At 44.7% G+C, this 72,089-nt stretch overlaps 1 protein-coding gene across 2 annotated transcripts; it reads left to right on the top strand.

Moving 5' to 3' along the window:
* Positions 1-32,509: 32,509 nt before the first annotated feature.
* Positions 32,510-63,197, top strand: LOC137553138 (cryptic family protein 1B-like). 2 transcript variants are annotated; one of them, XM_068271433.1, is made up of 7 exons: positions 32,510-32,568; positions 41,859-41,929; positions 48,673-48,725; positions 50,620-50,763; positions 51,987-52,101; positions 54,922-55,028; positions 60,244-63,197. In XM_068271433.1, the coding sequence occupies exons 2-7, from the start codon at positions 41,916-41,918 to the stop codon at positions 60,360-60,362; spliced, it is 552 nt and encodes a 183-aa protein (XP_068127534.1). In that variant the 5' UTR covers positions 32,510-32,568; positions 41,859-41,915; the 3' UTR covers positions 60,363-63,197. The 2 variants fall into 2 exon arrangements, with proteins under 2 accessions (XP_068127534.1, XP_068127535.1); XM_068271434.1 differs by lacking the exon at positions 32,510-32,568 and having other exon boundaries at positions 41,800-41,929.
* The last annotated feature ends 8,892 nt before the right edge of the window (positions 63,198-72,089 follow it).

Here is a 72,089-nt window from a genome sequence, read left to right as displayed (position 1 = left end):
TTTTACATTTTTTTACATTTTTCGCAATGGTAATCCTTTAAGGCATGTTGGTTGACCTTTAATGTTACATAAACTTTACAATCTTCTATACTTCTATAGATTTTTACAGTCATTCTACAGGAACACGTCAGTGCATAGTTCTTTGAATGCCATCTAAATACTTACACTAAGCGCAAAGTTACGCATTTCATTTCTTGGACATTTATTGATCGGACTGCATGTAATTCTCAAATGATAGAAAACTTGAAAGTTATTCAGTTTAAAATTGGGCCATTCTACTGAGCTGTTGAACTGAGTGTGATTTTATTAGATATACAATGAAACCTAATTTGTGTATTATGTCTGTCATCCTGTTATCATCAATTTACCTGTCCGCTCCACAAAGAAAGAATTACATATCACACTTGCAATCAGTTTGCTTTTCACAGGCCCATAGAGTAATTGTAGTATTTATCTTGCCTTATATTGTGTGGAATGTTTTCGATTTTGCTAATCTGATTGTCCTTTTACTGTTACTTTGTAACATCATTGCTAGCATAATAGAGAATTTGTATCTTTTTTTTTTTGTACAGATTAGCCAAGTACAATAATATGAATGGGATATGCTACAATTAACAGTTTTGATGTAAAATATTCCCATTCATGTCCATGGCAGCCTTTGGAAATATTTTTTTTTTTAAATAACTAGTTAACAGGATTCATGAATATCTTAAATAAAATAATGTATGCTTCCACTCATGACTAGAGATAACAGGAAGGTAGAAATACCCATGCACACACTCAGACACACGCACAAACAGGTTGCTCTGGAAAGGGAGAAGCATTCTGAATAATGTTCCTCATTAGAGGTGAAGCTCAAGTATTAGTTTACTTATATTTATAGTGCAACCCCTTACTTCAACTTTGCAGTTGAAATAGATTGAAAGTAAAACTTAGTTCAACTTCAATACATGTAAAACAGAGATGTTCTGCTTCTATTAGAAACTATGATATGGAAGTGCCCAATGACCTACCAGTCAATGGATTAGTTCAGGTGTGGAGTAAAAAGCTCTGCCTCTGTAAACACTTGTTGGATCACAACAACAACAATTAAGTAAACTAAAAATTAGTTGAAACTATTTTAACTTAAAAGCTTGCTTCTCCATAAAATTAAAACACTTTTTCTTGGATGCACATGCCTGAAAACATTAGATTTTGGATTACCTGATCCTGGTCTCAGTGGCGGCTCCAGCTTCAGATTTTTGGGGGGGCTCAAAGGGGGCACGAGGGCTGGCAGGCCGGGCTTGGGGGGGGGAGTGGGTAATGACTTTTTACGGTAATTTTGTTCAATCCCCGATAATCGATACAAGGGCGAAGCCCACCATCCTTTTTCTGGACAAAAAAGAACCCTGCTCTGGCCGGAGACTGAGAATGACGAATAAACCCTTTGTCCAGGTTTTACTTAACCACTTAAGGACTGCAGTCATAAAACCCCTTAAGGACCAGAGCCTTTTTTTCCATTCGGACCACTGCAGCTTTCACGGTTTATTGCTCAGTCATACAACCTACCACCTAAATGAATTTTACCTCCTTTTCTTGTCACTAATACAGCTTTCTTTCGGTGCTATTTGATTGCTGCTGCGAGTTTTACTTTTTATTATATTCATCAAAAAAGACATGAATTTTGTCAAAAAAATGACTTTTTTAACTTTCTGTGCTGACATTTTTCAAATAAAGTAAAATTTCCTATACATTTGAGCGCGAAAGTTATTCTGCTACATGTCTTTGATAAAAAAAAAACCATTCAGTGTATATTTATTGGATTGGGTAAAAGTTATAGCGTTTACAAACTATGGTGCCAAAAGTGAATTTTCCCATTTTCAAGCATCTCTGACTTTTCTGCGCACCTGTCAGGTTTCATGAGGGGCTAAAATTCCAGGATAGTACAAATCCCCCCCAAATGACCCCATTTTGGAAAGAAGACATCCCAAAGTATTCAGTGAGAGGCATGGTGAGTTCATAGAAGATTTTATTTTTTGTCACAAGTTAGCGGAAAATGACACTTTGTAACAAAAAAAAAAAAAAAAAAAAAAGTTTCCATTTCTTCTAACTTGCGACAAAAAAAAATGAAATCTGCCACGGACTCACTATGCTACTCTCTGAATACCTTGAAGTGTCTACTTTCCAAAATGGGGTCATTTGTGGGGTGTGTTCACTGTCCTGGCATTTTGGGGGGTGCCTAATTGTAAGCACCCCTGTAAAGCCTAAAGATGCTCATTGGACTTTGGGCCCCTTAGCGCAGTTAGGCTGCAAAAAAGTGCCACACATGTGGTATTGCCGTACTCAGGAGAAGTAGTATAATGTGTTTTGGGGTGTATTTTTACACATACCCATGCTGGGTGGGAGAAATATCTCCGTAAATGACAATTGTTTTATTTTTTTTACACACAATTGTCAATTTATAGAGATATTTCTCCCACTCAGCATGGGTATGTGGAAAAATACACCCCAAAACACATTATACTACTTCTCCTGAGTACGGCGATACCACATGTGTGGCACTTTTTTGCACCCTAACTGCGCTAAGGGGATTTCACAGGTCATTTAGAGAAATTTCGTTTCAAGACTGCTCCTCACGGTTTAGGGCCCCTAAAATGCCAGGACAGTATAGGAATCCCACAAATTACCCCATTTTAGAAAGAAGACACCCCAAGGTATTCCATTAGGAGGATGGTGAGTTCATAGAAGATTTTTTTTTTTTTGTCACAAGTTAGCGGAAATTGATTTTAATTGTTTTTTTTCACAAAGTGTCATTTTCTGCTAACTTGTGACAAAAATAAAATCTTCTATGAACTCACCATACTCCTAACGGAATACCTTGAGGTGTCTTCTTTCTAAAATGGGGTCATTTGTGGGGTTCCTATACTGCCCTGGCATTTTAGGGGCCCTAAACCGTGAGGAGTAGTCTTGAAACCAAATGTCGCAAAATGACCTGTGAAATCCTAAAGGTACTCATTGGACTTTGGGCCCCTTAGCGCACTTAGGGTGCAAAAAAGTGCCACACATGTGGTACCGCCGTACTCAGGAGAAGTAGTATAATGTGTTTTGGGGTGTATTTTTACACATACAGATGCTAGGTGGGAGAAATATCTCTGTAAATGACAATTATTTGATTTTTTTTACACACAATTGTCCATTTACAGAGAGATTTCTCCCACCCAGCATGGGTATGTATAAAAATACACCTCAAAACACATTATACTACTTCTTCTGAGTACGGCGATACCACATGTGTGACACTTTTTTGCAACCTAGGTGCGCTAAGGGGCCTAACGTCCTATTCACAGGTCATTTTGAGGCATTTGGATTCTAGACTACTCCTCACGGTTTAGGGCCCCTAAAATGCCAGGGCAGTATAGGAACCCCACAAGTGACCCCATTTTAGAATGAAGACACCCCAAGGTATTCCGTTAGGGGTATGGTGAGTTCATAGAAGATTTTTTTTTTGTCACAAGTTAGCGGAAAATGACACTTTGTGAAAAAAAAAACAATACATATCAATTTCCGCTAACTTGTGACAAAAAAATAAAATTTTCTATGAACTCACCATACTCCTAACGGAATACCTTGGGGTGTCTTCTTTCTAGAATGGGGTCATTTGTGGGGTTCCAATACTGCCCTGGCATTTTAGGGGCCCTAAACCGTGAGTAGTCGTCTTGAACCCAAATGTCTCAAAATGACCTGTGAAATCCTAAAGGTACTCATTGGACTTTGGGCCCCTTAGCACAGTTAGGCTGCAAAAAAGTGTCACACATGTGGTATCGCCGTACTCAGAAGAAGTAGTATAATGTGTTTTGTGGTGTATTTTTACATATAACCATGCTGGGTGGGAGAAATATCTCTGTAAATGACACATTTTTGATTTTTTTTACACACAATTGACCATTTACAGAGAGATTTCTCCCACCCAGCATGGGTATGTGTAAAAATACACCACAAAACACATTATACTACTTCTCCTGAGTATGGCGATACTACATGTGTGACACTTTTTTGCAGCCTAGGTGCGCTAAGGGGCCCAACGTCCTATTCACAGGTCATTTTGAGGCATTTGTTTTCTAGACTACTCCCCACGGTTTAGGGCCCCTAAAATGCCAGGGCAGTATAGGAACCCCACAAGTGACCCTATTTTAGAAAGACGACACCCCAAGGTATTCCGTTAGGGGTATGGTGAGTTCATAGAAGATTTTATTTTTTGTCACAAGTTAGTGAAAAATGACACTTTGTGAAAAAAACAATAAAAATCCAATGTCCGCTAACTTTTGACAAAAAATAAAATCTTCTATGAACTCATCATACACCTAACAGAATACCTTGGGGTGTCTTCTTTCTAAAATGGGGTCACTTGTGGGGTTCCTATACCGCCCTGGCATTTTACGGGCCCAAAACTCTGAGTAGTCTGGAAACCAAATTTCTCAAAATGACTGTTCAGGGGTATAAGCATCTGCAAATTTTGATGACAGGTGGTCTATGAGGGGGCAAATTTTGTGGAAACGGTCATAAGCAGGGTGGCCTCTTAGATGACAGGATGTATTGGGCCTGATCTGATGGATAGGAGTGCTAGGGGGGTGACAGGAGGTGATTGATGGGTGTCTCAGGGGGCGGTTAGAGGGGAAAATAGATGCAATCAATGCACTGGGGAGGTGATCGGAAGGGAGTCTGAGGGGGATCTGAGGGTTTGGCCGAGTGATCAGGAGCCCACACGGGGCAAATTAGGGCCTGATCTGATGGGTAGGTGTGCTAGGGGGTGACAGGAGGTGATTTATGGGTGTCTCAAGGTGTGATTAGAGGGGGGAAATAGATGCAAGCAATGCACTAGCGAGGTGATCAGGGCTGGGGTCTGAGGGCGTTCTGAGGTGTGGGCGGGTGATTGGGTGCCCGCAAGGGGCAGATTAGGGTCTAATCTGATGGGTAACAGTGACAGGTGGTGATAGGGGGTGATTGATGGGTAATTAGTGGGTGTTTAGAGGAGAGAAGAGATGTAAACACTGCACTTGGGAGGTGATCTGATGTCGGATCTGCGGGCGATCTATTGGTGTGGGTGGGTGATCAGATTGCCCGCAAGGGGCAGGTTAGGGGCTGATTGATGGGTGGCAGTGACAGGGGGTGATTGATGGGTGGCAGTGACAGGGGGTGATTGACAGGTGATCAGTGGGTTATTACAGGGAAGAACGGATGTAAATAATGCACTGGCGAATCGATAAGGGGGGGTTTGAGGGCAATCTGAGCGTGTGGGCGGGCGATTGGGTGCCCGCAAGGGTCTAATCTGATGGGTAACAGTGACAGGTGGTGATAGGGGGTGATTGATGGGTGATTGATGGGTAATTAGTGGGTGTTTAGAGGAGAGAATAGATGTAAACGATGAATTTGGGAGGTGATCTGATGTCAGATCTGCGATCTATTGGTGTGGGTGGGTGATCAGATTGCCCGCAAGGGGCAGGTTAGGGGCTGATTGATGGGTGGCAGTGACAGGGGGTGATTGATGGGTGGCAGTGACAGGGGGTGATTGACAGGTGATCAGTGGGTTATTACAGGGAAGAACGGATGTAAATAATGCACTGGCGAATCGATAAGGGGGGGGGGGGGTTGAGGGCAATCTGAGTGTGTGGGCGGGCGATTGGGTGCCCGCAAGGGTCTAATCTGATGGGTAACAGTGACAGGTGGTGATAGGGGGTGATTGATGGGTGATTGATGGGTAATTAGTGGGTGTTTAGAGGAGAGAATAGATGTAAACGATGGATTTGGGAGGTGATCTGATGTCGGATCTGCGGGCGATCTATTGGTGTGGGTGGGTGATCAGATTGCCCGCAAGGGGCAGGTTAGGGGCTGATTGATGGGTGGCAGTGACAGGGGGTGATTGACGGGTGATTGACAGGTGATTGACAGGTGATTGACAGTTGATCAGGGGGATAGATGCATACAGTACACAGGGGGGGGGAGGGTCTGGGGGGTCTGGGGAGAATCTGAGGGGTGGGGGGGTGATCAGGAGGGAGCAGGGGGCAGTTTAGGGACTAAAAAAAAAAATAGCGTTGACAGATAGTGACAGGGAGTGATTGATGGGTGATTAGGGGGGTGATTGTGTGCAAATGGTGGTCTGGGGGGTGGGCAGGGGGGGGGTCTGAGGGGTACTGTGGGCGATCAGGGGGCAGATCAGTGTGTTTGGGTGCAGACTAGGGTGGCTGCAGCCTGCCCTGGTGGTCCCTCGGACACTGGGACCACCAGGGCAGGAGGCAGCCTGTATAATACACTTTGTAAACATTACAAAGCGTATTATACGCTTCCTATCCGGCGATCGTCGGGTTAACAACCTGCCGGCGCTTCCGATTGGCCGGCGGGTTGACGTCACGGGTGGGCGGGGCCTATTGCCGGTGGATGCGTGCGCATCCCAGCGCGCGATCCCCGGCCAGAGAGTGCCCCAGGACCTGACGCCAATCTGCGTTACGTGGTCCTGGGGCTGCCACTTTGCCGCCGCCAATATGAAGTAGGCGGTCGGCAAGTGGTTAATGTAATCCTGCATAGCAAGTTTTTCAGGGCCAGAAAGGTTATATAAATGGCCTCTAGGGGGCATACAACCAGGTCTTAACTCAATGGGACAGTCAAAACTTCTGTGCGGCGGAAGTTTGTCTACCGCTTTGGGACAAAAGACATCAGCGAATTCCATGTAAGGTACAGGGGCTTTCTGAGGGGCTTACAGTTTCTCAGCTGGGGCTTCAGCCCCGGCAAGCCCCAGTGTACCGCCGCCACTGCCTGGTCTGCAGGATCACTCATTCTCTTTAAAGACCTGAACTCTTGCACAGGACAGTAGGAAAACAGAGAGAAGTGCACCCTGTATGTATTTAGAGAGTTTAACCTGTTTAATTCCCCCTCATTTGTATCCAGGGGCATAACAGTAGACCCTGCAAGGGATGCAGCTGCAGGGGGGGGGGGGGGAGAAGCCACAGGGGGCCCAGTCTTGAGAGACAATTAGGGGCATGGAGAAAAAACATGTTCTGCTCTCTGCACATTTGTTCTAATGACTGCATCTGCTCAGCCACTGATAAGGAATCTTAGAAAGTTTTGCAGACAAAGATTTGTAGACAGCCTTCATTCAGTGTGCAGCAGAGTATTGTGTACATCGCCCAGCCCCCTTGGTGGAGGGGGCCCCATCCAAAGTTTCTCAGGGGGGCCAGTGATTTCTAGTTACACCCCTGTTTGTGTCTAATCATAAGCTGTAATTTGATCTCTCCCCTAGGTCACATGACTTCCACAGCAGAGATGGCAGATAAGTTCATTTGAAAGCACAGGCTGCAGGCAATATGTCTGCTTCCATGAATCAGGAAGTAGACACACTGTAGATTTAAGGATTTGTATCAGCTGTAAACAAAGATTTTTTTTGTTTAAAGGTTATTATGCTGTTGCTTATCTTTTAGAGCAGAGAGGAAGTTCTGAGTTCAGGTCCACTTTAAGAGATATGAGTGCAAACTTGTTATTACTTTTTTTAGATTATATACTGTTACAATATAATGCAATGCTACCTCAATGCATTATGATAATGAAAAGTGGTGGAATTTACAGATAGTAAATAAGATGCTAATAATTTCTAATTGATGCAAATTTTATGCAAATATATGCAGCTTGGAAAAGGATTAATTAAATGCAGCACCTGTTGCATTTGATGGTGACATGTTTTTAAGGATACAAAAAGAAAACATCCACTTGAAAGTGGTTTATTTTCTTTTAGATACAGTATGTTAAAGAGCGTAAATAGAACGTTATTTGATCCACCATGACTCTTATATTTACTTAGTGTTTTTAGTAGTCTTGGGGGGATTAGGACTCAGGTTGTTTACAAATTTAACCCAGACAGCCTTTGCAGGCAATAGTAAATAAAGCTATTCTGTCCATTGTTAACACTTCCCACTGTCTGTCAATGGGTGGGCAGACACAGGACACTATAGTGCTTCTTGACCAACTGAAATCGAGTTCCTCAGTTGTGGGCACTTTGAGACATGTTTTTATGCAGGAATGCTTGGATAATTAATGACTCTCTCACATAGCGCACATCAAAAGTAATGCTGACTGTTAGATTGCCACACTGCCTAAACCACACTACAAGGCAAAATGCACTATGAGTAAGTTATTGTAAGCCACATGTGCGGGTCCATCCTCTACATCAAAAGGGAATTTCAAAGGCGTACTGTTATGATCGCTTCTGCAGCGTTTACTGCTGACTGCAGTGGTATTGCAAACCAAGCAGTTCTAATGTCATTACATGCATTTGCTTGCATAGTTTGGTTTGCACTTAAACTAGTTGCCGATTCCATCTGCAGTCGCTCTGAAGTTAATGACAGTTTAATATGCTTTTGTGTAAACAAACATTGTCTGCTGCAATGGAGGGGCAATCCCTTTCCTGCAGGCTGCATATCATTGTCTGCCTTTTCCTGCTATCAGCCTGTGATTAATTACTATTCACTTGTGTGGGAATCTGCAGGTCTGCTCCCATTGGATGACCTCAGTATAAAGAACTGCTTCCTGCAATGCCTCATGGGCTACCATAGTCTCAGACTCTGTCTGTTACTCTGCTTGTGCCCCACCTCGTTCCTAGTCCGTGTGGACTGCGCTGACTCCTGCGAAGGGGTCAGCGAGTCCTCCTAGTTCTGCTCTTGTTTCTAGAAGTTGTTACTTTGCTTGTCTTGTGTCATATATTGGTTCATCGCCAATATATACGCATACTTGCACGTTTATTATTTTCCTTGTATTCGTGTTACGTTGATACATCAGTGTCGCTGATATATACGTACACAAACTGTTTATATCCTGTGTTCCGTTAGTCAGCGTTCCAGCACGCTGAGCTAGTTATCCTGTTCCTGGTCCTGTTTGTGGATTGCGTTCATCTCTGCGAAGAGATAGCGAATCCTTCTGAGTCCTGTCCCCTGTATTACTCCAGTCTTAGTCAGAGTTCCTGCTTATGTCATATATCGGTTCATTGCCGATATATACATATGTTAGTCAGACGTTACAAATAGTTTCATTGATAGCTGTGATTGTAATACGCTAGGAAATCATACTTATTGTATATTTATCTGTGTTACGTTCATCTATCTTGATCCTGCTATTTCCTGACTATCCTGTCCTGTCTTGGTGAGGCACGCCATTGCTGCAAACGCATTGGCTACCTCATTCCAGTCTGTTTTATTGTGGACGCTTGCTGTCACTAAGTAGTGGCTAGTTAAGCAAGCGTTCATTCTGTCTACCTGTCCTGATCTTCTCAGTCCTGGTTTATGCTCTCAGCACTACTTTGCGCTGAGACGTTATTACGAAAGTGTTGTTTGTGGCTGTTCGGATCAGCACCGGCTCTGTGCACCACAATCTCCTATTGGAGTCGGTCCTCTCCTCCACTAAACTGGGGATATCCTGATTCCTTGCGCTGGTGTGTGTACCTCCTTCACGTCAGCTTATGTGTTGCATGCTGACTGTGGAGATTACACCTCCAAGCTTAACAGTATGGTAGCCCCATTACCAATCCCCATTGTGGGGGGGGGGGGGGGGGGTTCCCAGCAAAAATGACACTGTTTGTTATGGTTCCTGTTCCTTTAAGAAATTTGAGAAACTAAATTCTGAAACAGAAAATGAGTTTTTTCTGAATGTACCAGGTTTTTGGCCAATCCTGAGCTCCAGGCTACTCCTGTTTCAACGTGGGCCCCCCAATTAATTTATGTTTTGTTTAAGGGAAATTTGTTCCAGTGGGCGTACGATGTCTTGGATCATACGAATTTGAAAGAAAGACCGCTGGAATTTCTAGCGTTTGTGATCCATAACTGGCTGCGCAAAACCGATTTGCCTAGCCCTTTTGATAAGCTCCTGACAGCTTGTCAATCAGCTGCTCCTTCTACTGCCTACAAAAATAATCAGCAAGCAGATAATTGTTCTGATAACTTTTCTTCTGCTTTAAATAAATCACCTAAGGCAGCAGGGACTAAAGCCAAACGTAAACGCTCCAAAAGAAAAGCGTTACAATCAGCGGAGTCGTTGCCCTTAGCGACTGCGCATCAGATCTGTAATGAGACTCCGCCATTAGCCAATAATAAAATTCAGTCACCATTCAGGGGAGTCAAATGGACCTATGAAACTACTAATGAACTTTCATTGCTAGCCAGGGAAAATAAAAGTTCTTGTTTAAATGAATTATCTGAATATGATTATGAAGATATATTACAGAGTATTGAACAGATCAATTTATTCGTGCAGCAAGGGAAATTTGCATACACTACAGTTCAACACTTGCTACAGGTATTGGAGATCCTTAGGAATAAGAAATCGGCCAATCACCTGCTAAATAACCCAATGTATGTTTCTGCCACTAACACATTTGCAAACTATGATCAGCTTGAATGCTCAGCTGTTAAATATGCATGGGATCCTCCATTTGAGAAAGGAGAGATGGAAGCCCTGGTCTATGAATGGAAGAAAGATGCAAGTTCATTTTGTCAGTTTTACAGTGCAAAAAGTGAATTAGTATTGAATGCATGCATTAAGTCTGCCTATAACCTAATAAAAACTGGTGTGTGTGGGTATGACTTTGTGGCTCCATTGATCGATGTGTGGAAAATGATTTTGGACGATTTTTATGGGATTCAATCAGTTGATACCAGGGAAGACACACTGTCAATTGGAGACTGTCCCACTTCTCCAGTTACTGAGTCCCTGCCATGTCTTGTGAATGTTCCTGTAACTCCACCCTGTACCATGGATAACTCAGTGTTACTTCCCAGTAAAACAGAAGCCACTGATACTTTCTTAACCTTGCCCTGCACAAATTTCTCAGCAGAGAATCAAGAGGTCCTGCTGACTTCTGAGTCCAGCCTAGCTAATACTCATGAGTCTTTGTTCAGTGAAACAGACACCAGAAAAACCTTGCCTGCCTCTGTAAATACTTCTGCAGAAATTACTTGTGTTAATAAAGTTCAACTCCTGTCTGATCCAGCAGATGCCAATAGATGCACTACATCAGTTTCCGAGTCCCAGCAATCCTGTCCAGAAACCTTAGAACCCCAGCATCTGAATTTTCCAATTTTACAATTGAATGGTGATTCAGATGCGCAAACATTGTGTTTTGATCTTCCTGTTTCTACACCTCACTCTAGTTTCGTGAATAGCTCAGAGCGTCTGCTGTGTGAATCCGAAATCGCAGAATTATTACCGTGTTCAGAAAATGTTCCAGTAAATTTGCCCTGTACCATGAATTGTGCAGTAGATCTCTCCACTGAAACTCAGGTCACAGAGTCATTGTGCTGTCCAGCGGGTGCTTCCATGGTTTTGCCCTGCAATATGGACTGTCCAGTGATCCTGTCCAGTGAAGCTGTGGTCGCAGAGTCTTATGCTTCACCCAGTACTTTGGATACTTCAAACCCTCTAGCAGAGGAGTCTGAGGTACTGCTTACCTCAGTTGGTGTTGCAGTAATATTCACTTGTTTAGCAGCTGTTTTGGAATTACAGTCTGCTCTAATAAAACTTGATGAATTTCTGCCCAGCGAAGCAGAAGTCATTGAAATATTGTTCTCGTCAGCAAGTGGGTTAGATACCTTGACCTGTACACAGTCTGATTTAACCAATGTTGTTGAGTCCCTCTCCAGTGTTGTAACAGCCGAGGAACTCCAGCCCTGTCCTCTGAATGTTTCAGAAGTCTTGCCCTGTAACATGGATAATTCTGATTCTCTGGTCAAAATAATAGAAATCTCAGAATTTCAGTCCGGTCTGATGAGTGTTCCTGAAACCCAGCCCTGTATCCTGAAAGATTCTGGTTCTCTGGCCGTTGTGGCAGAGGTTCCAGAGTCCCCTTCCTATCCAAGGAATTTCTCAGTTTTGCCTAGTTCAGTGGGGATTGCTGCAATGCTGACTTGTTTTGCAGCCCTTCATGAGCTCCAATCCAGTGTATTTGATGAGTCTCTGTCTAGTCCAGAAGAAGCTATGGGAACCCTGTCTAGTTCAGTGCATACATCAGAAGATTTGCCCTGTCTTGTAAATGCCCCTGAACATGATTTGTTAATAACCTTGCTGGAATCAGCGACATCTAAGTCTGATCCTGCAGTTTTTAGTGAGAATCCAGTAACTGTGAAGTCTAGTCATGATGAATTTTTTTTGCCCAGTTCTGGTTTCGGTCCTGTCTTGACTGACTTTGAGGTTCGCAGTTCCTTGACATGCCCAGAGGTTTCTCTTGTGCCGGTGTGCCCAGATGTGCTTCGTATGCCAGAGTGCCCAAGTGTGTCTGTGTTAGCGTGCTCACGTGCTTCCCTAGTGGAGACATGTTCTGATGTTGCCGGTTGGCCTGCATGCCCGGAGATGGTTCTGGTCCCTAAAAGCCCTGATCTTGATGTTTGTCCTTGTGACCCTGACTCTGGAGTTGCCCTGGGTTCCATGGGGGTTCTTGATAGTTCTCCATGTGAGCCTAAGGGGCATTCTGACCTGTGGGGATCTCTTTGGAGCTTCCAAGTGTTCTGGGAGATCTCTGAGGAAACTTGTCCTGGTACCTTGGACTGGTTCAACAGTGGGTTTTGTGTTGGTAAGGACAGTTCCGGTGGGCATTGCAAAGGCTTTGGCGTTTTTGGACGGTCCCTGGAAGGCGGTGGGTATCGCTCAGAGTTTCTTGGGGTTTTTTTCTGGAAGTCGTGGTTCTGATGGGTGTCACACTGGGGCTTGTAGTGCTGACGGGCATGGTTCGGTAGGTTCTGGTTCCAATTGGTCTAGTTTTGGTGAGACTGATTCGGGAGTTTGGTTTTGTCGGGCTGATCCGACCTTCATGAATTTTCGGTCAGATCAGTTTGCTGGATTTCCCACTTCTGATTTTTTGGTTTGGGTGGTTCAGGAGAAATATGTCAGTTTTTATAGGCGTCCAGAGGCCGCGTTTAAGGGGGGGGGGGGGTACTGTTATGATCGCTTCTGCAGCGTTTACTGCTGACTGCAGTGGTATTGCAAACCAAGCAGTTCTAATGTCATTACATGCATTTGCTTGCATAGTTTGGTTTGCACTTAAACTGGTTGCCGATTCCATCTGCAGTCGCTCTGAAGTTAATGACAGTTTAATATGCTTTTGTGTAAACAAACATTGTCTGCTGCAATGGAGGGGCAATCCCTTTCCTGCAGGCTGCATATCATTGTCTGCCTTTTCCTGCTATCAGCCTGTGATTAATTACCATTCACTTGTGTGGGAATCTGCAGGTCTGCTCCCATTGGATGACCTCAGTATAAAGAACTGCTTCCTGCAATGCCTCATGGGCTACCATAGTCTCAGATTCTGTCTGTTACTCTGCTTGTGCCCCACCTCGTTCCTAGTCCGTGTGGACTGCGCTGACTCCTGCGAAGGGGTCAGTGAGTCCTCCTAGTTCTGCTCTTGTTTCTAGAAGTTGTTACTTTGCTTGTCTTGTGTCATATATTGGTTCATCGCCAATATATACGCATACTTGCACGTTTATTATTTTCCTTGTATTCGTGTTACGTTGATACATCAGTGTCGCTGATATATACGTACACGAACTGTTTATATCCTGTGTTCCGTTAGTCAGCATTCCAGCACGCTGAGCTAGTTATCCTGTTCCTGGTCCTGTTTGTGGATTGCGTTCATCTCTGCGAAGAGATAGCGAATCCTTCTGAGTCCTGTCCCCTGTATTACTCCAGTCTTAGTCAGAGTTCCTGCTTATGTCATATATCGGTTCATTGCCGATATATACATATGTTAGTCAGACGTTACAAATAGTTTCATTGATAGCTGTAATTGTAATACGCTAGGAAATCATACTTATTGTATATTTATCTGTGTTACGTTCATCTATCTTGATCCTGCTATTTCCTGACTATCCTGTCCTGTCTTGGTGAGGCACGCCATTGCTGCAAACGCATTGGCTACCTCATTCCAGTCTGTTTTATTGTGGACGCTTGCTGTCACTAAGTAGTGGCTAGTTAAGCAAGCGTTCATTCTGTCTACCTGTCCTGATCTCTTCAGTCCTGGTTTATGCTCTCAGCGCTACTTTGCGCTGAGACGTTATTACGAAAGTGTTGTTTGTGGCTGTTCGGATCAGCACCGGCTCTGTGCACCACAATCTCCTATTGGAGTCAGTCCTCTCCTCCACTAAACTGGGGATATCCTGATTCCTTGCGCTGGTGTGTGTACCTCCTTCACGTCAGCTTATGTGTTGCATGCTGACTGTGGAGATTACACCCCCAAGCTTAACACGTACAATCAATGGCCATCCACAGGATCGAACAAAGGGGGAAAGTGCCCTCCCCCCCAACCACCCTCTTTCCCATTGCAATGCCCTTCCTTAATGGCTAATATTAATTTCCTCTCCCTGATAGAGATGCCCTGAACGGTTTGCCGGCAAACGGTTTGCCGGCGAACGGTTCCCGGCAAACTTCCGTGGTCCGCGATCACGGCGAAACGGGAACTTTTCGGGAAGTTCGGTTCGCCCCCATAGTGCATCATGAGGGTCAACTCATAATTCAGCCTCCACATCACAGTCAGCGGGCACATTGTAGCCAATTAGGCTACACTCCCTCCTGGAGCCCCCCCCTTATAAAATGCAGGCAGCGTCAGGCAGTGGACTCGTGTGCCTGCAGTAATTAGTGAAGGGATAGCTGCTGCAGACTCTCATAGGGAAAGCTTAGTTAGGCTCTTGTAGGCTTGTTAGCTTGCTCCTGGCTGATTGTTATTGCTAAAAAAGCACCACTCAAAAGCTCTTTCACTTCATCCCCCCCAATATGGACAGAACAAAAGGCAGAGGCAGGCCACCTGGCAGGTCTGTTCGAGGTCATGCTGTCATGATTTTGTGTGGCCCGCGACCAAAGTACAGTGTTCAGAAGAAGGCACGTGCCATCAACCCCCAATATTGTCAGGACGTAGTTGACTATTTAACACAGAATACCTCATCTTCCTCAGCTTCCGAAGCATGACATATCTTCCTCCTCCTGCTCTGATTCTGGCACCCCACTTAACACTCAGTTGGCCGCCACCAAAGTGCCATCAACCCAGGATTCAGCGGTGTGGAAATTTTTTTTGTGTGTCTGCCTCAGATGAGAGCAATGTCATCTGTACTCTCTGCCACCGAAAAATTGAGCCGTGGAAAGACCAAGACCCGTGTAGGGACAACTACCTTACGAAGGCACATGATTACAAAGCACAAACTGCAATGGGATGACCACCTGAGGGAAAGCAGCACACAAAAGCAAATCCACACACCGCAGTGGAAGATATGCATTTATTTCTCAAAAAAGGCGATACCCAAACTGTACTGTGATGTTGAAAAGCAAGTGGTGCCATCTCTGGCACACAGCGTTGGGTCAAGGGACCATCTGACCACGTGATCTGCAAAGCACGGTCAGGCCTGCCCGAAGACTAAGTCAGTCCCCACACACAACATCTCTGCCTGCACGCCGTGTGACTGCCTTTTCCACCACCACCAACAGGGTCCAGGACTCTAGGCAGATTCCTGAATTTTTAAGGCCACTGCTAGCAGCGGCCGCTATAATAATTTTTCAGGTGCATGTAAATGCCTGCCTAATTTTTCTGGCTGCACTGCGGCTGCAACAACAAAACAAAATGCATGTACATGTGCCAATTCCCCTTTGTGATCATTACCTTGCTGCGGTGAAGGGGCTTGCGTAACACAATGAAGCAATGACCACCGGCTATCTCGGGGAGGGGGGCACACCCAAGATAATAAGGTCGTTGCTTCATTGTGGACAGACCAAATTTGATCAGCTGGACAGTCACTGTTGTGTCATTCAGCTACATCCAGCCCGGTGACCATATGGGCTTGAAAACCGCCACGGCCTGCACTCTGGCCATGGTGCGCACCAGTCCAGCACAGCCGTCACTACACAAACTGTTTTTACAGTGAGTTTGGTGTGTCAGTGTAAAGCAGTACTCTAATTACACTCCCTGATTGATGTATACACATACAAGATGTTTTAAAGCACTTTAGGCCTGCAATTTAGCATTCAATGTGATTTCGGCCCTTAAAACGCTGCTGTGCGTCAACTGCATTTTCCCCTGGGACTTTTGGCATGTATTCCACTCCGCCATGCCCCCCTCCAGGTGTTAGACCCCTTGAAACATCTTTACCATCACTTTTGTGGCCAGCATAAATTTTTCTAGTTTTTCAAGTTCGCCTCCCCATTGAAGTCTATTGTGGTTTGCGCAAGTTCGCGCAGACCGAACTTTTGCGGGAGGTTCGCGAACCAAAAATCGGAGGTTCGGCCCATCTCTACTCCCTGACTATTAACGCTATTCTCCTCCTATCCTATCCACTAACACTAACTCTTTCTAACATCAATACTAACCTAAAACTCCAGAGCTCGGCTAAATAACCGATCCAATTACAAGCCACACTCTGTATTTAAAACTATAATACAATCAGAGCTAATGGCCCTTTCAACTTCCCTGCAGTAAAAATCTTATCGAAATCTGTCTTTGATGTATAAGTGCTCCAGAAAACAGCAACCCAAGTTGGGTCATAGAGCTCAGAGAGGCTCTTTTGCATAGATAACAACTGAAGTTTCTTAACTCTTCCTGCACTGGAAACAATATTTGACTCATATATGTGCTGCTAATTGTAACGATTGGTGTCAGCACGCAGAGAGAATCTGATTATTGGTGATCTGCAGTATCACCAAAAATGCAGATATATACCTGATTATTGATGATCTGCAGAATCATCGATAATACAGATATATTGCTAACCTCGGGACACCTATAGGTATGTGAGTGTTTGGTGTAACAGTAATACTTTGAGCAATGCACCAGCAGTGCTGGAATACAGCTCGGGAAGGCACAGGAACCTTTCAGCAGCCTAAGGCTCTCCAAGGGGAGGAGTCAGACTGGAGGTAGGAAGGACCAGGGAGTGAGTGACACCCGAAGGTGGATGTCACTATCTGGTCTGGAGACTATCTCTTAAGAGGAGAGATAGCTCTCGAGGTCGGGCACGCCTGGTCGGTAACACACTGACAGATAAAGTACAAAGACAGAAGGCTGATTCGGTATCCAAGGCAAGCAGGGTCTGGCAACGGTATATCAGATATGCGAGGTACCGAGTAAGAAGACAGAGGAGTAGTCAGAAAAGCAATAAGTCATAACAGATATCAAACAATGCCTAGTCTGAGTGCGAGGTCCTTGGTCTCAGCACCCTGGAACTAGTCTGAATAATAACACAGATTAACAGTACAAGTAAACTGGCTAAGTGTGAATTCCCAGGTCCGCCTGGTTCTAACACACTGTAGGATCTGACTAAAGGTCTGAGTGCTTCCATGTAGTGATCGCAACGGCAGACAACCAGCAACTGACAAGCAAGCTGTATATATAGTTGCAGGACTCTGCCGCCCCGCCCGAACCACTTAGCCAATCAGGAGTCCAGCAGGAATCAGCTGATCATCCTGATCAGCTGACACATCTCCTGCTGGCATAAAGGTCCTGACTTCTGGCGCGCACGTGCGTAGCTCTAAACCTGTGTGAACTAACAGGCTCAGCCACACCAGCTGCACGCTGCTGCGTGCAAACCGCCGCGCTGGACGCGGAATCAGCCGCCCGACTGTTGTTGCATGCAGCGGCTTTTCCGCGTCCCACTCTGCCGCCAGACACACGCTTCCGCGTGCAAACCGCCACACTGGACGCGGAATCAGCCTCCTGCTCAGTAGCACTTGCGGCGGCTTTTCCGCGATCTCACACAGTTACCCCCCCCCCCCCCGAGGAGTGGACTCCGGACATCTCCTGCCAGGCTTCTCAGGATGTACAGTAAGTTATGAAACTTATTTTTCAACTCCTCTGCGTGCATGCGACATTCTGGCACCCAAGTTCTCTCCTCAATGCCATACCCTTTCCAATGCACTAAATACTGCACAGAGTTCTGCACAAGCCGGGAGTCTAGAATCTTCTCAATTTCATATTCAGTTTGGTCATCAATCAACACAGTAGGGGGGGAGCGGAATCCACGTGCACTGCCGGCTTGAGACACATGGAATGATCTCACACCTCGCATGCTGGTAGGGAGATCAATGGCATAAGTGACAACATTGATTTTCCTGATCACAGGAAACGGACCCACAAATCTGGGACCTAACTTGGAAGACAGTTGCTTCAGAGCCAAATGTCGTGTGGACACCCAAACCAAGTCACCTGGAAGGAATTCCTATTCTATGGAACGTCTCTTATCAGCTTGTTTCTTCTGACTCTGAAAAGCCCTCCTCAGATTTTGTTCTACCATTGCCCAAATCTGCTTCAAGGACCTCTGTCAATCTTCCAGGGCTGGAAACGGGGTGGCAGCCACTAGTAATGAGGTGAACTTAGGTGACCTTCCTGTTACCACCTGGAATGGAGAAAAACCTGAGGAGGAGCTCTTCAAGTTGTGTGCAAATTCTGCAAATGGCAGGAATATGACCCAGTCAGTTTGAACGTCTGCCACATAACATCTCAGAAACTGTTCCAGAGACTGATTGGTTCTCTCGGTCTGGCCATTGGTCTGTGGGTGGTAGCCTGATGAGAAAGATAGCTCCATGTCTAACTGATGGCAGAATGCCCTCCAAAATTTTGAAACAAATTGGACTCCCCGATCTGACACTATATTTTCCGGAATACCATGCAGCTGGAAAATATGTTGGATGAAGAGCTCAGCCAATTCCTGAGCCGAGGGGAGTCCTTTCAAGGGGACAAAATGGGTCATCTTGCTAAAACGATCGACTACCACCCAAATGACCGTCATGCCCTCAGACCTGGGGAGTTCGCCCACAAAATCCATGGACAGATGGGTCCATGGTTCACTCGGGACTGGCAATGATTGCAATGTCCCAACAGGTGCCTGACGGGAGGGTTTGCTCCTAGCACACACTGCACATTCTCTTACATATTCCTTGCAGTCAGTTGCCAATGACGGCCACCAGGCACATCTCGCAAAGAGGTCCTGAGTTCTGGTGGCCCCAGGATGCCCAGCATTCTTGTGGGAATGGAACATGTAAGGCTTGGTGGTGTATTCTCCACAGTCAGCATGCAACGCATGAGCTGACGTGGAGGAGGTACACACACTAGCACAAGGAAACAGGTTATCCCTAGTATAGTGGAGGGGAGGACTGACTCCAAAAGGAGATTGTGGCGCACAGGGCCGGTGCAGATCCGACAGCCACAAACAATGCTTTCGCTATAACGTCTCAGCACAAAGTAGCGCTGAGCGCATAAACCAGAACTGAGGAGATCAGGACAGGTAGACAGAATGAACGCTTGCTAGCTAGCCGCTACTTAGTGACAGCAAGCGTCCACAACAAGACAGACTGAAATGAGGCAGCCAAAGCATAGCGGCGATGGCGTGCCTCACAAAGACAGGACAGGATAGTCAGGAATTAGCAGGATCAAGATAGATGAACGTAACACAGATAAATATACAAATAGTATGATTTCCTAGCGTATTACAATTACAGCTATCAATGAAACTATTTGTAACGTCTGACTAACACATGTATATATCGGCAATGAACCGATATATGACATAAGCAGGAACACTGACTTAGGACTGGAACGATACAGGGAACAGGACTCAGAAGGATTCGCTATCTCTTCGCAGAGATGAACGCAATCCACAAACGGTAACAGGACAGGATTCAGAAGGATTCGTTATCTCCTCGCAGAGATGAACGCAATCCACAAACAGGACCAGGAACAGGATAACTAGCTCAGCACGGGTGATCAACGTGCTAGAACTGACTAGCTGAACACAGGATATAAACAGTTCGTGTACGTATATATCAGCGTCACTGATGTATCAACGTAACACGAATACAAGGAAAATAATAAACGTGCTGGTATGCATATATATGGGCAATGAACCAATATATGATGCAAAACCAGCAAAGTATCTTTAGAACAAGAAACACGATCGGGGGCTGAAGCGACAGCAAGACAGGCTTAAACTGAAGCTATGAAAACCCGAGGAGTCCTGCAGGAAGCAGATCTTTATACTGAGGTCATCCAATGGGAGCAGACATGCAGATTCCCACACAGGTGAATGATAATCAGTCACAAGCTGACAGCAGGGAAAGGCAGACAAAGCTATGCAGCTTGCATGGAAAGAGATCAGAACTGCCTGAGCTGCAGCACTACTACTTCCAGCAATACCTGCTGCAGCAGCGATCATGACACCCGCCCTTAAAAGCGGATTCCAGATGCTTTTAAAAACTGAAATTCCCAACAAAACAGTCTGACTGATAATTCATGATGACCGGGACAGCCCGGCAAGACCGAATTCCAGAATCAGTCCCCACAAGACTGGGCCCATCAGAACCATAACCTACAGAACCATGCCCATCAGTACTACAAGCCCCAGTGTGACACCCATCAGAACCATGATTTCCAGAAGAAAGCCCTCCGAAACTCCCTGAGCGATACCCACCGCCTTCCAGGAACCGTTCAAAAACGCCAAAGCCTTTGCAATGCCCACCGGAACTGTCTTTACCAACACAAAACCCACTGTTGAACCAGTCCAAGGCACCAGGACAAGTTTTCTCAGAGACCTCCCAGAACACCTTGAAGCTCCAAAGAGATCCCCATAGGTCAGAATGCCCCTTAGGCTCACATGGAGAACTATCAAGAACCCCTATGGAACCTAGGGCAATTCCCGAGTCAGGGCCACAAGGACAAACATCAAGATCAGGGCTTTCAGGGACCAGAACCATCTCTGGGCATGCAGGCAGACTGGCAACATCAAAACATGTTCCCACTAAGGAAGCATCAGAGCACGCTAACACCTTAGACACACTTGGGCATTCTGGCACACAAAGAACATCTGGGCACACTGGCACAAGAGAAACCTCTAGGCATGTCAAGGAACTGTGAGCCTCAGGGTCAGCCAAGACAGGACCAAAACCAGGACTGGCCAAAAAAAATCATCATGACTAGACTTCGCAACTACTGGACTTTTACACGAGAATGCAGGATCAGACTTAGATGTCGCTGATTCCAACAAAGTCAGTAACAAATCAGATTCAGGGGCACTAACAAGACAGGACAAATCTTCTGATGTATGCACTGAACCAGATAGGGACTCCACAACTACCTCTGGACTGGACAGAGACTCATCTAATACACTGGATTGGAGCTCATGAGGCGCTGCAGAACAAGTCAGTATTGCAGCAGCCCCCACTGGACTAGGCAAAACTGAGCAATTCCCTGGACAGGAAGGGGACTCTGGAACCTCTGCCACAGCGGCCAGAGAACCAGAATCTTTCAGGATACAGGGCTGGGTTTCAGGAACACTCATCAGACCGGACTGAAATTCTGAGATTTCTATTATTTTGACCAGAGAATCAGAATTATCCATGTTACATGGCAAGACTTCTGAAACATTCAGAGGACAGGGCTGGAGTTCCTCGGCTGTTACAACACTGGAGAGGGACTTAACAACATTGGTTCAATCAGACTGTGTACAGGGCAAGGTATCTAACACACTTGCTGACGAGGACAATATTTCAATGGCTTCTGCTTTGCTGGGCAGAAATTCATCAAGTTTTATTAGAGCAGACTGTAATTCCAAAACAGCTGCTAGACAAGTGAATATTACTGCAACACCAACTGAGGTAAGCAGTGCCTCAGACTCCTCTGCTAGAGGGTTTGAAGTATCTAAAGTACTGGGTGAAGCATAAGACTCTGCGACCACAGCTTCACTGGACAGGATCACTGAACAGTCCATATTGCAGGGCAAAACCATGGAAGCACCTGCTGGACAGCATAATGATTCTGTGACCTGAGTTTCATTGGAGAGATCTACTGCACAATTCATGGTACAGGGCAAATTTACTGGAACATTTTCTGAACAAGGTAATAATTCTGCGATTTCAGGTTCACATAGCAGATGCTCTGAGCTATTCACGAAACTAGAGCGAGGTGTAGAAAAAGGAAGATCAAGACACAATGTTTGCGCATCTGAATCACCATTCATTTGTAAAATTGGAAAATTCAGATGCTGGGGTTCTGAGGTTTCTAGACAGGATTGCTGGGACTCGGAAACTGATGTAGTGCATCTATTGGCATCTGCTGGATCAGACAGGAGTTGAACTTTATTAACACAGGTAATTTCTGCAGAAGTGTTTGCAGAGGCAGGCAAGATTTTTCTGGTGTCTGTTTCACTGAACAAAGACTCATGAGTACTGGCTAGACTGGACTCGGAAGTCAGCAGGACCTCTGGATTCTCTGCTGAGAAATTTGTGCAGGGCAAGGTTAAGAAAGTATCAGTGGCTTCTGTTTTACTGGGAAGTAACACTGAGTTATCCATGGTACAGGGTGGAATTGCAGGAACTTCAATTTCACACAAAAAGAGCTCCGAATCACCTGCTGAATCAGCGAAAGGTGCTTAAGCAGGCGGGTCAGAACGCCATATTTGCGAATTCGGAGTCACATAAAAATCATCCAAAATCAGTTCCCACACATCAATCAAAGGAGCCACACAGTCATACCTACACACACCAGTCTCTATTAGGTTATAGGCTGACTTAATGCATGCATTCAATACCATTTCACTTTTTGCACTGTAAAATTGACAAAATGAACTTGAATCATTCTTCCATTCACAGACCAGGGCTTCCATCTCTCCCCTCTCGAATGGAGGATCCCATGCATACTTAACAGCGAAACATTTAGGCTGATCACAGTTGGCAGATATGATTGTGGCAGGCACATGTATAGGGTTAATTAGCAGGTGATTGGCAGATTCCTTATTCTTAAGAATCTCCAATACCTGTAGCAAGTGTTGAACTGTAGTGTATGCAAACTTCCCTTGGTTCACAAATAAGTTGATTTGTTCAATACTCTGTAATATCTCCTCATAATCATACTCAGATAATTCTTTTAAACAAAAATTTTTATTTTCCCTAGCCAGGGAGGAAAGTTCATTAGTAGTCTCATAAGTCCATTTAACTCCCCTGAAAGACAATTGCATTTCATTATCTGTTAATGGCAGAATCTCATTATAGGTCTCAATCGCTAAGCATAACGACTCTGCAGATCGGACACGTTTCTTAGAACGTTTGCATTTTGCCTTAGACCCTGCTGCCTTTGGTGATTTATTCAAAGCTGCAGGAAAATTATCAGGAACACTCTCTGCTTGCTGATCATTTTTGCAAACAATTGAAGGGGAAGCTGATTGGCCTACTGCCAGGAGTTCATTTAGAGGAAAAGGCAATGGATCTATGCGCAACCAGTTATGGATCACAAACGCTAGAAATTCCAGCGGTCTCTCTTTCAAATCGGAATGATTGAGAACATCAAATTCCCACTGAAACAATTGCCCTTTAAACAAAATATAAACTAGCTGGAGTGCCCAGGTTGAAACAGGAGTCGCTTGGAGATCGGGATTGGCCAGGAACCTGGCACATTCAGAGAAAAACTCATTTTCTGTTTCAGAGTTAAGTTCTTCAAATTTCTTAAAGGAACAGGAACCATCATTAACAGTGTCATACTTTCTGGGAATCCCCCCCACAATGGGGATTGGTAATGGGGTTTTCATAATGTAAGGCTTGGTGGTGTATTCTCCACAGTCAGCATGCAACGCATGAGCTGACGTGGAGGAGGTACACACACTAGCACAAGGAAACAGGCTATCCCTAGTATAGTGGAGGGGAGGACTGACTCCAAAAGGAGATTGTGGCGCACAGGGCCGGTGCAGATCCGACAGCCACAAACAATGCTTTTGCTATAACGTCTCAGCGCAAAGTAGCGCTGAGCGCATAAACCAGAACTGAGGAGATCAGGACAGGTAGACAGAATGAACGCTTGCTAGCTAGCCGCTACTTAGTGACAGCAAGCGTCCACAACAAGACAGACTGGAATGAGGCAGCCAAAGCGTAGCGGCGATGGCGTGCCTCACAAAGACAGGACAGGATAGTCAGGAATTAGCAGGATCAAGATAGATGAACGTAACACAGATAAATATACAAATAGTATGATTTCCTAGCGTATTACAATTACAGCTATCAATGAAACTATTTGTAACGTCTGACTAACATATGTATATATCGGCAATGAACCGATATATGACATAAGCAGGAACACTGACTTAGGACTGGAACGATACAGGGAACAGGATTCAGAAGGATTCGTTATCTCCTCGCAGAGATGAACGCAATCCACAAACAGGACCAGGAACAGGATAACTAGCTCAGCACGGGTGATCAACGTGCTAGAACTGACTAGCTGAACACAGGATATAAACAGTTCGTGTACGTATATATCAGCGTCACTGATGTATCAACGTAACACGAATACAAGGAAAATAATAAACGTGCTGGTATGCATATATATGGGCAATGAACCAATATATGATGCAAAACCAGCAAAGTATCTTTAGAACAAGAAACACGATCGGGGGCTGAAGCGACAGCAAGACAGGCTTAAACTGAAGCTATGAAAACCCGAGGAGTCCTGCAGGAAGCAGATCTTTATACTGAGGTCATCCAATGGGAGCAGACATGCAGATTCCCACACAGGTGAATGATAATCAGTCACAAGCTGACAGCAGGGAAAGGCAGACAAAGCTATGCAGCTTGCATGGAAAGAGATCAGAACTGCCTGAGTTGCAGCACTACTACTTCCAGCAATACCTGCTGCAGCAGCGATCATGACAGAACAACTACAGTATTTGTAAATGAAAAGGTAATGGTACAAACATGACCGCTTCAGGCTTTCCCTCAGGTACATCCTGTTGGAACGGACTCAACGTTTTTGTCCAGTCCCTCCAGGTCTCAGTGGCGGCTAAAACCACTTTCTGAGGAAGAATGTTTTCTGGGTCTGAGGGCTGTGCTGTCTCGGGTTCAAAGCATCTGGACAAAGCATCAGCTTTGATGTTCTTACTACCAGGGGTATACGTGATTACAAATCTGAATCTTGAGAAAAACAATGACCAAAGGGCCTGTCGGGGGCTAAGTCTCTTAGCACCCTCAATGTACTCCAAATTCGTGTGGTCAATATAGACAGTAATGGTGTGTTCTGCACCCTCTAACCAATGTCGCCATTCTTCAAAGGCCCACGTAATGGCTATAAGTTCCCTATTGCCTATATCGTAGTTCTTCTCTGCAGGTGAAAACCTACGTGAAAAATAGGCACAGGGGTGTAACTTTCCTTGCAACCCGGAACGCTGAGACAGCACAGCCCCTACCCCTACCTCTGAGGCATCTACCTCCATGATAAAGGGGAAGGCGGTGTCGACATGTCTCAAAATGGGTGCAGTACAGAACAATTTCTTTAGCGTAGAGAAAGAAGCATGGGCCTCAGGGGACCAGTGGTGAGTATCTGCCCCTTTCTTTGTGAGACTGGTGAGAGGAGAAATCACCGTGGAGTACCCCTTTATGAACCTTCTATAGTAGTTGGCGAACCCCAGGAACCTCTGGAGAGCCTTCAATCCCACAGGTTGAGGCCACTCCAAAACTGCTGAAACCTTTCCTGGATCCATAGAGAGGCCAGAGGTTGAAATTATGTACCCCAGAAAGGCAACAGAGGTCACTTCGAAAATGCATTTCTCCAGCTTAGCGTACAGCATGTTTTGTCTCAACTTCCATAACACAAACTTAACATGATTTCTGTGCTCTGAGAGGTTGGATGAAAAGATTAGTATGTCGTCTAGGTATACTAAGACGAATTTACCCAACACCTCTCTAAAGACTTCGTTAATCAGCTCTTGAAAGACGGCCGGGGCATTACACAACCCGAAGGGCATCACTAGGTACTCGTAGTGCCCGTCGGGAGTGTTAAAGGCCGTCTTCCATTCATCACCGTCCCTGATCCGCACAAGGTTGTAAGCACCCCTCAAATCCAGTTTTGAGAAAATCTTAGCATTGGTGACTTGAGTAAATAAATCGTCTATTAAAGGCAAAGGATAGAGATTTTTTACTGTAATTTTATTTAGACCCCGATAATCAATGCAGGGCCGTAGGCCTCCATCTTTCTTTTTCACAAAAAAGAACCCTGCCCCTGCCGGGAATCGAGAAGGGCGAATAAAACCTTTAGCTAAATTTTCTCAGATGTACTCCTGCATGGTCAACTTCTCTGGCCCAGATAAATTATAGAGATGACCTCTAGGGGGCATACAACCCGACCTAAGATCAATGGGGCAATCAAAGGGACGGTGTGGAGGAAGTTTATCTGCTGACTTGGGACAGAACACGTCTGCAAATTCTGAATACTGATCTGGCAATCCCTCCATGTGAATCTTGGTTTTACCAAAGGTTACTTTCGCTAGACAATGTTGATAGCAATGGGCAGACCAGCTCATTAGCTGACCCGTAGCCCAATTGATCTGAGGCGAGTGTATTTGTAACCATGGCATGCCAAGAATGATCGTGGAGGTTGCCATTCATAACACAAAAAACAATAAACTTTCTTTATGCAACACCCCTATTGTGACCCCCCAAGTCTGGGGTCTGGGAAAGAGGGTGATGACTCTGCAGAGGGGAATCGTCCACCGCAGTGACCCAAATCTGTTGTTTTAGTGGGGAGTTCGGAATCCCCAATTTCTTAGCAAATTCATAATCCATAAAATTAGCTGCTGAGCCAGAATCTATGAAGGCCTCAGTAGTCTCAGTCTTATCATGCCAGGATATAGTGCAAGGGAGAAGGAAACGTTTATCATCTAGAGGTAATGATTGTGTGCCTAGGGTATAACCTCCGACTACACCTAGGCGGCAGCGTTTCCCGACTTCTTGGGACAATTCTGCACTTTATGACCCCCCTCTGCACAGTACAGACAGAGCTGCTCTGTTTCTCTGCGTCTCCGCTCCACCCGAGACAATCCTGACCGACCAATTTGCATTGGTTCCGGTGGAGGTGAAGCAGGTGGAGGTGGAACAGAAGGAGACGCTGCAAAAGGTCAAGTATCGCATATTGTTCCTACCCCGGGTCTGTCTTTGGTATCGTACACGACAATCGATTCTGATGGCCAATAAAATGGCCTCATCGAGGGATTCGGGCTCAGGATGGCTCAACATCAACTCTGAGACCGCGTCTGACAGCCCTGATAAAAAACAGTCTAATAATGCAAATGAGTCCCATCTAGCTGAAACTGCCCATTTTCTGAACTCAGCTGCGTAATTTTCAACCGGATCTCTGCCCTGCCGCAATGTCTTGAGCTTCCGCTCTGCGGTCGAGGAAATATCTGGATCATCGTAAATTATGCCCATGACTTCAAAGAATGCCTCAACTGACACTAACGCGCCATCACCTGGCTGAAGACTATATGCCCAAGTCTGGGAATCTCCTGACAATAGTGTCTTGATAAACGTAATTCTCTGAGCTACAGTTCCTGAAGTACTAGGTCTCAACTCAAAGTATGACAACACTCGGTTTTTAAAGTTTCGAAAGTCAGATCTGTGGCCAGAAAACCTTTCAGGTACAGACATACGTATGTCTGTGCTAGGAGGTGATCGAACGGTATCCACAGCCGTCTGATAAACTTGTACCGTCCCAGACAAAGCGTTGATTTGAGTCTGGTGACTGTCCAGCACTCGGATGAAAGTTTCCGCCAAGGTGGTGAGTACATTAAGACGGCTGTGAAGTGCGTCCATTTGGGTTTGGTCTGCCGTTCTGTAACTATTGGTGTCTGCACGCAGAGAGAATCTGATTATTGGTGATCTGCAGTATCACCAAAAATGCAGATATATACCTGATTATTGATGATCTGCAGAATCATCGATAATACAGATATATTGCTAACCTCTGGACACCTATAGGTATGTGAGTGTTTGGTGTAACAGTATTACTTTGAGCAATGCACCAGCAGTGCTGGAATACAGCTCGGGAAGGCACAGGAACCTTTCAGCAGCCTGAGTCTCCAAGGGGAGGAGTCAGGCTGGAGGTAGGAAGGACCAGGGAGTGAGTGACACCCGAAGGTGGATGTCACTATCTGGTCTGGAGACTATCTCTTAAGAGGAGAGATAGCTCTCGAGGTCGGGCACGCCTGGTCGGTAACACACTGACAGATAAAGTACAAAGACAGAAGGCATCCAAGGCAAGCAGGGTCTGGCAACGGTATATCAGATATGCAAGGTACCGAATCAGAAGACAGAGGAGTAGTCAGAAAAGCAATAAGTCATAACAGATATCAAACAATGCCTAGTCTGAGTGCGAGGTCCTTGGTCTCAGCACCCTGGAACTAGTCTGAATAATAACACAGATTAACAGTACAAGTAAACTGGCTAAGTGTGAATTCCCAGGTCCGCCTGGTTCTAACACACTGTAGGATCTGACTAAAGGTCTGAGTGCGTAGTGATCGCAACGACAGACAACCAGCAACTAAAAGGAAAGTGTATATATAGTTGCAGGACTCTGCCGCCCCGCCCGAACCACTCAGCCAATCAGGAGTCTAGCAGGAATCAGCTGCTCATCCTGATCAGCTGACACATCTCCTGCTGGCATAAAGGTCCTGACTTCTGGCGCGCGCGTGCGTAGCTCTAAACCTGTGTGAACTAACCGCCGGCGGCTTTTCCGCCATCTCTCACACTAATGTTCTATTTCTTAGCTGTACTACACATACAAATCATTATCTAATAAGTTTATTTTCACTTTGGATTCCCTTTAAAGCCCATTTGAGAAAAATACCAAAACATACAATTTTGTGTAGTCTAAAATCCCCATTAAAGAGACCTCAGCAAAGATTCTGTCTGGGAGGGCTTACAGTCCTCTTCAGCACTGCAGAATCCCCTCGCCACCTCACTACTAGCTCTCTCTGTCTCTCTCTCTCTCTCATCCATCCACTTATAACATGCAGTAGGGAATTGCAGATTTTCAAAACAGCTTATATACCATAGCTGGGATTTGAACCCAGGACGCAGTGTGTAGTAGGTATCTGACTTACCCACTAGACCATCAACCACACTCAGGGCCAGGCTTTAGCATGTAGTGTGGTCAGAGCTGGGACAAGGTCCTTCAGCACCCAAGGCTGAGACAGCAAAGTGCGCCCCCCATCCCTCCCACCCCAGCTGTCACACACTGATTGCTATTACACTATGAGGTGCCCCAGGGTCCCCAACCCCCCCAACACCTTAATCTCTACTTATCTGGCTTGCAGTCGCTGCCATGTATCACCTTTTCTTATTTCTTTCTGCTTCAAACACAATTGGGAATGACAGCTGAATGAATTGTGCACCCCCTCCTACACTGCACCCTGAGGCTGCAGCCTCTCCAGCCTCTGCCTCAGCCTGGCCCTGAGTGTGGTTGATGGTCTAGTGGGTAAGACAGATACCTACTACCATGCAGTGTGGTTCATGGTCCAGAGGGTAAGACAGATACCTACTACACACTGCATCCTGGGTTCAAATCCCAGCTATGGTATATAAGCATGCTTTTCAAAAAGTACAAATCCTTAATCATGCAACTTTTTCTATCGAATTGATCATAATGGTAGTATGGTTTATGCTAGGCCAGCTTTAGCATGTCGTGTGGGTCATGGTCTAGAGGTTAAGACAGATACCTACTACACACTGCGTCCTGGGTTCAAATCCCAGCTATGGTATATAAGCATGCTTTTCAAAAAGTACAAATCCTTAATCATGCAACTTTTTCTATCGAATTGATCATAATGGTAGTATGGTTTATGCTAGGCCAGCTTTAGCATGTCATGTGGGTCATGGTCTAGAGGTTAAGACAGATACCTACTACACACTGCGTCCTGGGTTCAAATCCCAGCTATGGTATATAAGCATGCTTTTCAAAAAGTACAAATCCTTAATCATGCAACTTTTTCTATCGAATTGATCATAATGGTAGTATGGTTTATGCTAGGCCACCTTTAGCATGTCGTGTGGGTCATGGTCTAGAGGTTAAGACAGATACCTACTACCTACTACACACTGCGTCCTGGGTTCAAATCCCAGCTATGGTATATAAGCATGCTTTCCAAAAAGTACAAATCCTTAATCATGCAACTTTTTCTATCGAATTGATCATAATGGTAGTATGGTTTATGCTAGGCCAGCTTTAGCATGTCGAGTGGGTCATGGTCTAGAGGTTAAGACAGATACCTACTACACACTGCGTCCTGGGTTCAAATCCCAGCTATGGTATATAAGCATGCTTTTCAAAAAGTACAAATCCTTAATCATGCAACTTTTTCTATCGAATTGATCATAATGGTAGTATGGTTTATGCTAGGCCAGCTTTAGCATGTTGTGTGGGTCATGGTCTAGAGGTTAAGACAGATACCTACTACACACTGCGTCCTGGGTTCAAATCCCAGCTATGGTATAGAAGCATGCTTTTCAAAAAGTACAAATCCTTAATCATGCAACTTTTTCTATCGAATTGATCATAATGGTAGTATGGTTTATGCTAGGCCAGCTTTAGCATGTCGTGTGGGTCATGGTCTAGAGGTTAAGACAGATACCTACTACACACTGCGTCCTGGGTTCAAATCCCAGCTATGGTATATAAGCATGCTTTTCAAAAAAGTACAAATCCTTAATCATGCAACTTTTTCTATCGAATTGATCATAATGGTAGTATGGTTTATGCTAGGCCACCTTTAGCATGTCGTGTGGGTTATGGTCTAGAGGTTAAGACAGATACCTACTACACACTGTGTCCTGGGTTCAAATCCCAGCTATGGTATATAAGCATGCTTTTCAAAAAGTACAAATCCTTAATCATGCTACTTTTTCTATCGAATTGATCATAATGGTAGTATGGTTTATGCTAGGCCACCTTTAGCATGTCGTGTGGGTCATGGTCTAGAGGTTAAGACTGATACCTACTACACACTGCGTCCTGGGTTCAAATCCCAGCTATGGTATATAAGCATGCTTTTCAAAAAGTACAAATCCTTAATCATGCAACTTTTTCTATCGAATTGATCATAATGGTAGTATGGTTTATGCTAGGCCAGCTTTAGCATGTCGTGTGGGTCATGGTCTAGAGGTTAAGACAGATACCTACTACACACTGCGTCCTGGGTTCAAATCCCAGCTATGGTATATAAGCATGCTTTTCAAAAAAGTACAAATCCTTAATCATGCAACTTTTTCTATCGAATTGATCATAATGGTAGTATGGTTTATGCTAGGCCACCTTTAGCATGTCGTGTGGGTCATGGTCTAGAGGTTAAGACAGATACCTACTACACACTGCGTCCTGGGTTCAAATCCCAGCTATGGTATATAAGCATGCTTTTCAAAAAGTACAAATCCTTAATCATGCAACTTTTTCTATCGAATTGATCATAATGGTAGTATGGTTTATGCTAGGCCAGCTTTAGCATGTTGTGTGGGTCATGGATTCCGTCGGAATTACAAAATTTCCGCGGAATTCCGTTTGAGAGGTATAGGAATTCCGTTTCGACTACCGGAATCGGAATTAACCTAATTCCGGCCGGAATCACGGAATTTATAATTCCGCGGAATTTTCCGAGCATCCCTATTGGACAGTAACAAATTAAAGGGTGACTCTATAACATACATGTAAAACTCCGGCCCGCAGGCCAAATCTGGCCCTCAGAGCCATTAAATTTGGCCTTTAAGTGTTTTCCCCACTTTTCATTATATTTAGCCCACTCTAGACCACCAGGGAGGCTATACTGGAGGTTAATCCCTAGAACACCAGGAAAACCATATGGGGGAGGTAGGGGGGAAGCATTAAACACTAGAGAACTGTATAGGGGTGTGTGGGGCCTCTAGTCTAGACACCGGGTACCTGTTAGAGGAGGGTGGGGGCCTTTAGACACCATGGAACTGTATAGGGGTAGGAGGGGGACTATTAGACACCAGGGAACTTTATAAGGGAGAAAGATGGCCAGTAGACCTTGAGGTTGGCCCGCGACTAGGTCCCAGTGTACAATTTCAGCCCACTTTGCATTTGAGTTTGACACCCCTGCTCTATAGGAATGAATTAGAGACTATTCAAGCAAGAATATGGGAAAGACACAGATAAACTGATGATAGAATGCAAAATAATTGCTATTAATAATAGTTTATTAAATGTCAGGCACCGTTGTCCTATTTCTGTGACTGGAACTACGCATTAAGAATCCTCAGCATAACAAACTTCATCAACATGCATCATTTCTTTCCTGTACAGTCGACTTCCTGTCATATCATTTCCCTGAAGGCTACTGTATTAAATGACTGATAATGCGGAAATTAAGTCCTGTAGAAAATTCCATTAGAACGATGCATTTAGCAGCCCCGTTTCTTGCCCCGTGCGGAGCGTGCCGCCGCCCGGGGCGCTGTTGGGAGGGGGGCGCTATAATGGAGGGGGGAGCCGGAGCCGCGGGGAGGGCAGCCCGACCTCTCCCTCCCTCTCCTCTCCCGGGCGCCCTCCGTGCTCCCCCCTCAGATGCAGAGTTCGTGAGCAGCAGGGAAGCGCTGTTTACAACTCACCGGCTGCCTGGCTCCAAGCGCTGCTCTCTCGCCGCTGGTCTCCCCTCTCTCTCTCTCTCTGTATACGTACTGATACACGCTGCTTCCTGTAGCCGGAAGCAGCGTGTATCAGTATGTATACAGAGAGGGGAGACCAGCGGCGAGAGAGCAGCGCTTGGAGCCAGGCAGCCGGTGAGTTGTAAACAGCGCTTCCCAATCCCTGCTGCTCACGAACTCTGCATCTGAGGGGGGAGCACGGAGGGCGCCCGGGAGAGGAGAGGGAGGGAGAGGTCGGGCTGCCCTCCCTGCGGCTCCCCCCTCCATTATTGGGGGCATCTACCTATCTAACCTATTCTGGGGGCACCTACCTAATCTAACCTACGCTGGGGGGCAGCTGCTAATCTAACCTACGCTGGGGGGCACCTACCTATCTAACCTACACTGGGGGGCACCTACCTAATCTAACCTACACTGGGGGGCAGCTACCTATCTAACCTATACTGGGGGCAGCTACCTAATCTAACCTACGCTGGGGGGCAGCTACCTATCTAACCTACACTGGGGGCAGCTACCTAATCTAACCTACGCTGGGGGGCAGCTACCTATCTAACCTACACTGGGGGGCACCTACCTAATCTAACCTACGCTGGGGGGGCAGCTACCTATCTAACCTACACTGGGGGGCAGCTACCTATCTAACCTACGCTGGGGGGCAGCTACCTATCTAACCTATACTGGGGGCAGCTACCTAATCTAACCTACGCTGGGGGGCAGCTACCTATCTAACCTACACTGGGGGCAGCTACCTAATCTAACCTACGCTGGGGGGCAGCTACCTATCTAACCTACACTGGGGGGCACCTACCTAATCTAACCTACGCTGGGGGGGCAGCTACCTATCTAACCTACACTGGGGGGCAGCTACCTATCTAACCTACGCTGGGGGGCAGCTACCTATCTAACCTATACTGGGGGCAGCTACCTAATCTAACCTACGCTGGGGGGCAGCTACCTATCTAACCTACACTGGGGGGCAGCTACCTATCTAACCTACACTGGGGGGCAGCTACCTAATATAACCAACACTGGGGGGGCAGCTACCTAATCTAACCTATACTGGGGGGCAGCTACCTAATCTAACCTATACTGGGGGGCAGCTACCTATCTAACCTATACTGGGGGGCACCTACCTAACCTATACTGGGGGGCACCTACCTAACCTATACTGGGGGGGCAGCTACCTTATCTAACCTATACTGGGGGGCAGCTACCTAATCTAACCTATTCTGGGGGGCACCTGTCTAATCTAGCCTATACTAGGGGGCACCTACCTAATCTAACCTATACTGAGAGGCACCTACCTATCTAACCTAGGGGGGGGGGGGGCGCAATTTTTACACCCTCGCCCTGGGTGCATTTTAGCCTAGAAACTGCACTGGCATTTAGCAAGATGTTTTTAATACCTGTAAAATGCTGGCTGTTCACCTAATTGGGATTACCTTTAAAGGAGAATTCCAGCTAGTGTTGTCAGCTTCCTTACTGTGCAAGAATAGCTTTTGTAATTTATACCTTAAGAGTAATGCTGCAATCAGAGGATATCAACTCTGAAAGCTTGACTCCCAACAGAGCTGCCATCACATCTCCAACGTGAAATTAGTCAGAGTTACTGGCTAAGGCTGCAAGTAGGCCGCGTGTTGGGTTAGGTCAGCCTGTCAATTAAGTTGACAAGCAGAGTTAGCAACACACATTAAAATTCTGTTAGTTTGAGATGGCTGAGCTGTTATAGATGCTGCAGACAGCTATTTTCTAAAATTTACAGGGCAAATTATTCTTACAGAATAAAATATATTTCTGAAATTTTAACTTATATAATATTATCTCAATGACATTATTTAGCCACTTCAACTTCCCTGGCAGTAATCCCGAGCCGTGCTCGGGCTAGCCACTGGGAGCTCTATGCAAAGTATAGCGTGCAGCGGGCGTTTTTACTCGCTTCCCGGGGGATCCGGACGTCGGTAGCCATTCTCCTTCCTGTGACTGTCCTCCAAGGCTCTAAATCACTCTGGTAAGATCGCCGTCATCAATTTCACTACACAGTTTACAGTGCCATCCGGAGGACGGAGGTAAATGATTTTTTGATTTTTTTTCCTGACTTTTAGGGTCTGAAACGTTTTAAAAAGACCCTAAAATCCAGAAATAATCATACCGTCAGGGAGGTTACGTAACTGTTGTTTTTTTGTTTTTGTGATCTGGTAAAAAGGTCATTTGTACCTTTTACCAGTTCACTACAGTCTATGTACCGTACTTAAACAGTTTACTGTGTGCATATCATTAAACTGGAAGACTGTGCATGGTCTTCCCAGTGCACCGGCAATATATGGCTGTGGAAGTTGGACTATAACTAAGGGTATGGATAGACATATATGTGAAGCTATGAACATGCCTAGGCAGCATCTGAAAGAAGCAGTGCTTGACAGCCACATTTGCCATGCAAAAGTTCATATTGTCATGAAGAGTCGTAGTTGACTAATCTAATGAGAATGAGGAGGAGGACAGGTGATCAATGAAATCAACGAAACAGTTATGCAGTAACATTTCACTGTGGATCATATACATGAACAGTATTAGCAAGAGGGGAGGGAGGGTAAACACTCACACTGTGAAGGGGGGGGGGGGGTTGTCAGTTTGCATTGGGGGATTGCAAGGAGAGGGTGAAGATTTGAGGTGCCCATATATCTGGCGATTTTGGTGGCTGATCGACCAGGGGACTGATCTCTCTGATCGGAACTGTTGCCTCCATAAAACACAGGCTGATTCCCAATCAATTTCAGCAAGAAATCTTTCTGGAATTGGCCTAGTGATGCTGCCTGTCACCTTACCGCCCCTGTCACCCCAAATGAAGGTGCCCCGTGCAGTAATACTTTACATGTTAGTGTCCGCCACTGTCTCCATAGCTCTTCTTCATACACACACATCCCACGTGGTTGCTGGCTTATTGCACGTGGAGGCATGTGTGATGCACCCAAATGTGCCGGCAACCACATGTGGTTCATGTGTGTGAGGAAGAGTGCAGAGATGCAGCCAGCAGTGGACAATGACAGGTAAGGTATTAATTCATGGACACCAGAGGGAGGCGGTGCCAGGGGTTCCGTCATGTTTGTCATTTGTCCCGACATCGTACGTCATTACCCCTGTGGACTCAACAGCCCAAAGTTTTGCAGACTGTCTGATCGATACATTTTCACCGGACATGCTCTTGGCAGCACTAACTTATGATTTGCCACCAGGTCGAGTAATGTATGGCCACCTTTGCGTCTCATTTTTATCATATTGGCATTTATATCTATTGTTATCTGAAATGTTAAAAAGTAGAGGCCTGGGTTTCTGCCCTAGGAAAAAAACAAGTACCTAGGTTAATACTTGGATTGGTTTATATTCCAATATATATGGTATATTATTGTAATAAATGTGTAGTAATGAATTTACAGTAGATTTCATGAATTATTTTAGTTTTGGAATTGTAGGATGGCGCTCATGCACCCATCCTTCTGGTTTTAAACTGACCCTGTAGTGAGTGGGATACATAGACTACCATACTTATTCCTTTTTAAATAATGCCAATAGCCTCCCTGTATTGTTTACATTTGGCTTCAGTAGTGTCCGAATCACACGTTTAAAGCATGCATATGGTGTAATCAGACTTAACTCAGAGCACCTGGTGTGCACATACTTTTTCCTGCCAGTGGTTTCAAATATTAGAAGCATGGCAGGGGTTCAAATACAAATTAGTTAAAAAAAATAAATAAACACACCACACACACTCTGTGGTGACCTCTCATACCACATAACAAGTACAGCCATCTTGACCTTTTATCTCCAGTTAGGTGTGGCCATCATTTGTCCCATTACAAGGGTATCCAAGTCTATCCCCTATTCCCCCCCATTATAAAACTGCATCCTCTTCCTTTCTCCAAAGTAAGTGATGCCATCATTCCGCCCTCCTTCCCATAACAACATGTGCTGCCAACAATATCAATATCCTATAGGCGTGTCTAAAATCCCCTATCCATTACAAGTGTGGCCTCCATACCCCTCTCCACATAACAAATGCAGCACCATAACTCCTCCCCCCCCCCCAAATAAGGAGTGTGGTTCCCTTACTCCCTAACAAAAATAAAGTGCTGCCTTCAACCATGACATATCCTCCCCACTCCTCCTCCAACACATCCTCCATATCCTTCTCACAATAGGAGGTCTTTAAAACCACCTTTCTTTTTCATTCTCTATGGTAGAAGAGAGGGTGTCATTTTATAGCTAGCCACCTGTCACAGGCTACTGCACATATGTAGCCCAGACTATGTGCCTCCTTGATGAATTCCTGGCCACAGGAGCTAAATCGAGGCAGTGAATAGCCAGGGCCGCACAAAATATAGACTTATTCCCTGGTCAGAAATAAAGAGACTTCAGTACAATTTTTTTTAGAGGACTACTTTGGTGTGGTAGGGGGAAAAAAAGAGTTGAGCTTACCCGGGCTTCTATTGGTCCCCCACAGACGCCCTGTGCCCGCGCAGCCACTCACCAATGCTCCCGTCCCCACCTCCGGTTCACTTCTGGAATTTCCGAGTCGGAAAACCATAGTGCCTGCGCGACAATGTCCTTGCTCCCCCTGACGTCACTAGGAGCGTACTGCGCAGGCGCAGACTGTACTGGGCCTGCGCAATACACTCCTGGTGATGTCAGCAGGAGGGAGGGCGCAGCCGCGCAGGCAGTGGTTTTCCGACTTTAAAGGTGCAAATTCTGGAAGTGAACTGGTGGCGGGGACCAGAGCAGCGGTGAGTGGCTGTGCGGGTACAGGACGTCTTCGAGGGACCATTAGAAGCCCCAGGTAACTTCAACTCTTTTTCCCCCTACAGTACGCCTTTAAGTTTACAAATTATACTAAACAATTATCATAGAATGTAGTCTTGAAGTTTTGCAAGAAGCATGTGAATGAGTAGGAATGGTCAAAAATGCCGATTTCCGATTCTGCAGCAATTCTGATTTCCGCAAATGCCCATTTAAATTTCTGCAGAAAGGATTTTTTTTCCATTTCTGTTAAAGAGAACCCGAGGTGGCATTGTATTACGTTAGTGGGGCACAGAGGCTGGTTGGTCACACTAACACCAGCCTCTGTTGCCCCATCGTGTGTCTCAAAGACCCCCCCGCAGTGCTGGCCAGCACAATGTTTACTCTAGCGCTGTCTGTCAGCGCCGCTCCGCCGCCTCCTCTGCATCGCCGCTACCCGCCCTCGTCCCTTCCCTCCCGCTGATTGGAGGGAAGGGACGAGGGCGGGTAGCGACGATGCAGAGGAGGCGGGGGAGCGGCGCTGACAGACAGCGCTAGAATGAACATTGTGCTGGCGACGCGCTGCGTGTCGCCACCACTGCGGGGAGTATAGCGGCGAGCAGGGGGGTCTTTGAGACACACGATGGGGCAACAGAGGCTGGTGTTAGTGTGCCCAACCAGCCTCTGTGCCCCACTAATGTAATACAATGCCACCTCGGGTTCTCTTTAATAAAGTTGTGCAAAGCAAAAAAAAAAAAAAAAAGAAAAAAAAAAAAAAAAAGGTTGTTTTATGCGACTCTTGTGATTGGCCAAAAATTTTCGATTTTAAGCCAATGACAAGACTCGGGATTCAGAAATACTTAAGGTGGGTACACACGTCAGATAAAAGTCTTTGGAAAATGAAAGATCACAGACCATTTTACCCCCTTCCGTGTAGTATGAGAGCCATACCTACACAGTCTTTTCTATGGAGCTGAACTCCCCATTAGATAAAAATATTTGCAAGATGCTGCACACCTGCAACAGATCAGTATCTGCAAAAGATCCGTTCCTGCAAAATGCATTCATAGTCTATGAGATTTGCAGATCATCATACACACCTTGTTTAACGGGCAATTATCTGCGGATCAGATCCACCAGGATGGATCTTCAGATCGGCAGATAACTGTCTGATCTGCAGATGAATGTCTGTTAAACAAGGTGTGTATAATGATCTGCAGATATCATAGACTATCAATGCATTTTGGAGGAACAGATCTTTTGCAGATACTGATCTTTTGAATCTCTACAGCATCTTTGTGTGCAGCATCTCGTAAAGATTTTTATCTGATGGGGAGTTCAGCTCAATAGAATAGACTGTGTAGGTATGGCTCTCATACTACATGGAAGGGGGTAAAATTGGTCTGTGATCTTTCATTTTCCAAAGACTTTTATCTGAGGTGTGTACCCACCTTTAGTATTGGACCAATCAGAGAATGCAGAGGTTACCCCAGAGATTGGAAAACCATGGACATTACAAGACTCGGAAGTATCCGGGTCTTGTGATTGGTTTAAAATTTCTGCGGTATTCCAATTTCCGCTGAAAAATTCAGCAGTCTGTGATTAGTCCAATGCATCAGAGTTGTGTGATGGGTCAATATTTCCCAGTTGTGGTAATGCGTCATTTCCATGGAATTTTGATTTACTGCTGCGGAAAGCCGTTTTCTGATCGGAAACTGGGAAATCAGAATTGAGTGGAAATTTTCTGATCATCACTATGAATGAGCCCAAACCACCATAAAGCACACAGAAAATCTATGCAAAATAAGCCTAAGAATTAGATCTCTAAGAAAGCTTTGCACATAGAAATATAAGGTATACGCATCCACACATAGGGGCAAAATGGGACGCAATCCCCCCCCCCCCCCCTCTCTCCCTGGCCATCCCCGCTGCCTATCATGTAATAGGCAGAGTTTCAGCAGCCAGCATCAGACCTCCAATCAGCCAGAGACCAGTGAGCAGCATGCGCTAGTACCTCATGGACACCGCACTGATATGTGGAAGATACATCAAGGGCCTGATTCACAAAGCGGTGCAAACTTTTTTGCGGACTTTTGCGCGCGCAATTTGCCGCGATTCACGCGAATCGCGGCAAATTGCGCGTGCACAAGTCCGCAAAAAAGTTTGCACCGCTTTGTGAATCAGGCCCCATATGTCACTTCTGCATATGCAGCGCGGTGTCCAGGGGGGTACCATGCGCCCGCTTCACACTGGTTGCCGGCTGATCGGAGGTCTGACATTGGCTGCTGGAACTCTGCCTATTACATGATAGGCAGCGGGGATGGCCAGGGCGAGCTACTGATGGTTGGTGAGTGGGGGTTTCTGGTGAGGGACTGTCACTAGGTGGGTGAGGGGTCCCTGTCACTAACTAAAACTGGGGGGCACCTGTCACTAGAGGGTTGAGGGGTTCTTGTCACTACCTAAAACTGGGGGGCACCCGTCACTAAACTGGGGGGCACCTGTTAGCACCTAAACTGGGGGAGTCCCTGTCACTAAACATAGGAGTTCCCTGTCACTACCTAAAAATAGGCGGGGCACCTGTCACGATCTAAACTAGAGGGGTCCCTGATGCTAAACAAGGGCGGTCCCTGTCACTACCTAAATCTGGGGTGCACCTGTCATCACCTAAGCTGGGGGGGAGGAAAGTCCCTGTCTCTAAACATGAGGGGTCACTGTCACTACCTAAACTGGAGGGCACCTTTGTCGGAGGCGCTCATAATCTAATTCCTACCATAGTCCTAGTCTAATGCCCAACCATTGCTAAATTCATGTAAATTTGACTCCACCCGTGACCACACTCACATCCTGGTCCATGGCCACGCCCATTTTTCACAGACTCCTTCCCATTTTTTGACACATAGGCCTGGTGCACACCAAAAACCGCTAGCAGATCCGCAAAATGCTAGCAGATTTTGAAACGCTTTTTCTTATTTTTCTGCAGCGTTTCAGCTAGCGTTTTGCGGTTTTGTGTAGCGGTTTTGGTGTAGTAGATTTCATGTATTGTTACAGTAAAGCTGTTACTGAACAGCTACTGTAACAAAAAACGCCTGGCAAACCGCTCTGAAGTGCCGTTTTTCAGAGCGGTTTGCGGTTTTCCTATACTTAACATTGAGGCAGAAACGCATCCGCAATCCAAAATCTGCAGCAGCCCGGGAGTATGCGTTTCTGCAAAACGCCTCCCGCTCTGGTGTGCACCAGCCCATTGAAATACATTACCCTAGCGGATCCGCACCCGCAAGCAGATCGCAAACCGCAGCGGAAACGCTCCGGTGTGCACTAGGCCTTATTCCTTCCCTGAAAAATGTATTGCGAATGCCCATGATGTAATCTGCTGTAATCTTAAAGTAGCCATACATCTACAGATGTATGGGTAGATTCAACCAAGAGACCTATCTCTTTCTAATCGAATCTGATTAGAGAGAGATCTGTCAGCTGCCCATACACCACAGGCTGATTCCCAATCAATTTCATGCTGAAATCGCCCTTGTGCACCGCATCCGCTGCCTCGCCACCCCAACGCTGTCCCCTATTGAAAAATGCCTCCTCCGTGCCCAGAGTAAAGTATACATTACCTGTCCGAGGCCTCCGCTTGTTTATACATGCGCGCCCCACGTGGTTGCCTAGTAAGGGCGCGCGTGTGCGAAGTTACACATGAGCCCTTACTAGAAAACCACATGGGGCGTGTGTATGGAGAATGGAGTGCACCCGGAGAAGCGGAGGGACAAGTGCAGGCCGTGGACAGGTAATATATACCTTACACTGGGCACCGGGTTGACATTTTTCATTGGGAGACACCGCCGGAGGTTTTGACGCATTTGTCGATTGTTGCGAAATTACATGCTGTTCCTGCTGCGCAACCAATCAAGCAAGTCGTCCCAATTTTTTCAGCATGCACAATCGACAATGCAACCAATTTTCAACTCAAAATTGGTTGCATTCTCGGTCGAGCATGCACCGATTTTTATCCAAAACGAATATAATAATCGAATCAGATGGTTGATCGGCCGCCATGTCGCCTGATGTATAGCCACCATGAAGCGTAACTGAAGAACTTAAAAAAACAAAGTGTTTACATAACCTGGGAGTTCTGCCAGCCCCTTGCAGCCTTCCTGTCCTGCGCCGGTCCTCCGCGATCCTCCGTTCTCCCGCCACCAGCTAGTTTCTTTACCTTTGTTTTGTAAGTCGACGGCAACTGCTTTTCACGCCCCGAGCCACGCGTATCTTTCTTCGCATTCCCACACGCAATAGCTTCCTGCGCTAGCGCCAGGTAAGTTATTTTAAGTTCTTCAGTTCCACTTTTGGAATCAGTATTAGCTTACTTACAAAACATCAAGGAGAATGTATTCCTCCATCTTTGAAACAAAAAGTAAAGAAGCCCTGTGTTTTACAATGTAAACAAGGTGATTAACATACATGAATAACAGAATTGTGACTTACACAAAACAAAGTAGGGGGGTAGGGATTCAACTGAAAGTGCAAAAGACATGTTAATGACATTGAATACCTGGGCCATGTAGGAGGAGTCTTCCATTCAGTACCAGCTAGCCAGTTCTGAGGAGCTGAGGCTATTTCAGCAGATTCTCAGGTACAGTTTAACTATTAGCTTTACTGTGTTTCAGTCAAGATACTTTGGATAATCAAAGCATTAGAGAAGGATCCAACTTCAGAGACAAAAAATGCAATTCATAAGGTAAGTCTGCTCGCCTGGTGATGGTTTCTTCAACTTAACTTAACAGATTTTGATGCAATTTATCACAGTTATTGTGTGAGTATCCTAAAGGATTTCTTTTATCAGATGTGATATTTTATTCAGTGCACAGATAGATCATTTTTTTTAGTAAGGCAAAGAATAATGCACATTTCTGTAACCCATAAAAACCACTCCGGCATCATTTTTCATTCTGTGGGCTGTTCTAAACTGACTGAAGTGTATTTGCTGTGTGTTAGAGCTTTAGATTTGGACATTGAGTACTGAGTAGCATTTTTTTTTTTTTATGATACAAATCCCTGAAATTGGCAGAGGCTGAGGCAAAACGTTTGCACAGGGCTAATCAGATTTGGAAGTCAGGCCTCTTTTCCACGAACTGTTGATAGGCAGTGAAATGCCTTTCAAACTCTCACAACTGCTCACTGCTGCCTGGTAACTGCTTGCTGAGCACACAGCTCAACGGTTCCTGGAAAAGAGGCCTAAATGCTTGATCAATTAATTTGTTAATCATTAGTTTCCACATCAGGCCTCCTTTCCACGGACAGTTGAGCTGTGTGTTCAGCAAGCAGTTACTAGGCAGCAGTGAGCAGTTGTGAGAGTTTGAGAGGCATTTCACTGCCTATAAACAGTCAGTGGAAAGGAGGCCTCAGACATAGGCCCTGTGTGAAGTTCTAATTCAACTGCCACAAAGTATGTATGCACGCATGCAATTTTGATTGGCCAATCACTGAGCAATGTTACCACCTCCATGTAGTATGAGGGCCAACAGATATTGAATACTTTGAACAGATTGTGCAGGAAGCCCTCATACTACATGAAAGTGGTAAAATTGGCTAATCAAAATTGGATGAGTGTACTAGGCAATGGCATAATTCCACTTTCCATAGACTGAAAAGCAAGTGTTCAGCCAGACTGAATGATCACATCTAGTCAATCTAAGGGCTCAACCCCATTAGCAGCCTTTTCTAATCGCTAGTGATTTGAAAAGCTGTTGCTACTGCAATGCTATGGGGGATTTTTATAAAATCACATCCCTCTAGTGTGACCACACACACGCGCATCATTACATTAAAAAAAAGAGCTTATCAAATCACAAACGCTTAGTAATATACTGCTAGTGGGTTCCAGACCTCATCCATAGGATAAAAGCTGCATTACCTGTGTAAAGGGAGCCTTTGACAGCTAACCTTAAAAGGGAACTAAAGTAAGAGGTATACGGAGGCTGCCATATTTATTTCCTTTTAATCAATACCAGTTGCCTGGCAGCCCTGCTGGTCTATTTCTCTGCAGCAAGGATGGTCGTAGTCAGCCAACTTCGCTACACTGGAACTACGCGTAGTTTTACGCAATTACGCTTCACCAAACTACGGCTTCAAAATCAAATATTTGTTTCGTAGACTACGCATTAAAATATGCAATTACGCGTAGTGCAAAGCGTAGTGTTTGCGGATGCTTATGCCCGTATGCAGAAAATTTTACGCATGAATTCCTCTTTTAAACGCGTATACCAGGAACTCTTCTATGCGTACATTCCTCTTTCCCCAATGCGTAAATTTGTAAGCGTACAACTGCATGCGGAAAATTAGCCACGAGTAACGCATTCGTAGTTCACTATGCAATACACTTGTTAACTATGCATAGTGAGCATAAACTACGCGTAGCAGTGCTTCGCTACGTGTAATTCATAAGCGTAGTTTTGAAACTTCACCTACGAACTACGATGCGTAAATTTGCACTGGCGTAGTTTCTGCTCATCCCTGCTCTGCAGTAGTATCTGAATAACACCAGAAACAAGCATGCAGCTAGTCTTGTCAGATCTGACTTTAAAGTCAGAAACACCTGATCTTCTGCATGCTTGTTCAGGGGCTATGGCTAATAGTATTAGAGGCAGAGGATCATAAGGACTGCCAGGCAACTGGTATTGCTCAAAAGGAAATAAACATGGCAGCCTCCATATACCTCTCTCTTCAGTTGTCCTTTTAAAGTAAACCAGAGATCTTAGTTACTAAAGATTTAATACTTACCCAGGGCTTTGTCCCACCCCATAAACACGTCTAAGTCCTGCACCGTCCTCCCACAGTCTGCCATTCAGCCGCGATCAGCCCCGGTAACTTGCTCAGTCGTGTCAGTCCGGGTCTACTGAGCATGTGCAGAAGACTTGGACTGTACCCAACTGAGCCAGTACTCTGGGCTGACCACAGTTGAATGGCAGAACGCAGGAGGACGGCATGGGACCCACACGTATTTATGGGGTGGGACGGAACCCCGGGTAAGTATAAAATCTTTAATAATTAAGATCTCTGGTACGCTAACTACTTTTCTGCATGGTATATGTTGAGATATATTATGCAGGTAAAAGCCTTTCATTCAATAAACGTTTCTTCTGTGTTTTTTCACAGTTGCTGGTTTTCACCAAAATACTCTTTCATCCTCCTTGAAGGAAAAAAGTAATGCTAAATAGTCCCCAATTAAATTTGGCATTACCATTCTTCCTACCAGATTTTTCAGCTCTGTTCCCTGTGACACATTGCGGTGTGTTGCATCAGATAATATAATCATATTGCTGAAACGATACAGTTACAGTATATTGTGAGGGCATATTCACATCAGCGTATTAGCCATGCAGTGGAATACATCGGCATAATGCAATGCATGCAGTGCTGTATAATGTGCATAGCACTGCACTCATAATATGCAATATGACTTTTCCCGTCCATTCTGTTTTTACAAAATACGCAGAGCAGGAAGTCCCTGTGAACATAGCCTTAGGCCTGGAACCCACTGAAATCAGCAAACGCAACCGCTAGCGTTTTGTCTGAGCGGTTTGCAAGCGGATTCATGCGGGTTTTTGGTCGTGTTTTGCAACATTGTATTTTTTTGCCCAGCGGGTGCGTAGCGTTTTGCGTTTTTATCCTGATTGGTCCTGTGAATTATTTTTCATTTTGTTACAGTGTGCTGAACCGCAAAACGCTAGCAAAACCGCTCAGTTTAGGTTTTGCTGAGCGTTTCCGCTAGCGTTTCAATACTTTACATTGAAGCGCTAACGCTCCCAAAATCCTGCACGTCCTGCATTTACGAGAAATGCAAACGCTCCTGTGGAAGTTGCCCCATCCATTAACATTAGCCCAGCATTTTGGCAAACTGCTAGCGTATCGCAGTGCTGCCAAAACGCTGCCAAAAGCGCTCCTGTGGGTTCCAGCCCTAAGTACTTTTTTTTATTTTTTTTTTATTTTTTTTTTTCCCCTTGCTGGGTGAGAAAATGTAATGAATCATGGCTTGCTACCGGGGATAATTACTTGGATGCAAATATTTTTATGCAAATACATGCAGCTTGAAAATGGACCAATCAAGTCCCATCCAGGTATAAAAATTGTTGGTCTATTTTCAAGCTGCATATATTTGCATAATATTTACATAGATCTGCATGAACGCAGAAATACTTGCATCTCATTGATCATCCCTACCTGTTATTTCTAGAATTGGCTGAATTTTGAATTTCTCTGGACTGGTCTGCAACTTTGCACAGGGTTTTTCAAATTTGGAAACTATTCATTAATTCAATACCTGACAAATCAACAGGTAACCATGCATTTCAGCCAACTGTGCTTGTACACACTGTAGGCTACATTCACAGTAGTGCATTTGGATGCAGCATCATGACCACTTTGTAATGCAGCTTGCTGCACTGCAATGCATCATCTATGCGACGTTCACAGTGTGGCAGGTGCGTTGCGATGTAACGGCCTGTGGCATCATGCAGTGCATTACCACAAAATGTCCGCATTATGGTAAAGTGAATCATACTTTTAATTGACTCTATGCAACACGCGGATAACATGTGGCGCTGGTTTTCCTGATCCATAGCATTGTGTTCCTGCTGTCAGGCCTTGTTCCCATCTAAACTTGAAATCGCTGACAGCCGAGTTTTGCGATTTTGAGTGATTTTTTTTTTTTCCCCCACTTCCGGCGCTTACCTACGCGCTATGATTTTGTGTAAAGCGCTTTTCAAAGTGCTTTAGCAGAATGATTTGTTTTGTCCCTTCCTGACGCAAGACAGGAAGTGAACTCTTTGACCCAGAAAATAATAAATACAATGTATTCTTAAAAGCGCAATCGCCACGCAAAGCGATTTTGTGAGCGTTTGGCGTTTTTCCTTTACCTTCCATTGTAGCAAAGTCACCCTATAAATGGTACAGGCAACGCTTTGCTGAGTGGATCGGAAATGAACCTTTAGATGTGAACTCTCTTATAGGGAATCATTGCACAAGTGCTTTTAGGGCGATTTTTGAAAATTGCTGACGCTTAAAAAAAAAAACCAGCAAAATGCCCTAGGTGTGAATAAGCCCTCACAGTTTTACAACTACAAAAACCCATAAAATGGAAATAAAGAGATGGCTTAGCTTTTATGATAACACTGGATCAAAGCCTCAAATTTATTGATATATAAGTACAAATTTTCTGGTATAAGTACTGGCAGCACATTTTGTAGGTCTATGCCCACTTCATCAGACTGAAGTGACAGTAACTTGAAACGCGGACAACCGCAGGGGCAAACACAGGATTTTCAGGGGGGGGGGGGGGGGGGGATCCCTGAAAGGTCTCCCTGAAAGGTCTCCCTCAGCCACGCACAATACAGTATAATAATATGGTAGGTCATCATGCTGGGTAAACATAATGCAATTTCCTGTCTGACTGACAGGATCTGTCAGTTATTTCTTGAATGTTCGATCTACTCCCGATCGACAACAGGATCGATCAGGAGCAGTTTGGATACAGATAATAATGAGGACAGCCAACATTGCTAATGAAGGGGAAAGTGAAGCATTCACCCTGCAGGGCACAGGGTTGTGCTCATACCTGACAGAGCTACTCCCTGCTCTGTACACACGCTGCTGCTCCATCCAAAGTCACCTGTAGCAGGGAGAGAAAGGGGGCAGTGCTGTGAGCTGCAGGATGCCTGTAGATATTCTGGTGTCTCAACTTGTGCCTGTCCCCAGACACTGCACGGGCCCTGGTATGAGGGGGGGATTCTGGGCAGCTGTAAACCCCTGCTCTGGAGCGCTCAATAAAACTTGCATTTTATGATACAATCCAATGTCATAGAGGTAAGCCGTCTCTTTATTTCCATTTTATTTGTTTTTTAACTAAGTTTTATACTCCATTGGACACTTCCCCTCCCCTGCATCGCTGGCGATGGCGATCAGCAAAGTGTACAATGTGTCCCTATGAGACCATTCTTTCTCCATCTGCAATTTGTATAAATCACAAACACATTCCGTGGCGTAAGTAGAATTCATGAGAGCAAAGTGTAGCCACAAAAACACCTAATCTGAAGTATATTCCCCTGTATTGGAGGAAGGGAAGGTTAGCCGTTAAGGCCCAAAACAGCTCTGGGCCCACCTGCGATCGCGGGGCTGCTCCTCTCTAGTTACGGCCCTGCCTGGATACATTGCATGTAGCATTTTGTCTGTGATCGCATTTTGATTCTCATTCTTCCAAATGGAAATCTCAAAATGCAATAGTTAAAAATCTGAGCCGCAAGATTCCCTAGCAATCCGTGTGGACCAGCCCTTTGACTTTATTAAACCTTTAAAATTGAATGGCTATGTAATTGCATTCAGATACAAAATGGGTTGTGTAATGAAAATGTGTGTTCTGAAGAGTTTGGTACTAAATCGGAGTATCCTTTGAGGCTGGTTTCACAGTGGGACGTTAAAGTCCCACGTTACAGCAGCCAGTAACGCAGCCTAACTCACAGCACTGTAAAATCAATGTGCTGTTCACAGTGCACACGTTGCGTTAGATAGTAACGCAGCATGTTTAAACAAAGTGCTGCATGCTGTAAGTTATACTGGGCTAAGCAGCGTTTGACTGCTTGCACATGCTCAGTAATGTTGGAGGAGGAGGTCTCCCCTCCTCCTCTGCGGCCAGCCACATGGCTAATTAATATTCACTGCACTGCAGAGACTCGTGGTAGGACTGTAGTGTTGTCCGGATCATGAACGAATGGTTTATTTGATCCGGATCTTTTTTGTGAGTCGAATCATCCGGATCATCACAATTAAATATTCGGTTCACAGTGGATGTCTGTCTAGAAGAAACAGGAACATACAGAATGTACAGTGCAGGGAAAGTCCTGTCCTGCTAGTCATTTCACCCAGTCTGCTTTCCTAGTAAAATGATTCAAATTATTCGGTTCAAAAATCCGGATCTTTTCAATGATCCGATTTAAATGATCCGAATCCTTAAAAAGATCCGGACTTCCTATCACTAACCTGGAGCGGCTGCTTTGAGAGCTGCATAACGCGGCTCAATCTGACGTCCAACTTCAACATCACCATACGTTGCATTAGGGGCACGTTATGCGACCATAACGTCCTCTAAAACGCAACGTCTTGGTGTGTAAGTAGCCATAAAGCAAAACTGGCCTGAGATTAATGGAGGCTGTGGCTGCTGCTCTCCTTTGTGTTATAAACAGAGGATCAGCATTACAGTCAGAAAATTAGCAAGTATTGGAGGACAGCAATGACACCTCCATATTTCACTTATGACAGATTTGCTTTAATGATGAATGATTTCTATGTGGTCCTTGAAGACCTGAGATGAACTGAGAATGTGTAGCTATATAACCTAATCTTATAGTAACCTGAAAGCTATTAAATCTGTGATGTAATGTAACGTTGCCTTTGGATTGTAACGATGTGTCCTTGATTTGTGTTTTATAGGTTTCTGATAAGCTTTAGTATTGTTGCGAAATACGTTATCAAGTTTGGCTACGGTAAGATATATTGTCTGTGTTTTATCTTCATTCCCTCTGTGCTACAATCCAGCTTCCTGCTTTCTAACTTTTGAAAAATTAATGTTAGCCAATGTTTGAGCTTTTCAGAAAGGTTATAAAGGAACACTCCTACAAGCAATACAAACAGCCAGGCCCGGATTAAGATCTCAGGAGCCTATAGGCACAGATGTCCTGGCACCCTACACTTCACCCTCTATTAACCAACAAACCCCCAGCAAATCGCTCTGCAAGTGTGCTGGCTGGCACAGTTGTCACCTCTCCCCTACTTCCCGTCATAGGTAGCTACAGGCGTCCCTTAGCATTAGGTAGCCAGAAATACCCTCGGTGTTAAGTACCTAGAGGTGCCCCCAAGTATTAGGCAGCTGGAGGAACCTCAGTATTAGGTAGCTAGAGGTGCCTCTGACTGAAGGGAGATCTTGTCAGTGGAATGTCAAGAGCTGGGTGAGTAGCCTTTCATTTACACTCTACTAAGGACTCTGCATTGGGAAGGAGGGAGGTACTTGGGGAGTGAGCACCTTTCTATCATGAGGCGCCTGTAGGCACGTGCCTACAGTGCCTTATGGTAAATGCGGCCCTGCAAACATCTCATTCTGATCATGAAAATGGTTTTGGGTGTATTATGAAAGAACGATCAGAGGGTTTCTCACTGTAGGTTTCTGGTACTTTTGGATTGGGCATGCTTAACATATGCCTAATCCAAGACTACCAGAAACCTACACTGAGAAACCCTCACTTTATTTAGTGATGGGGTACAATCATACTGCACATTGCTAATGGTAACGCAATGCACTGTTCACACAGTTGTACAAGTATGTTCACATTTTGGTGTTGTGCTAGACCAAGTTATCCAAACGCCCTTTCTACAATGCATTGCTGGATAATGTGTCATGTTGCCACGGCAATCTTCATATTAAAAGTAATGTGCATGTTATGGCATGTAGAGAAGGCATTGTATTTTGTGTACGTAGGTTATAATTGCCTGGAGTAGGCGTGGGACAACCATTGCTGAGATAAATATTCCTCTCACTGACTGGGACCAGTATCTGCCTCCAGAAGAACATAACTTTACAGGGCCACATATAATTGGCTTCAGGGGTGTAGCAATAGGGGTTGCAGAGGTTGCGACCGCATCGGAGCCCTCGGGCTAGAGGGGCCCCGAAGGGCCCTCCCTCAACTGCAGTATTAGCTCTCTATTGGTCCTATGCTCATAATAATCACTTCTACAGATACTTAGAATAGTGGTAATCATTAACAAACTGTTCCCCAATCCTTTCTTGCACCTCTGACACTGTAGTTGCCATTGGCAGGTTTTTTGTGCGCCGTATCAATTGTTATGTCTAGAGTGCTTGGGGGGCCCCACTGTAAAACTTGCATCGGGGCCCACAGCTTCTTAGCTACGCCACTGATTGGCTTCCTGCAAAGTTCCAATTCTCTTGACTGGTTGAATTAGAAACTGCATATTCAATGGATTCTGAGCTCCACGCTAATCGGAAACTCTGTCAAACTATTATTGTGGTCTGTAACCACACTGCTTTTAGGATCCTTACATTGCAATGTGATTACTCTTCAATCGCACCTCAACATTGTGGAAAAGTCACAGGGCACATTGGCAGTCTGGTACACCCATACAGTGAGGCTGTGATCGAAACGGCCGTATTTCGGCGGTAAAATCGTTAGGTGTATGGGCCCCTTTACGCACCACATGCTGTGTGTTTACTTGCCAATGTGTGTATTTACTTTGCATTGCATTTCTACCAGGTGATGTGAGATTTTGCCACCTCTGCGAATACAATGTGCATAGTGTGAAAGGACCCTAATTGTTGTGTCAAATGCTTATTGTACTTTTTTTTTTTTGTTTTGTTTTTTTATCTAGGTGTTCCATGTAAAGGATTGTTTTGTCATACAAATTTGAAATCTGATTCAAACAAAAGCTTATACATACAACACTCCCTTAATACCACATCAAGGACCACAGGCAAACCAGTGGATTCAATTCCTTTTTATGGCATCACTGACAGTAAGTTCTTTTTGTTTTGTTTTTTGGTTTGTTTTTTTTCCTGTTCCATCTTTCCTAATTTCTTGCCTGGAAAGGGAATGAGGGGAGTTCTCAGAAATATGTTACAGGACAGTAATAAAAACACACGTTATGTGAAGCAAACCTGTGAGAACAAAGAAAAAAAATAGATCCTCCTTACATCAGTAGAGCAAAGCCTCTGGGTCCTCCAGAGGCTTCCTCGAAGTAATTTGAGCCCACTGCTGGTCACCAGGACCACTTTCTTCTTCTCCATCTAAGAATGAGTGTGGCCGCACTATGTAGGCGCACTGATGGCCCATGCCAGCGGCATTAGCACAGAGCCACAGTGCACGGGGGAAAAGCTGGATTGCTACACCAACCTATTTAACAAGCCCTTGTCAAATAGGTTCAGAGGGTCCCAGCACTGGAATGGCAAACTCGTGGGGGTTGGGGAAATCTATGGATTACCCAAAGGCTTCCCCCTACTGAGGTAAGTATCTCATACCTCCCAACTTTTTGAGATGAGAAAAAGGGACACTTAAGCCATGCCCCTGCCACGCCCTCACCACGCCTCTAGTCACGCACACCATAAAAATTTCATAAGAAAAATGTTGTTTTATAATTCAAACCACACTGGTCCTTTCTATCCTGGTTCATTTTCCTTCATAGTAACATTTTAAAATTAGTAATCTATCAATTTAAAGGATGGGAATAAAGTTTAGAGTCAATCAAACACATTTTTAGTATAGAAATATATATATTTATATAGAAAGGGGGACAAAGTCCTGAAAGAGGGACAAATGAGTGTGACAGAGGGACAGGGCTCCCAAAAAGGGACTGTCCCTCCAAAAAAGGGACAGTTGGGCGCTATGGACTATCTCACTCTTTCTCCAAAATTGCCTTAGGTACACTTTAAACACTTTGCAAACTATCCACAACTGGACTAAAACATTTTCACTGGAGATGAGCTCTAGAAGAGCCTTGCTTATGAAAAGGATGCATACTTGAATGGTACAAAGTGACATTACCCTGTCTTTCAATGTAAACTGAAAGGATGAGATGTTTCCTGCATGTTCTTTTAATAAAACCTACATAAGTTTAGCTTGGAGCATGTAACAAAGCTACTGTCTTTCATTTTTGGCTAACATTTTTAACTGTTGGTTTTTGGGGTGTTTTTTTTTATTTTTTCCATCCGATAAACCCTGAACTTGCTTTTCTTCTGATAGGTCAAAAAACAAAGAAGCATTGTTGCTATAATGGAGGGATGTGTTTCCTGGGAGCATTCTGTATCTGCCCTTATGAATACACAGGACGTCTTTGTGAATTTGAAAAGTGGCCAAAGTAAGTGTTCTATGGATCCTGTTTGTAAGTAGGCCATCTATCAAGCTGTTTGACAGAAAAAGTACTGTTATAAATGATAATTTTGGGATCAACACATTTAGGCCTGGAACCCACTGAAATCCGCAAACGCAAACCGCAACCGCTAGCGTTTTGTCTGAGCGGATTCATGCGCGTTTTTGGTCGTGTTTTGCAACATTGTATTTTTTTGCCCAGCGTTTTGCGTTTTGCGTTTTTATCCTGATTGGTCCTGTGAATTATTTTTCATTTTGTTACAGTGTGCTGAACCGCAAAACGCTAGCAAAACCACTCAGTTTAGGTTTTGCTGAGCGTTTCCGCTAGCGGTTCAATACTTTACATTGAAGCGCTAACGCTACCAAAATGCTGCAGGTCCTGCGTTTGCGTTTCTGAGAAACGCAAACGCTCCTGTGGAAGTTGCCCCATCCATTAATATTAGCCCAGCGTTTTGGCAAACTGCTAGCGTATCGCAGTGCTGCCAAAACGCTGCCAAAAGCGCTCCTGTGGGTTCCAGCCCTAAACCAGTTGCTTGGCAGCCCTGCTGATCTATTTGGCTGCAGTAGTGTCCGAATCACACCAGAAACAAGCATGCAGCTAAGTTTGTCAGAGCTCACAATAATGTCAGAAACACCTGATCTGCATATACTTGTTTAGGGCTGGTGCACACCGAGCGGCTTTTTGGGCGTTTTCAGATCCGCTTGCGGCTGCGGATCTGCTTGGTCAATGTATCTCAATGGGGTGGTGCACACCAGAGCGGGAGGCGTTTTGCAGAAACGAAAAATGCCTGGGTGAGGCATTTTTTGGATTTCGGATGCGTTTCTGCCTCAATGTTAAGTATAGGAAAAACGCAAACCGCTCTGAAAAACGCCTGTTCAGAGCGGTTTTGCAGGCGTTTTTGTTACAGAAGCTGTTCAGTAACAGCTTTACTGTAACAATATATGAAATCTACTATACTGAAAACCGCAGCAGCAATCCGCAAAACGCTAGCAAAACGCCATAGAAAAATAAAAAAAAGCGTTTCAAAATCTGCTAGCGTTTTGCGGATCTGCTAGCGGTTTTTGGTGTGCACCAGCCCTCTGAGTCAATTGCTAAAAGTATTCGAGGGAGAGGATCAGCAAGATAGCTGGGCAAATGGTATTGCTTATCAGAATCAGAATCAAGTAAGTTTGCACTTACAAGGAATTTGTCTTGGCAGTTGCTTAACAAACACAAACAAAAGCAATACAAGGACAGACAGTGTGTATATTACAGGGAAGTTAATATGGCAGCCTCCATTTACCTCTCACTACAGTTGTCCTTTAAGGCCTCTTTCACAGTCCGACGTTAAAGTCGCACATTAAAACAATATTTAACGCAGAAGAAGGCACTGCAATGAAAAATCAAATCCCTGTTCACAGTGCACACGTTGCATTGGTGTCTAACGCTGCACGTTAAGTGAAAGTGCTGCATGCTGTGCATTATATACGTTATCAGCTGCGTTAGACTGTTTTCACATGCTCAGTAATGACTTTGAGACATACATTTCGTTGCCTGTATTTCCTACTGTACATGCTGTATGCGATGGTAACGCTACGTTGTGACTTTTTGGCTGCGTTGTATGTTTGCGGTGCGACTTTAACGTTGCACCAAAACGCAATGTCCCACTGTGAAAGAGGCCTAAAAAGAATTAACATTTTTACCCCAGTAGTGGGAAGCCTCAGAATCCTCCTACAGCCCACCGATCTAGTGTAGGGACTCGCTTCACCCATTCACCTCACACTGGACCCCACACCCGGTCGTGAATGAGAGCATCGGTCTCGAGAAAGCCCTAATTGTGGGGCGAAACAGCCGTCGACTCTCCTCCGCACCTCCAACATGTCATGTGCCTGATAAGTATTATTGCTGTTTTTGTCTTCGATTGCATGCAATTATTTTAAATGAATATCATTAAAAGTTGATCGTTTAAGGCTATGGTGAGCTGCTCCTGGAGCCTTTTTTCTTCTTTTTTAAACTGATGAATGAGAGCATCCTTACTGGGCATGCACCAGTCAGGTCTGTGCATGCCCAGTAGAACAAAGCGCTCATACATGGAGGGGAAAAAAACATGAATGAGTGACTTTGTTCTACTGGCCATACATGGACATTATTTGTGCATGCCCAGTACATATATGCTCGTTCACAGTAAGAACTCTATGCTGGATTGGTAGACTGCAGGAGGAACCAGAATCACCCTTTCATTTTGCTGTATGCTTGACCACATGGTCATGCCGCACTTTTTTTTTTTTTTTTTTTTTTTTTACACGTGATGCGACTTTTGGCATTGTTGCAATCAGTGGCGTAGCTAAGGAGCTGTGGGCCCCGGTGCAAGTTTTACATTGGGGCCCCCTAAACACTGTATACGTAACAATTGATGCGGCGCTCCAAATCCTGCCAATGGCTACTACAGTGTCAGAGGTGCAAGAAGGGGATGGGAAGCAGTTTGTTAATGATTACCAGTAGTCAAAGTATCTATAGAAGTCACAGGACTAATAGAGAGCTAATACTGAAGTTGAGGGAGGGCCCTTCGAGGCCCCTCTGGCCTAAGGGCCCTGATGCGGTCGTAACCTCTGTGTCCCCCCCCCCCCCCCCCCCCCTATTGCTACAACCCTGGTTGCAATGGTATTGCACAGTGAGAAAGGACCCTAAAAGATTCAGACTGTGTCAACTTTAATAAAACGTAATACTTGCAATAGAGGTTTGCATGTGACTCTTGCTATTTTATTTTTCAGCTATCCTCACTTTGACACCAAGCATAATAATGGTTGTTTGTTTGTTTTTTGCTTTCAGACATTGTGCCGGTGGTATCCTTAATGGAGAATGGGTACTCCAAAGTTGTTCATTATGCAGATGTCTCTCAGGAAAACTGAACTGCCTGCAACCTTTGCCAGACTGTGGTATGTAAATCACAACCTACCATTGAAAATAGTGTGTATGGCCCAGTGCACACCAAAAACCGCTAGCAGATCCGCAAAATGCTAGCAGATTTTGAAACGCTTTTTCTTATTTTTCTGTAGCGTTTCAGCTAGCATTTTGCGGTTTTGTGAAGCGTTTTTGTGTACTAGATTTCATATATTGTTACAGTAAAGCTGTTACTGAACAGCTACTGTAACAAAAACGCCTGCAAAACCGCTCTGAACTGCCGTTTTTCAGAATCCGAATCAATCAGAATCAATTTACATTTTCAGAGCGGTTTGCGGTTTTCCTATACCTTACATTGGAGGCAGAAACTCCTCCGCAATCCAAAATCTGCAGCAGCCCGGGAGTATGCGTTTCTGCAAAATGCCTCCCGCTCTGGTGTGCACACCCCCATTGAAATACATTAACCAGGCGTATCCACAGCCGCAAGCGGATCACAAAACGCTGCCGAACGAGCGTGGTGTGCACTAGGCCTATATGTTAACACAGTGATCTAATTTCAGCAACATGTGTAGGAGTGTTAGTTACACACATGAAGAGCAGGATCATCCACCAGGCAACCTAGGCAGGTGCTTTGGGCCCTTGTGGGTGTCAAGGGGCCCACCTGACAACTTCTTTGACCTCTTTACATTCCAGCTTAACAAAAGGACCACAAGGGGGCCCAAAATCTACTACCTTGTCTAGGGCCCGTTACATCTTAATCCATTTCTGTACACATGGGCTGATTCTGCAAACACACAGAACAGTGATTGTGCATATAATGCAGTAGCCCATAGCTAAGAATTGGCTTCTCTTTTACTGCAACTAACTCTGCTGATTTTTAATTGACTAGTATTTCTTAGTGCCAAACAGTAATGTGGAACCCAGGGTTTGCAGGTTAAAACTTTATGCTATAGGTAAACTCTGCCTAAGCACTAGACACAATTCACCCCCCCCCCCCCCCCCCATGCTTTCAATTTGAGGCCTCTCTTCCACCGGCAGTTGAACTGTGTGCTCAGCAAGCAGTTGCCAGGCAGCATTAAACAGTTATCAAGCAGCAGCAAACAGTTGCCAGGCAGCAGCAAGCGGCTGTGAGAGTTTGAGAGGCATTTCACTGCCTATCAACTGCTTGTGGGAAAGAGGCCTCAGACTGCAAAAAAAAAAAAAGAGCATTGATGGGCAAATTTTTATTTTTAATAAAATTATACCCTCTATGATGAAAAGTTGCATTGTGCATTTTCTATGTGATGCAACACATACAGTGCAGCATACAGTCCATAGACCGGTGGACTGTATTACCGGTGTGGACAGGTAATGCACTACATGCAGAGTGTTATCAGAGCGGGTCGGGGAGGACAAAGTCCTGAAAGAGGGACAAATGAGGAGGAAAGAAGGTTAGGGCTCCCAAAGAGGGACTGACTGTCCCTCCAAAAGAGGGACAGCTGAGCTATGACATCATGATTTACGCCAAGCACATAGCACTCCCGGCCATGGGCATGCATAATACCGCCGACCCAGCGCCAACCACTGCGAGTCTGCGGCAATCAACCTCTCACAGGACTCAGTAGCATCATATTTTGGAATTTGCTAAACAGGTAAAGACTCTACAATACCACCAACAGAATCAGCCAACTAGCAAAGTCAAGCCAACAGACACAACACATATCACCCTGTCCCCTGGTGCTAGTGCAGAAAATCCACTGGGAGCTCCCCAGCTCTCCATTCAGCCTAGCAACCACCCCCAGCCAGTCTGGTACACACCCCTAGCTTCCCAGCCAGCCTGTATCTATCCCAATCTCCCCAGCTAGCTTCTACCTATCCTTAGCTCCCAAGCCAGCCTGGTACCCATCTGTAGCACCCCAGCTAGCTCAGTACCCATCCCTAGCTCCCCAGCCAGCTTAGTACCCATCCCCAATTATTGGTTAACTTAGTGGCCTTTAATAAACTTAATTGTTTTTGAACAATAATAAGGTGTACTGCATTAGAAGTGGATAAGCGCGTGAGCATTGTGGTATGGTAGATGGCCTACACTTCTGGCTCTAGGCCCCGCATATGACACTCGTCCCAGGCCTCACTTACTCTAAGGCCGCCTCTGGTGTTATCCCGACAGACTGCATTGCACCACAAACACGCCAGTGTAAAAGCATCATTGAAATATAATTGCATTGAATTTTGATGCAATTATATTGTCCATTGCAACATAGTGCGAAGGGAGCCTTAAAGAGGAACTTCAAAATGGGGTTGAACTTCAGCCCAATCAGTAGCCAATACCCCATTTCCCATAAGAAATCTTTACCTTTTCCTCAAATAGATCATGGACATCCACATGATATTGTGGTGAAACCCCTACCACAGTGTGATGTCCACTGCATTATGGTAAATAATGGCGGTTTCCAGTGGCCAAGCAAGCAGTTTCTCTATGCATAGAATGCTCAATAAACTACTATTCCATGAATTATATCACGTGGCAGGACTAAAGATCAGAATCAGAATCTTTATAATCGCCAAGCACGACTGGGTCGTGCCCGGAATTGGGCTTGGCACGTACAGGGTACTGATACAGGATATAGATACAGATACAGGACAAATCAAGCAGTTAGAAAGGAACACAACATTTGCAGAGAGACAATGTAGCATAAGTTACAACCCAAAAAAACATCCAAAAAAGTCAGCTTGAGCTAGAGCGCCGTCTATCTGTGTGTAGAGTGCCTAAGTGCCGGCATGGTGTTGTGGTGTGGGGCTGGGCAGTTCAGAAGGTTGACGGCCGAGGGAAAGAAGCTGTTTTTATGCCTTGAGGTCTTGGTGAAGATGGACCGGAACCGGAGTCTCCGGCTCGAGGGGAGCTGACTAAAGAAGCGATGGCCTGGGTGTGAGGGGTCGTTGGTGATCTTTAATGCTCTGGAGAACAGCCTGGAATGGTAAAGAAGGTCCAGAGAGGGGAGGGGTCTCCCGATGATCCTCTCCGCTGATCTGATGACCCTCTGCAGTTTGAGTCTGTCGCTGGCAGAGGAGCTGGCATACCAAACCAGGATGGAAGAGCATAGGACAGATTCGATTGTAGCGGAGTAGAAGTTTGTCAGAAGTTTTTGGGCCATACCAAACTTTTTTAGTTGGCGGAAAAAGAAAAGTCTCTGTTGGGCTTTCCTCTGTGTGGAGGCAGTGTTGGCCTTCCACTTCAGGTCATTTGAGATGGTTGTGCCCAGAAGGCGGACGCTGGGGACTCTTTCCACCTCCTTGCCATCGATGCAGATTGGGGGCGGGGTGGAGGCGCATCTCCTGAAATCAACAATCTCCACAGTTTTCGCTGTGTTTAGGACCAATCCGTTCTCTCTGCACCAGTGACAGACACCTTCAACCTGGTGGCGGTACTCTTCCTCATCATTATTGGTGATGAGACCGACAATGGTCGTGCCGTCAGCAAATTTGATTACTTTTACCGAGTGACGTGGATTTGCAGTTATTTGTATACAGAGAGAACAGAAACAGCGACAGGACGCAGCCTTGTGGGGCTCCTGTGTTGGTGGTCCTAGGTTGTGAGGAGATGGTGCCCAGCCTAACAACCTGGGACTTGTTTATGAGGAAGTCCGTGATCCACAGGCGTAGAGTTGGGTGGACTCCTATTGTGGCAAGATTGTCTTGCAGTATTTTGGGGCTAATGGTATTGAATGCAGAGCTGAAGTCCAGTAGGAGGATCCTGGCGTAGGAGTCTGGTCTATCCAGGTGTTCATAGACGAGCTCCAAGCAGATGTTAATGGCATCATCAGTGGACCTGTTTGCTCTGTATGCGAACTGGTGTGGATCTAGCAGTCCCTCTGTGGAGTGCTTAAGGAGGGGAAGCACCATGCTTTCAAAAGCTTTCATGATCACGGATGTAAGTGCCACGGGCCTGAAGTTGTTGAGGTCAAGGGTTCCCTGCTTTTTGGGGACAGGGATAATGGTGGACCTCTTGAAGCACGCGTGTACTTTGCCTCCCTGGAGGGACCTCGTGAGGATGGAAGAGAGGGTGGGAGCAAGCTGACGAGCGCAAGTTTTTAGGCAGGCTGGTGACACTCCATCCGGACCAGAGGCTTTCCTAGCATTTAGCCTTAGCAGGTGTTTCAGTACATCCGCCTCCTTCACTGACGGTGGGGGCGGGTTTGGGCCCAGGACGTCAAAGTCAGAGGGTTGTGCAGGCGGCTGTGGGAGTCCTGCAGGTGCTGGCTGATTCTCAAATCTGCAGTAGAAGTCGCTGAGACTCTCTGCCAGTTCAGTGCTGGGCAGAGCAGGGACAAGGTCCTGCAGCACCCAAGGCTGAGACACCAAAGTGCGCCCCTCCATCCTTCCCGCCCCAGCCGTCACTCACTGATTGCTATTAGACTAAGAGGCGCCACAGGGCCCACAACCTCCCCAACACCTTAATATCTAGTTATCTGGCTTGCAGTCACTGCTATGTATCCCCTATTCTTATTTCTTTCTGCTTCAAACACAATTAGGAATGACAGCTTAATGAATTGTGCGCCCCCTCCTACACTGCGCCCTGAGGCTGGAGGCTCTCCAGCCTATGCCTCGGCCCGGCCCTGGTGCTGGGTGTAGCATGCTGAGGGGGAGGCTTGTCGTTGGTGGCAGCCTTAAGCCCTTTCCACACAGCTCGTGAGTCATTTGAGGAGAGGTTCTGTTCCAGCTTTTCCGCGTAGCGCTTCTTTGTGGACCTCAGTTCCCTGTTTAGGTCGTCACCCCTTGTGATGTATTTTAGAATGTAAATAAGGGGGGAAAACAGATTTTACAATGGGCAAACATTGACTAAAACATTTATGAATAAATATTGTAAAAAAAAAAAAAAAAAAAAAATTATTAATTACTCAATCTTCACTACGTGTCCTCTTTAAGAGCATTTCTAGTAAGAAATGCATTTTATGTGGGCTCCAAATCTGCATATTTCAGGTGAATTGACTAGTACTGCCAGAGGACATTTATTTGTAAGGCTATTCTAGTAATTCACCTAGTCTGACTGTAATAGGCTGCTGGTATGCAGAGCTTCCCCTGTATGTTTGCATGTATAGTACCTCAGAGACAAAAGGGCCTCTCTCGGCTATTGTAACCAAAACAGAAAAGATTGTTGACTTGTTTTGGGTACCCTAAAGGATCAATGGCTTACATAATCTAGAATTGCACATCTTTTCAAATGTAATGCTTATGGGATGTTTACATTTTATTTCTTTTCTGTTCTTTTATCAGAGCCACCACCAGAGCCAAATTCCTCCAGACCTGTTGGATTCACGGATGATCAAGCCTGGATTTTACTTCTGATTCTAATAACTGTGACAGTCAGCACAACAGTTTTGAATTTACATTGAATTTATTCATGGACTATACTGTAGAGAACAATGCACTTTCTTCACATGTAAGATATATAGATAGCGGTATTTTGTTCACATGAGTTTGCACAGTGGTGAAATCTCTGATATGAAGAATATGTTCAACTTTATCTGAACCGTGTCAGCCCATGCAGACACTCATTACTTGTTAATTGTTCCAGATGACGTTCTAGGATCGATTGCATTACAGACATGGTACTCGGCCACAGCTGAGTGAGCAGGTGGTTCACTCTAATGACAAATAGGTGTCATTGTTGAAGGGCTCAGCCTCATACCCACTAGCAGCTTTTTCTTATTATGATTTGAAAAAGCTCTTGCTAATGCAATGCTATGGGGGATTTTTACAAAATCACATCGCTCAAGTGGGATCACACACATAGCATTACATTAGCAAGAGCTTTTCAAATCACAAGTGCTTAGAAATGGCTTAGTAACGTACTGCTAGTGGGTTAGGCTGTAACGTTCACTATTGGTATGTACGGATGCCATATTATTATTCTTATTATTATTCTTATTATTCTTCTTATTATTATTATTATTTGGTAGAGCTTTACTGTCAGCTGAGATCTACATTTTCAGAAACCAGCACACAACACAAGTTTGTTTTATGTGATGACATCATAACAGCTAAATGGCACCAAATCTAGAGGTGCGCATACACTTCACTTCATAGTTTGGTCAGTCAACCGTTTTTAGCTAAACCATTTACCTGAAGAACATTCATTTTTCTTCAGATAAATATTATGTGAAAGTACCTATGCCAAGATCTCCTGGCAGTAGGGAATGGTCAACGAGATGGAAAATATTAAGGCAGGGGGAAGGGTTATGCAAATGTATGCAGCTTGCAAATGGACTCATCAAATTCTGCAAAGCTGGAATTCGATTTTGATCATTTTCAAGCTGGAAAGATTTGTAAAAACTTTGCATAATTTTGCATGAACTCTGAATTATTTGAATCTTATTGACCATCACTTCCTGGCAGCTAATGGAGTCTCATTTCACCACCCCATAGCCAAACTTATGCTTAGTGCTATATTGTTTTGCATTATCTATGGCTACATCTGCAGACAGCAGATATAGCCATAGATAGAAGTAGAATGTTTTTGGGTACCTGAACAAAGAGTGTGCTCATGTATTTTGTACAAACCTGCAATATAGATTAGTAGCAAACTCAGCCAGATAAAGAAAAGCAAGGTTCTTTGTCTAGGACTTCTGATTGATGTGTGATTCCGATGTTTTTGTAGGGAATTCTGAGTTTACCCTTTGTGTTCAGCACTTTTTTATTGCCTATTAGTGCTGTGCGAGGGTGTGAAGTCTCAATTGCTGTAGCATTACAGAAAATAACCCTGTGAATCATTGCCAATTTGCAGCAAGGTATAACAAATGTGCCTTTTCATACAGGTCAATAGAACCTATCATTGCTAAACCAAAGGACCGCTGTAGAAGGTCACATTAACTTGGGTTCTGTACAAAATATACAGTACATTTAGATCACACAGTTGCAGAACTGAAAAGCTCCTTAAGTTTAACTAGCATTCGCAATGTGATAATATACAAGCACATTGCACACTTGCACTTATTGCTACGCTTCTGATCAATTATTTGTAAGGAAGCTAGAGCATTTTTATTTGATATGGAGCCATGTAGGTAACAAGATAATAGGGCTGCAAACAAATGCACTTCCATACAATATAACAGTACAACATGTGTAACTGTATTTGGATGTTGTTCCTGCAACTACATAGACTGATACTCCTGTAGTCAAACTCTGAATTGAATTACTGTTAAAAGCCACCTGTTTACGGTCTTTATGGCTGTATTCCTAGTAGGATAATATTACACACTTTAATTTCTGTGGCTGTTAATTGGTGAAAAACACTTTTTTTAGATGAGAACAATGAGAGTTTATAATTAGCAGTTTTGCACGATGGCACTCTTAATGCAGAAAACTCAAACAATCCTCTCCGCAGTGTCAGCTGGCTCTTGACTTAAAGGACAACTGTAGTAAGAGGACTAAGGAGACTGCCATATTTATTTCCTTTTAAGCAATACCAGTTGCTGCCTGGAAGTCATGTGGATCATCTGCATCCAATACTTTTAGCCATAGACCCTGAAGAAGCATGCAGCAGATCGGGTGTTTCTGACCTTGTCAGATCTGACAAGATTTTCTGCATGCTTGTTGTTGGTGTGATAAAGACAAATAGGACAGCAGGACTGCCAGGTAACTGGTATTGTTTAAAAGGAAACAAATAGACCAAAAATCTGTTATGTGACAAAAGTGTACAACCCTTCCCTAGGTTGCACCGTAGCATAGTGAGGGTTAGTGGTAAGTGGTTGTGAACTGAATTAGTAGTACATGTACTCACAGAGAAACTTCTGTCACACACTGGATAATTCACTCACCACTGCTAGATCTATGTTCGTTCCAACTGTCTTACTATCTTCAGCCCCATTTCATGTATAATAGTCCATCATGCACAGCACCTCCTTTTCCATGTCCTCCCCGTACAAAGCGTGAGGTTCTTTTTCATGTTGGCAGACACTACCTTCCATGCAGTGCCTTTCCAAAACTCACCATCCTTGTCAATTTTCAGGTTTTGTTAAGTGCTTCCTCATGTTCAAAAGCCCACTTTATGAGAAACAGCCCCATCTAATATTTAAATTTGTACGCTCATTTTTACTTTCTTCCTCCACCCCAACCATGCACATGTGTAACATCCTTCTACTTCCAATACCACCAACCCCCATGTGTAATCTTTCCTTCACTTACGCTCAGCACTATCACTAACAAATCTGCAACCTTAAAGCGGAATATAACCCTGCATTTCAACTTTGCTCTAAAATATTATTTACAGCATATTCTATGCAAAAAGCTTTTTTTTTCTAGACCAGCATTGGAAGGGTTAAACACAGAGGATTAAAGTTCCGTGGAGAGAGATGCAGAAGTTCAGATAGATACATTCTATTTAGTTGAATGTATCTATTGATAAATGTTACACACTTGGCTGTCCTCCAAGCTCCTTCTCAGTGAGAGAGAGTGAGTCACATTCAACACTTAGATACATTTATGTAAACAAAATGTATCTATTTCAGCTTCGGATGCGTCTGCAGAAATCTCCAGGAACTTTAAAGCCCTGTGTAACCCTTCCAATGCTGGTCTAGTAAAAAAAAAAATGCTGGTTGCGTATAATATACTGTAAATTATGTTTTAGAGCAAAGTTGAAATGCAGGGTTATATTCCGCTTTAAGGCCTCTTTCACAGTGTGACGTTAAAGTCGCATGTTAAAACAACATTTAAAGCAGAATAGCTCACTGCAATGAAAAATCAATGCCCCATTCACAGTGCACACGTTGCGTTGGTGACTAACGCTGCACGTTAAGTGAAACTACTGCATGCAGTGCGTTATACACGTTATTAGCTGCGTTGGACTGTTTGCACATGCTCAGTAATGACTTGGAAACATACTTTTCATTGCATGTATGCTCTACTGTATGCAACCGTAACGGGGCATTAAGTTGCGTTGCGACTTTTTGGGGGCATTGCATTGTAATTTGCATTGTGACTTAAATGTCGCATCAAACCGCAATGTCCTACTGTAAAAGAGGCCTAACTCATTTTCTTCTATGAGATGAAAGTTTATATCTACTGCCACCAAGTAGAAGACAATTTTTGCAGGATCTGCCGTGTTCTCAACTGATCTCCAGCAAGAGTGAACTTTAGCAATTCAGACCCAATGGCTCTTATTCAATTCTCTTTTTGTCTTAAATATTATCTTAGGGCTGGTGCACACCGAGCGGCTTTTTGGGCGTTTTCAGATCCGCTTGCGGCTGCGGATCTGCTTGGTCAATGTATCTCAATGGGGTGGTGCACACCAGAGCGAGAGGCGTTTTGCAGAAACGAAAAATGCCTGGGTGAGGCATTTTTTGGATTGCGGATGCGTTTCTGCCTCAATGTTAAGTATAGGAAAAACGCAAACCGCTCTGAAAAACGGCACTTCAGAGCGGTTTGCCAGGCGTTTTTGTTACAGTAGCTGTTCAGTAACAGCTTTACTGTAACAATACAGGAAATCTACTATACCAAAACCGCTAGACAAAACCGCAAAACGCTAGCTGAAACGCTACAGAAAAAGAAGAAAAAGCGTTTCAAAATCTGCTAGCATTTTGCGGATCTGCTAGCGGGTTTTGGTGTGCACCAGCCCTGAGATCATTTTTCATCTTCTGTTTAAAACATCTTTTCAGCACTTGAAAAATTACCAAAAAGTAGGTAAAAAACAGTTTGCTTGCTAATTTCTTAAAAGGCAGTTTATTGATATTTGAAAACTTAGGAGAAAAATTGTGAATTGAATAAGGGCCAATGGCTCTCAAAGTAACTGCACCTTATTATTGCTCACAAACCTCCACATAAACCTAGTACACCAGTGTACTCACCTTATCCAGGCTATAACAAATGCTTGAGCACTAAGAAGCACTTAAAAAAAAAAAAAATATTGCGCATTTTCTGTGTAATCTGATTTATTATGCCAATGGAAGCAGATGCATTCTATTGCAAGGAAATGCTTCATATTGCCTAATTTACTTATTACTACCAGTAGCACTTCCACTAGGCTGATTATTTTAATTCTTAAAACAGAGACACACACACGCACACACACTTGTAAACACTGTGGTGACGCAATTTAATATTTTGTATTATTATATATATATTTAATTCATACTCTCAAATTGTCTGTGTATTTCTGCGAGGATTTAATATATTTTTAGCACTTTGCGTAGTCATTGATTAGGTACAGAGCACTCAGTTGTTAAAAACGATCACTATAGTGCCACTGCCACCAAAACTGATAGGGCTTTCACAAAGTTAAGGTGCCCATACATCTATCGACCATCTGATTCTATAATTATAAATTGGTGCCAACAAGTGCATGCCCAATTGCTCAATTTTCGGGCCGAGCATGTCATTTGGACCTGATGCAAGATGTCGGGTTGATCGGGTGCACAGTGGTAACGGCGAGCCATATTGGGATGAGCAACAAATATGACATGTCCCCTTTACAGGGATGAGCTCTGGATGAAATCCGAATGAAACTCGGATAATTAGTGCAGCTGAGCAGGTGGGTGAGGGAGGGTTAAACTTACCTAGCAGCCAACTTCTTTAACCCATCCCACGTCGCATCTTGCCGTGTTCCAAGCCGCATCACATGACTGTTGCACTTCCTCCTTCAACCCGGAAGGAGGAAGCGCGGTAGTCACGAGAACACTGAGTGAGATGCGACGTGGGACGGGTTAAAGAGAATCCGAGGTGGGTTTACAAATACAAAAAAACATGCTGTCTGGTCTATGTGCTATCACCATAGGAATATCATGGCATCACATTGTACTGCAACAGACATAGGCCCATATGCAATTCATCTTTTCTCCTAAGTTTTCGACTAGATGAAATTTTTTACTTCAGCTTATTATAATTTTTCAAGATTTCACAACTGAAAAACTACCAAAAGTACTTGAGAAAGTACTATCAAAATTATATTGCGTATTTTCTTGCCTGCTGGAGGTTTAAAGGGACTCAGAGCAGTGCAGAAACTATGGAAAGATGCATATCATTTTAAAGCTCTCTTTCTCCTCTTTCCAATGATATATAAACCGCCACACTATGTCTTTTAGTTTTCGCTATTTTCACGATTGAAATTGCCGCGGCCGTGATTTCGATCGCGAAAATAGAGAAAACTAAAAGGCGTAGGGCAACGATTTAGGTGTCGTCAGAAAGAGGAGAAAAAGAGCTTCAAAATGATATCCATCTTGCCATAGTTATATTGTATTACACAGGACGACACTTTCCCCAGTGTCAGCAGCTCCTTTCTGCTGAATGCAGCTGCTGACTTTGAGAAAAAGTCGCCCTGTGTAATACAATATAACTATGGCAAGATGGATATCATTTTAAAGCTCTCTTTCTCCTCTTTCTGACGACACCTAAATTGTTGCCATGCGCCTTTTAGTTTTCTCTATTTTCGCGATCGAAATCGCGGCTGCGGCAATTTCAATTGCGAAAATAGCAAAAACTAAAAGGCGTAGGGTGGCGGTTTATATATCATTGGAAAGAGAGCTTTAAAATGATGCACATCTTTCCATAGTTTCTGCACTGCTCGGAGTCCCTTTAAATTCACTAATGTGAAAATATCAACTTGGAGAAAACTAAAGAGGAAAAGTTGTATATGAGCCATAGTGTGAAAGAAGCCTCAAGATAGGAAAGCATGTCTATACTAGTAGGGATAGTCAGAAATGGCGATTTCTGATTCAGCAGAAATTTCAATTTCTGCCAATGCCTATTACGGATTCTGCAAATTTCCGAGGAGACTTTCCTATTTCAGTTTTTCCGAGTAGTGATGATTGTTAATAATCCGCTAATTACGATGACGCAATTTTTTCACATACATTTTTGCAATTACGCCTATACGTAATTATAATTTGTAAATTCAAGTGGTTTCGTATACACAATCGTAATTTCACTTTTTTTTTTCATGTAATTTTGTGCCGACTTTAGCAGTGAATAGCAACGCCCCATAGGTGCTATTGACACCAAAATTACTTCATAAGTTAAGGAGAATACTGGGAACAAGTTAAAAATAAAAGAGAAAAAAAAACATTTCAAAAAGACCTTGTAGTTTTTGAGAAAATCAATTTTAAAGATGCAATGAAAATGTTTTTTAAACTCAGAAACATTACAGTTTAAAAGTAACCCGTTTCCAATCCTTTGCATTGTTAAAATCGATTTTCTCCAAAACTACAAGGTGATGGTGATGATAGCATGCATGGGGGCTTTGCTATTAACCACCAAAGTCAGTCAAGAAATTCTGCAACATGATGGATACGTTCACATGTAAAACTTATTACAAATTTTTCTGAAATTTCAAATTACATTTTCACTCTGTAATTGTGGATTACGATGTGAAATTACGACTATGCAAAATTTTTGCTCATCACTATTTCCAAGTTCCGAACGGAAATGCCAATTTCATTTTCGTGGAGTCCGAATGACCATCCCTATCTATTATGTAAAATGGAACCAGTACACATGATTTGCAGGGTTTAATGTAGTAGTCATTTCTAATAAACCTCAGCTCATTTTTGCAGGATCATTTTTTCCAACACAAGTCAGATATTGTCTAACCTGAATTGATGCTGTATTTATGTAATGTAAATATTTTAATTTGCAGTTTTAAAGGAACTCAGAGCTGTAAAATCACAAAGATTTTATACATACCGGGGGCTTCCTGCAGCCCCATCTGCTCCGATCTCCTCCATGCCGCCATCCTCTGCTGCCCGCAGCTTCGGGAACCGGGTCCTGTCACTGCCGTCAGTCGCTGCCACCTGCGCAGGAGAAGTGCGCTCTTTGCATATCTCTCCAGCAGCTGCTGGATAGATACGTAGAGGGCGCACTTCTCTTACGCCAGACTGGCTCCGACTGACAGAAGTGTGGGGACCTGGTTCCCAAAGCTGCCGACAGTGGAGGACGGCGGTGTGGGAGTAATCGGAGTAGATGGGGCTGCAGGAAGACCCCGGTATGTATAAAATCTTTATTTTACAGCTCTTGTACACTTTAAGTCTTTTTTCTGTATTTTTGATTTTATACAAACTTTTTATATTTATAGTGGCCATTCATACTTTGTCATACATTTTCATTTATAATGCTGACTAATATTTTATAAAAAAAAAATCTTTCTATTTTACCAGTGATATTGAGTGAACTGCAATCTCCATGATTTGAGTACTAAATGAATTTAGCTGTTCCATGATTTCTGTAAATTTATTTTCTTATTGTTCACCCTGCCAAAAAGATATTTAATAAAAAGAAACGTGCCACCATGCTTGTTACTCTTGCACTTTTTTAATTCCTTGAAACCCACTCATCAGCTCAAGGGCCAATACAGCCCTCACTACTTCCTGTTTCTTCTGTAAGGCTAAGTTCACACTGAATAGCCCATTGCAATAGATTTCAAAATTGGTATCTTCTGGTGACCTGTGTGTAGGGCGGGTTCTAGACTTTTTGACAACTTGTGAGGATGCTGCCACCCCCCCCCCCAATTGATAGTAACAGTGCCCCCAGTATAGGTAGTCTGGAGGGGGTAGCAGCCAGGAAGGGGGAGCAGGGGGCACAGCGGTGGGTGAGGGGGGTCGAACCCCCCCTCCCCTAGTCTTGTACATATGTTAAGGGCTGGTTTCAGACTTTTTGCCACCTGAGGCAAACTTGTGAGGATGCCCCCCCCCCCCATAGATAGTAACAGTGCTGCTAGTATAGGTAGCCTGGAAGAGGTAGAAGCCAGGACAGTGGTGGGGCCTGGGGCTTCCCTGACTGCACTCCCCCTCCAGCTATTTGCCAGTATAGGTAGCCTGGAGGGGGTAGCAGGCAGGAAGGGGGGCAGCAGGCACAGCTCCCTCACCTGGTTCCTTCTGTCTGCTCTCCCCCTCCAGCTATTACCGCAGTGTACAAGTAGGCAGCTGACGGGGAAGTGATGACTGGCATCCTTGATGTTCCAGCGCTGCGTTCCACCACTCCTCACTTCCTGCAATGCCATCCACTGTACAGTACATTGCAGGAAGTGACGAAAGGTGGAACACACGCTCGAAACGCAGAAGGAGGTGAGTCATCACTTCTACGTCCGTTGCCTACTTGTACTCTGTGGTAATAGCTGGAGGGAGAGCGCCGGCAGGGGGACCCAGATGAGGGAGGGTGGTATGACCCCCCCCCCCACCACCACCACCACTGTGCCCGCTGCCCCCCTTCCTGACTGCTACCCTCTCCAGCTCGGTGGCCGCCCACCCGCGGCCAGGCGGGCACCGCCCCTCCACTTCTGCCACCTGAGGAATTGCCTCACTCCGCCTTATGGGCGGCCCGAGTCTGCCTGTGTGTCGCAACCACTGGTGAGAAAACATGCTGACATTCTTTTTGGGGTTTTATTTTTATTTTATTTTTTTGCACTAAAACTATTTTTGCACTTTTCACATTTTTTGCAGTAAAAGTACAGATTTTTCACAAATCTTTGCATAAAAAAAAGTTTCCCTTGGCCATATTGCGAAAATAGCATTTGCGATGAAAATTCACAAGCAACACTGGTTGCAATGCATGGTACCTCATCGCAAGTTATTTGTAATGCAGGTGTAGTATGGGGGTTGTCCAGTAACATACAGCTTAGCTTGCATTATTTTGATAGAACTCAATGCCCTTACAAAGACATTGTGATCATGTGAATGGGATCATTGCTGTGACAGTATTTATATAATGTAAAGGTAAAATGTCGCATACCTTAAAAAAAAAAAAAAATGATATGAAAAAAAGGTTAGTTTGTAATAGGCTAAAAAGTCAGAAATAGGTGCTTCCCATCCACCCTATTAAAGACTGGGTTTTACTCCATGGTCATACAGACATTGGTATAGAAATAGGCATAACTCCCACAAAGTTAAACATTGTTGTCAAAACTTGCCAAATATATTGGGTATTGCAGACAGAAAGATGAGGTGAAGATCTGAAGTAAACGAGGCCCCAGCTAATAATTTGCTCAGCAAGGAGATAGGCCAGTGCATCCGACAACGCGTCTTATCTGAAAAGACTAATTACCACAAATCTCATCTGAAAAGCAAACTTCCCAGCTTTACAAAATTCCTGCACAAGTCACAACCACTGTAGAGACGTCACATCAGGGACGCCATTCAGCTAGTCATATAACACAGGGGTCCCTAACCACCGGGCCGCAGGATATGTTGTGTTGGGCCGTGGTTCACTGCCTCACTGTATTGCAGCCGCGGTTCACTGGCAGCCGCGGCTGTAACTTACAATAAAATGTATCGATCGTACCCGGAAGCCTTCAGCCAGTACAGAGGCTGGTCCCCGGATGGCTGAGCCAATACAAATCACTTCCTCTGTCCCACCCTCCCTTCCTACCACCAGCCAATCATTGAGGCTCTGGCACAAAGAAAGGAAGAGAGGCAGCCAATGAAACATGCCCACACAAAACCCGGCTAGTTCAAGCAGCCTGGAAGAGTGAGGCAGCCTAGTCCAGGAGGAGGGCGACACAGTGAAGTCAGCTTTCATTATTCCCTCCAGAGCCGGCCTTTGGGGGTGGCAAGTGGGGCAATCGCCCCAGGCCCCGTGTCTGAGGAGGCCCCGCACCCTCTGCAGTGCTGGGGAGAGTGAGCATAGTTGTTAAAACTCACGTGTCTCCGATGCTCACAGCTACCATCTATTTCCTCTCCCAGCATCTGTGTATTGGTAACAGCGCCCCCTATGATGACGTGAACGCATGTCACCACAGGGGGGCACTGTTACCAATACACAGGTGCTGGGAGAGGAAATAGATGGTAGCTGTGAGCATCGGAGACCCGTGAGTTTTAACAACTATGCCCGCTCACCCCAGCACTGCAGCCACCTTGCTATCCTGTACTGCGGGGCACCTACCTATCTAATCTATACTGCAGGGCATCTACCTATATAATCTATACTGTAGGGCATCTACCTATATAATCTATACTGCAAGGCACCTACCTATATAATCTATACTACAGGCTGGCGCCTATCTAATCTAAACTGCAGGCACCTATCTAACCTATACTGCAGGCTGGCACCTATCTAATTATACTGCAGGCTGGCACCTATCTAATTATACTGCAGACTGGCATCTATCTAATCTATACTGCAGGCACCTATCTAATCTATACTGCAGGCACCTACCTATCTAATCTATACTGCAGGCACCTATCTAACCTATACTGCAGACACCTATCTATCTAACCTATACTGCAGGCACCTACCTATCTAATCTATACTGCAGGCACCTACCTATCTAATCTATACTGCAGGCACCTACCTATCTAATCTATACTGCAGCCACCTTCCTATCTAATCTATACTGCAGGCTGGCACCTATCTAATCTATACTGCAGGCTGGAACCTATCTATCTAATCTATACTGCAGGCACCTATCTAATCTGTACTGCAGGGCACCACCCTACCTAATCTATACTGCAGGCACCTATCTAATATATACTGTGGGGTACCTACCTAACTAATCTATACTGCAGGCACCTTCCTATCTAATCTGTAATGCAGGGCACCTACCTACCTATCTAATCTGTACTGCAGGGCACCTACCTGTCTAATCTATACTGGAGGCACCTACCTATCTAACCTATACAGAGTGTGTGCTTCCACAGCGTGTGTATCCACAGCATATATCTCTAGGCCCCGCATATGACACTCGCCCCAGGCCCCGCGTACTCTAAGGCCACCTCTGATTCCCTCAGTCCTGACTCTGCAGTAACACTGGAATAGAAGGTGAGACGAGCTGCCATGCTTGAGCTGGGAGGAGACGCAGGCAGTAGGAGAGTGGATTTGTTTAGCTCTGCACTTTTTCACCTACGGTTCAGAAGCACACAGAGCAGACAAGAAGCACACAGCACAGGCTACCTCAGTGACAGCTTATCACGCGTACGTTAAAAAGGGGCGCTGGGAAAAAAGGGCGCCGGGTTTTTAACGATAAGCATGGATAACGTTTAAAAATGTATTGTACGGGATTTCGTTTAAAAATAATGTTTTTTAAAGTTATAAATCATTAAATAATGTGCATTAAATCGGCAAATGTAAAAACGTTAATCTTTCGTTAAAATACTGAAACGTATAATAACGTTAAAAAAAAAAAATTACTAAGTAACCCTCCC

The sequence above is a fragment of the Hyperolius riggenbachi genome, chromosome 1 (genome assembly GCF_040937935.1).
Source record: "Hyperolius riggenbachi isolate aHypRig1 chromosome 1, aHypRig1.pri, whole genome shotgun sequence".
In the NCBI taxonomy this organism is placed as follows: Eukaryota; Metazoa; Chordata; class Amphibia; order Anura; family Hyperoliidae; genus Hyperolius; species Hyperolius riggenbachi.
Note: the sequence above shows the minus strand (reverse complement) of the source record. Positions and strands in the feature narration are given on the sequence as shown.

Excerpts from the sequence above, each read along its gene's own strand:
- LOC137553138 (XM_068271433.1), top strand. Across the intron at positions 52,102-54,921 it reads GAATTTGAAAAGTGGCCAAA|ACATTGTGCCGGTGGTATCC; the intron begins GTAAGTGTTCTA and ends TTTTGCTTTCAG. Across the intron at positions 55,029-60,243 it reads GCAACCTTTGCCAGACTGTG|AGCCACCACCAGAGCCAAAT; the intron begins GTATGTAAATCA and ends TTCTTTTATCAG.